At 37.8% G+C, this 53,184-nt stretch overlaps 1 protein-coding gene across 4 annotated transcripts; it reads right to left on the bottom strand.

The window, feature by feature from the left end:
* Positions 1-614: 614 nt before the first annotated feature.
* On the bottom strand, positions 615-52,032 carry dnmbp (dynamin binding protein). Of its 4 annotated transcripts, XM_039665080.2 has the most exons (17): positions 51,701-52,032; positions 33,427-33,584; positions 33,216-33,338; positions 28,592-30,799; positions 10,652-10,848; positions 10,468-10,567; positions 10,231-10,378; positions 7,902-7,919; positions 6,708-6,907; positions 6,453-6,583; positions 6,259-6,363; positions 6,002-6,133; positions 5,310-5,642; positions 5,023-5,202; positions 4,023-4,221; positions 3,289-3,932; positions 615-1,862 (listed from the first exon to the last, which is right to left on the bottom strand). In XM_039665080.2, exons 2-17 carry the CDS (start codon positions 33,569-33,571, stop codon positions 1,677-1,679), a joined length of 5,049 nt encoding a protein of 1,682 aa, XP_039521014.2. In that variant the 5' UTR covers positions 33,572-33,584; positions 51,701-52,032; the 3' UTR covers positions 615-1,676. The 4 variants fall into 4 exon arrangements, with proteins under 4 accessions (XP_039521014.2, XP_088978370.1, XP_039521015.2 ...); XM_089122244.1 differs by lacking the exon at positions 7,902-7,919; XM_039665081.2 differs by lacking the exons at positions 33,216-33,338; positions 33,427-33,584; positions 51,701-52,032 and adding an exon at positions 32,591-32,623.
* Positions 52,033-53,184: the final 1,152 nt, after the last annotated feature.

The raw sequence follows: 53,184 nt of genomic DNA, 5'->3' as shown, positions 1-53,184 counted from the left end.
TGTGCAGTGTACAATTAAACTAAAGGGAAATTGATTTGCACTGAAACTGTCCTTTGGACCTTGAACCATTTGGTTCCCATTGAAGTCCATTATATGAAGAAAAATCCTGGAATGTTTTCATCCAAAACCTTAATTTCTTTTCAAATGACATGGATATCTTGGATAACATGGGGTTGAGTAAATTATCAGCAAAAGTATTTTTAAAAGTGAACTACTCCTTTAACCCAAACCATCACAGAAAACGTTTTGACTGCTTTTTTCACATTTTCAAAAAACATCACTTAGATTTATAAGCCGTTTTTGCTAATTGTTTGAATTAGCTTTTATTTTAAAATGTTACATTTTCTTAATTTTAGAAATTGTTTTGTTATTATTTTAACAATTACTATTTTATTATATATTGTAGTTTTTATTTCAGTATTAATTTGAGAGATTTTAGTACAAGTTAAACTAAATAAGGTTTTATAATATTAACACTTTTGTAAGGGTGCAACTGAACGTGAATTTAAAATCATTTTCGCCAACACTGTGCTAAAATAGTTTTCATTTTGCAAGGATTCCAAACACATCAGTGCATTTGTACTCTACAGAACTAAGACGTAACACTTAAACCATAGTTTTTCAACTGATTTTTATTTAAAAGAGGAGAAACGGATCAGTTGACTCTGGAGTGCAGAAGTTCATTCTCAGTATATTCAGCATGAGAGATAAATATTCAGAGATCATCTGTTGGTGCATCACATCAAATGAGCTCACTGGTGCCTTGAACACACTCACAACTGCTCAAAACATTTCAGAATTAACTTGTAAATGCATTCAAGTGCAAGTGGCAAAGTAAAAAAATGCTATCAAAACGTAAAAAGGTAAATATATATATATATAAAAAAAAAACACTGTACCATAAGAAAAAGTGTCTCTTGCATTTCATTCATATTTTCAGGAATATGATATGGTCACCAGTAGTAATATTGTTCTTATCTGGGAGCCACAACAAGAAGTAAATTAAAACACTTCACATGAATTTTGTTCGCACTCATTAATACCCAACAGAATCGTTTTTCTCTCTTCTAGGTGCACTGTGATTGTCAGATGATGGGTGGCATCTTCTCAAAACACACCACACACTCAAACAAATGCATTTTTACTGGCAAACAAACAAACAAACAAACAAACACACACTCAGTCAGTCGCTATCATGCCAGTCCTGAAATATGAATCCCAATCTACTTCTAGTGTGAATCACACACACGGCCAATACAAATCCTCCACTCCACTCCTACACATCAAATGAGATCTGCTCTCAACAGAACACTTAAGCGCTAACACTATAAATGGAATATCTGAGAACAGCAGGAAATGTCAGACCATTGAATTCGACATCAAACTGTTTCTCAGGAAAAAAAAAAATCACTCCATTATTTCAAATTCCACATGCACCATGCTCTATGAGCACTAGGAGGCGCTCAGGAGTTACATTCATTTGTGGACTACATTGACTGAAATCAATAGGGAGGGTATTTTTTTCTCCATAAGTAGCAATGACCAGTTCACCACGTCAGTGCATCTCCTCTATAATTAAGGCACAATAATGTCCTTTTCTAGTGTTTCCCCCTGTAATGAGTTGGCCTTTAGTGGCCTGGGGTAGTTGGGAGATTTCCCTTGTACAAATGTGCAGCTCATGTGTACTCAGATTTGCGAATGTAGTTGGATGGTACGTAACCCCTCCGTCCTCCTGCCTCCCCCAGCCACCACTCCGGGTTCCCATTCATGTCCTGGAACTCAAGGATTCGTACCCGCTGATTGGCTGAAATGCTGAGCTCATTTGCACACCGTGCACTGAAGGAGTAAAGAGCGTAATATATCTGGGGGGGAGGGGGGAGGTGGACGACAAGTAGAAAAAAAAATATGAAGAAATAAATAGATGTAAAACCTGTTGTTTAATCATTTTATTGTACATTCAATGGTTTTTAATTTTTGTATTTTTAAAAATAATTTTATGATTTTATAATGTATATACAAAACTGTTTATGAACATCAAATGTATTTAAGGAGCTATCTTTAGCTCCTTAAAGGAGTAGTTCACTTTAAAAAAAACTTTTGCTGATAATTTACTCAACCCCATGTCATCCAAGACGTCCATGTCTTTCTTTCTTCAGTCGAAAAGAAATTAAGGTTTTTGATGAAAACATTCCAGGATTTTTCTCCATATCATGCACTTTACTGGTAACCAAACTGTTCAAGGTCCAAAAGACAGTTTCAGTGCAAACTGCAAACTGTTGAAAGGGCTTTAAATTATTCCAGACGATGAATAAGGGTCTTATCAAGCGAAACGATCGCTCATTAAAAAAAGAAATATAACAAAAAATAACAAAGTTTAAGTTTTAGAAGCTCAAATGGTCGCCTTGCTCTGTTCTGTGATGCGCGTTTGTGACTCTCCTGTTCGAACTCGTTCATCAAAATGAACAAATTTTTTCCTGAGTCAATTCGTTCATTTTGTTTGTTGAATCAACCAATTGACACAAAAAAAGATTAGTTCATTTTGATAAACGAGTTCGCACAGGAGAGTCACAAACGCACATCACAGAACAGAGCAAGGCGAGCATTTGAGCTTATAAAACTTAAACTTTATTTATTTTTTTTTGTAAATGAGCGATCGTTTCGCTTGAAAAGACCCTTATTCATCGTCTGGAATCGTTTAAAGCCCTTTCAACAGTTTGCACTGAAAGTGTCTTTTGGACCTTGAATCGTTTGGTTCCCATTGACGTACATTATATGGAGAAAAATCCTGAAATGTTTTCATCAAAAACCTTAATTTCTTTTCGACTGAAGAAAGAATCACATGGATATCTTGGATGACATAGGGGTGAGTAAATTATCAGCAAAAGTTTTTTTTTTTTAAAGTTAACGACTCCTTTAAATACATCTGGGTTACAAAATAGGTTTTAAAATCAACATGAAATAAAAATTTAACCTATTAATATGAGGAACCATAGATGTCAAGTAATGCAGTTTAATTATACATTGAATTACATTTATTACATTTAATAATTATTTATGTATTTAATATATAATAATTATATAAATGTATTTACAATATCCTAGTAATAAGGATGCTAATAAACAACTAGTTAATAGTACCCTAAACATTGTTACCATAATTTAATTTATTCAACTTGTATATTTTCATTCAACAAGTTATATTATTGCTTGTTGTAAAAATCATTTTACGTTTACTTAAGCAATCACTGAATTTTGGAGTGATTAATTTGTGTTTGTGATATGACATACCTGGTGTCCATCAACCTCAGGCTCTGGATCTACATTCTCCTCAGGGGGGAACTGTGGTCTTCTCTGCTGTACCAAAGAGTCTCCATTTTGTCTTTGCAGTGAGCCACGCAAGTCGTGATAACTCGAAGATGATTCATACCTGGAATTCTTAATGGAGGAACAAGAATCTGTCTCAGGGAAATCTGGAGGGTCACTGTGATTGGTTGGAGTGCTTTGATCCGAGTCTAAAGAGTCTCTGTGATTGGTGGGATTTCGGTATGAAGGCTCTGAGGAGTCCCTGTTATTTCGACAGGCTGTCTCTGACGGTTCTTTGTGATTGGGCGAGTTTCTGAAGGTGGGGTCAAGGGAATCCCTCTGGTTGGCAGAGGAGTAGTTGGCTGAAGAAGCCTCTCTGTTTTTCCTTGGAGTGGTTTCCTGATTAGGGCGAGTGTTTGATTGGTGTGGAGGCATCGTCGTTGAGAAGCTGACAGTCGAAGTCTCCTGGTTGAAAGTCAGAGTGCTGTTACTATTCTGCCGTGAGAACATGGGAGAAGAGCCACCGTAGCCCGACTCGTTTGACGATTGGCTTTCAATGGAAACATCCGACTGACTCCTGCGTGGATTGTAGTGCTTTAAGAATGAGCTATATACAAAGCCCTTCGTAACTAAAGAAAATCAGAAAAAGGGGTGTTCAAGCCAAATGCATTTTAAGAAGTGCAGACATGTGAATCATACACAGATGTTTCAATACAAACCTCCATTGTCTATAAGCCAGCGGTTTTGGCTGCCCATTGGGTCTTGCTGTTTGATGACACCCACTATGTCTCCCTCCAGTACGGACACATCCAGGTCCTGTGCTGCGTTAAAATTTCTTTCAGCCTGGTAGAGTTGCTCTGGTCCATATCTTGCCAGAAGCGCCGCTCGGTGCTCATCCGTCTGTAGCACATAGTTTGGCTGCAATGTCAGACAGAAAAAGGGGAAAAGAAAGAGAGGAGAATGAATAATAGACGGAATACTGCCTGATTAATGTCTTTCTTCGCGGTGGTTGGCAGTGGTGCTGTTTAAACCAGCCTAAGCTGGTTTGTTGGTCTGGTAAACAGGCAAACCAGTCAAGTCTAATCAGCTTTACATTTATTCATTTAGCTGACACTTTTATCTAAAGCGACTTACAATTGCTATATATGTCAGAGGTCGGAGCAACTAGAGGTTAAGTGTCTTGCTCAGGGACATATTGGTGTCTCACAGTGGATTCGAACCCGGGTATCTCACACCAAAGGCATGTGTCTTATCCACTGGCAGGGAAATATTTAAAGGAAGATATTTAAAACTAATTAACTTTGTTGCTAAGAAATTTTATACAAAAATAAAACATTTTAGAATGATCTATATCATATTATAGTGTTTATTAATATTCAGAATTATTTTGTACGCATACAACTTTCAAGCTGTGATAATTGTTTGCTTTTGTGCTTTGGTCATTTTTATTAGTTTTTAAAATAATTTCAATTTCGTTTTAAATTATTTTTTATCTTAGTTTAGTAAATTTAGTACTTCAACTATTTCAGTTAGTTGCCAAGGCAACATTTCAAGTTTAAATTACGCTTAAGTTGACGTATATTAAGCCAGCTTTAGCTTTATTTAAATTACCGAAAACGATTTTTAATATTTAGTTCATTTTTCGTTTAACTTTAGATAACAATAACATTGCTTAGAAGCCGTGTCTGTTTTGGATCAGGCTGCATTAGGGAAACTCACAGGGCCTTGTTGCTTCCTGGAGCTTTGCTTCTCCAGAGTCTTCTTCTCAAAAGGCTTGCGTAGAGTAGTGGGAAGATTATCAGGAAAGAAACTGAAGCTCTGAAGTAAATCCAAAACTCGTGTGTGCTCTTCTTGGAACAAGGACACTAGATTTCCTTCTGTTCCACCCAAGCCAGATAGCTATAGTGATGAAAACAATAACAAGAAGTTTAAAATATTTAAGGCGGCTGTCAACATCCCAGAATCATCAATTATGAATGATGTAGATGATGAAACAATGTCCTCACCTGCAGCAGTGGTGTGAGTTCTCCCAGTGTGAGTGAAACAAAATCTCTCTGGGCTTGGGCAAAGCCCCTCACACAGCTGGTGAACAGATCTTCGGCTGCGTGGTGAAACTTGGGCAGCTCGTCCAGCAGCTGGGCGTTCAAGGCTTCGTAGTTATTCCTCGCGGCCTGTAGCTCCTCCTGCACACGCTTGTCCTTCAGCCTCTCTGCACGCTCCTTACAGTTGTCGTAGTCCAGCAGCTTGTCTCTACGTTTCTGGATCAGTTTGTGGGGACCGGCGAACATATTGAGCAGCTGGGTAAGTGGAGTGATGACTAGGTCTTCTGTCCTCTCCTTCTGCTCAAACACAGACACACATGCACTCAATTAGAACCAGTCAAGATATAGTTCATCATGATATTATGACATAAGATCTGCTTCATTCAAATCAATGTCTAATAGGGGGGAAAGAAAACTAGATCACAAAAAAAAAAAAAAAAAAAAAAAATCTGAGTAGTGTTTCTTCATGGGGAGTTATATGCTAATTTTGTTATATGTGAAGAGTAAACCTTGTGTCTACAAGCTTAGAAATGTGTTTGAAAAACACTAACATTAAGTAACATCAGTTAATAGTATAACTCACCATTACAAATGAATCTCAGCTGCTTTATCAGTTTTTAATACTAAATGTAATGTGAAGTCATTTTGGTACTCACAAATTCTGTGAACTGTTTGTCGCTGATGCATCGATGGGCTCTTTGGAAACGTTCAGGATCCATTTGCTGTTGCCGCTCTGTGTAGATGTCACAGAAACTGATGGCTGCCAGCACCTTTACTGAGGCTGACTCCTATTGGATTTGAAAAAGGCGGGCAAAATTACTTCATATACTGAATTGTGAAGTGATTTTGATTATAACGCAAAACAAAAACTGACTAAATGAATGGAAACATATGGGATGCTTTAAGTTTATACCCTTATATGCTGCAGATAGAGGGAGATGTTCCTGATGAAGGATTTGATGAGTCTCTCCTGAAGTCTAAATCTTTTCTCTGCGTCATCAAAAGCTTCATCTTTGATCTAATGAGGAATGAAATGCAGTTCGGTTAACACCAATTGTCAATCGATTCTCTCTCAGTAATAGATTCTTAATAACAGAGCCAATGTACCTGAGGTGAGATCCCAGTCAGGTGCTTTAAATGGCTGCTCACTCTGTTTGACTTCTTGATGATGGAGTGCATACTCAGCTTTGAGATCTTGTCAATGAGCCTGTCTTCATCAACTTTGCGGTACTTTACCACTATAGACAACAGATGGTGCTGTTGAGTTATGCCAGATAACAGACATCATATCCGACAGACAGACAGACAGACAGACAGACAGACAGACAGACAGATAGAGATAGATAGATAGATAATATATACCAAGATCTTTTCTCCTTTTGTATTCATTGATATTGACGTTGATCTCTTTAATGGACATCACTGCCTCTGCGAGCTGCTTCCTGTCGTGGTGTGACTCCGGAGTGGCGTTGAGCAGTTCCATCAGGAGCAGGGGGTAACGCATCACTCTCTGCACCGGCTTTATCAAGAAGGAACCTAGATTAATGTAGTTTGTCTTTCCCCTGTGACAGAACGAAAGGATGAGAGAGGGTGATAAAGTGAATAAGAGATTTATATGCTCATCTACGTAACATTCTTCATCCAGATCTGACAAAGACTGGGGTCACTGAACACACACATTGTTTTCATCCATCAATTATCCACTGGCTCACTGTCAACCACTTTGAAAAGGGTTACAGGAGACACAGTAGGCTACTAAGACATTCTAACAAAGAAAGCACACTTTCTGACTGATGGGATGAAAACAGAGGAGATCCAAATCCACAGATGAAGCATGATTTGGATGTGTTACGGAAATATTTAACATCATGAAGCAATAACAGTATTTTCAAATAGTAGAGCTGGAATAATTGTTTCCCCCCTTTGATAAATTTGTGTTAATAGCTGTTTCACATGCCACCAAAAAGCATTAAATCAATTGCAAGAAAAAATATGCAAAGCAGTGAACCAATTTTCCCACTTGGGTCATATTCTGACTCAAAAAGTCACTGTATTGCACAACTAATTTGTAGAACTGGATAAAATTCAGATCAAATCACAACCTTCTTTTGGACGATTTTTAAAATGTAGTATAGTCCGATTTACAAATAACTCAAACGAAAGAACCAGTTCTTTTAAGTGAATCAAAATGATTCTGATTCACAAATAAATGACTCTAAAGAACTGGTTCTCTTAATAAAGTAATAATAAAAACGATCAGTCTGAAACACTTCCCAGCAAAATTTACAGCAGAGGCAGATTTTCTTTCTATATGTAAAAACATGTGAGCACAATGGGTAATATAACTTAAATAAATGAATCAGAATCATTTTCATTACCTAGCCCTACTCATTTAAATCAGAATATGACTCAGAATTGACAAGGAAATGACCACAAAGCACACAGAGCATACAAGTCACCCTGGTCACACAAGAGCACAAGGAGAAAAGGGTTACGCAGGTTAATAAATGTTCAGCATGCAGTCAGGCACTTCACATGCAGTTGCGTTAAACTTACCACTCACGGTATATCCCTCTGTCAGGGGAGAGGAAGGAGGAGAGAGGAGAGAAAGGGAACAAAACACAGTGTTGTTTTAAACCACCTCTATCTCTTGTTTGAAAAAAAAGCTAATAACATTTAATGTTCTTGTTTCACAGCGTATTTCTAAAATAAAAGTCAGGGTTTGCCATTATGCTGTGATGAACATGAATGCAGCGGGCAAAATGGCAAGACAGACAAGAAAATGAAAAACTGTGTGTGCTCGATTAATAAGCTCCTTGTTGCCATGGAAACTCATGCCATGGGTGACCCTCTGTGGGGCCTCAACTGGCCCCTTTCTGATCTCCCACTGAGAGCCAAAATCAAATGTCAGTCAGAGTCTAGTGCACGCAAGTGTGGAGGATAAAAGTTATAAAAGACTCCAGACATTTTTCTTCGGGAACATTTTAGAGGATTTATTTCACTTTTTTATGGCTAGATTCATTACAGTAACATATTGCCAGGGAATCAAAATGCTAGGCAGTGGATTTAGTGTAATTTGGAATAAAGCTAAGCTGTAGACTTGGCAAAGTGCACAAGCATTTCGCAAATGCCTTGATACTTGGGACAAACAATTCAAACTTGCCACTCCCTACTACAACATTTCTGGGACTTTTGAATCTAGTGAATATTTCCTTGTATTCTCTGTTTGATCTGGTAAAACACACAGCAAATAACAAGAATAAACTCTGTACTAACAGGAAGTGGCCTAGCTTATAAGACGTAGGAAAGGAGTCAAATTACACAAATGCAGTTGCCACAGGCAAATTGTTTAAGTTCAAATAAAGTTTTTTAAATGTATAAAGCTAAAGGAACAGGCTGGTAGCGATGAAACGCAGTGAAACCAACAAAGCGGTGAAACTAGGTGAGGCGCATTCCTCTCCCGCCATGCATTACTAATCCACAATAACAAAGATCTGAAAACTGAGAGACATAAAGCTTCTGAGTAATGCAAATAGACTATCGTGTGGGGTCTGTAAGGTTTTTCAATGTTTTCAAAAGAAGTTTGCACCAAGCCTGCATTAAAAATACTTTTAAAAAACAGTAACATTGTGAAATATTATTAAGAAAATATTAAATAATTTATTTCTGCACTGGCAAAGCTGAATTTTCAGCATCATTACTCCAGTCTTCAGTCACATGACCCTTCAGAAATCAATCTAATATGCTGCTCAAGAAATATTTCTTATTATTATCAATGTTGAAAACAGCTGTGCTGCTTAATATTTTTGCTGAAACTGTCATGCATAATTTAATCCAGATTCTTTGCTGAAAAGAAATATATATATATATATATATATATATATATATATATATATATATATATATATATACTAAAAAGATATATTTTGTAGTAATATAAAAGTCTTTACTGACACTTTTGGTCAATTTAATATAGTTTGAATTCTTAAAAAAAAAAATCATACAGAGCCTAACTTTTAACCGATAGTGTCCTTGCATATAAAACAAGGAAGTTCCCATTTCTCTTTTCCCATTTGACTGTGCTGGATGTGATGTGTATGTTTTGTGTAATGTGGTCGGGATTGTGTAAAAGGTCAATGTTAGTTTATAATGTATTTGATACATGATTGTACAATGTGTGCTATGTTTTAGTAATATGTTTTTTTTTTAGAAAGGCCTGACCAGGGACTGGGGTTGCAAATTAGCCTACTGGCTAGAAACCTTTTATGCAACACATTTACACATTTTGTTATGGCTTTGCCTATTACAACTATGTATGTAATAATGTGTGCTGCATTGTGCCTGACAAATAAACTAATAAATAAATAAATAAATAAAAATTAAAAAAAATTACAAGAATACAAAATGCGGCATCTGACATCACAAAACCAGACAATGAGAAGGGCAATGCCGTTTCCTGTTTTGGAATTCCACAGATGCCTTTAGTCACCCTATGTCTAATCAAATGAGTCCAGCGTAAAAGTGAATACAAATGGACTGGTTCCTCAAGATCCTAAGACACTGAGACATATCTCAATGATGACGCGAGTAACCCAGCACACATTGTGTGGCATTTTCTTGATGCTGTATTACTATACAATTCTGTCAACACCACATGACAGACAATCCCAGATACCATTAAAACTGACAGATCATATGTAACGTTAAACACACAATTAGAGTCCTACACAACTATTTTTCACAAAGTTACACACTGTTAAAAAAATCTTGACTAGCATTAACATGCTCAACCGGATCTGGACATGCGTAGGTAGTGCTAACCACAACATGCAATGAGCTGAAGATATCGGATTCATGAATAACAATGACCTTCGGTGAAAATTACCTGAGCTTCTCTAGACACTCCAACACGTGCTTCTGGATGTTCTCATCCTTCTCATAGGTCTCCAGTAAAGAGATGGCGTCGTCATGATTTTGGCAATAGATCTTGTAAACCTCCTCCAACTCACCTTTGTAGTCCAGGAACACTTGACCTGAATGAACAAAAAATGTATATGGTAAAATAGCAATATGAAAACTGATCTGAATCTATAATGTGAGTTTAGGGATTTTTTGCTCTAACCTGTTGAGTCAGTGTCCTGGAGGCTCTTGTAGAGTCGACGGGAAAGGTCAATAACAGAGTTGATGTTTCCAAAGAGACCATCAAAATCAATACTCTGGACCTACAAGATATGTGGATATTTAAGATTGAATGGTTCTCATTGCATAAAATACATCATACTTTCGAGTGCTTGATCTTTACGGACCCGTTTCTTCTGCAAAGGCTGAATGATCTCCTTTACACACATCTGAAGATCCTTGATGTAGTCATGTTCTGTCTGCAGAAGCTCGTCTATGACCTTTAATCTTTTCTCCATCATCCTTTGTTCGGGGTCTTCAGCGATGGCCGCTGATGCCGGGGATGATTCCAGAGACTTTGGCTGGGAGGCAAGCAGAGTCATCTCTGATGAGAGAGAGAGAGAAAACAGAATGAAAACAATTGTACCAGAATGTATAAAACAACTATATGGCTGCTGAAATCAAAATTCATCAAATCAGCTACACCTACTAGGCGAAAATTATGTTAAATAATTATCATTCATGAGCCTTTCAGTTTTAAAATGTGTCGACTAGACTTTACAGATGGTTCTAAACCATAGATAGAATGACAGAACGAACTTGGTTTTGCCAGTACAGACTTTGTAAAAGGTTTCACACCAGTCTGAATGGATTACACTCATTTATAAAACATGAGGAAAGAACACGGGACACATTAATTAAGCTGCCGGTATGAATAGGAAAGGGAAGGCAGTTTGCCCTGCGTGTTGCCATTGGCCGTCCAGAGGATGACACGGCTTGGAGTTTGGTTTGACTGCTCTTTGATCTTTTCGGTCAGAACTGGCACTCAAATGGGTCTGGGGCATGAGAGTGTGAGAGGGAGATCTGCTCTCACGCATCGGTGCCTCCCCACAATGCAGCCTGAGATGGTGCTTTATGGAGGTACAATGGACTGCCAAAGCTCGCAGTGACACATGGACCCTCTCAGGAGGCAGGGGAGGCATCTGAGGTGGGACATGGGACGATGCATTAGACTATGACTGTTACGATGACTTTTTAAAAAAAAAAAAGGATGCATAAAAACATGGGTGCGTACGATTGTGTATTTACTCGTCATACACGCGTGTGTGAGAGTTTCTGTCAAACCAGGAATGGAGAGATTAATTTAGTTTGTCTCTGGATTAAGACTTCTTAGCCATCTGATGTGGTGACTCACTCTGACATCACACTACAATAAATCTTTAATGTTGCTGATTTGGGAAAGACTGATAAGAGATTTGAGCGCAACCCAAATGGCCTTGTAATTCCACTACACATTTGACTTCTGAAATGTCACATCATAATAACAGTCCATAAACGAAATCTTCAGAGCCTCTATTCTGAGAAAAAGGGCAGTGATGACCACAGACATCGAACCTAACCCTAATATTAGTAGTTAACAATGATTGATTCTTACATTTGGTCGCTACAATACAGAATTTACTTTAGTTAGCAAGCATCCTTGGATGTGACCTGTTGTTTTAGCTAAGCCACAAATCTATGATGACACAACAGGACAAGGACAAGTCAAAGTAAAAAATAAAATCTTTTATGTATTATTAATAATATATTATTAATTAATATCGCCATAATAATATATTATAAGCATAAAATGGATCGTGCAAAATACAAGCAGGGGGGTTAAACTGTTAATAAAATAAAAAAAATATTAAAGGGATACTTCACCTCTGGGAAGATGAATGTGTATTTAATATTGGTCATTTATATAGTTGAAATTGAAGCATTCTAGACTGAGAAAAGGCAGAAAATGTATTTTTTTACTCATGTATACAACTACTAATAATGTTATCTTCTCTCTATAGAACGGGGCCTCTGTATGGCCAAACTTGTTGACAATAAGCATGCACTATTCTATCCCTGTACAACACTATACAACTAAATGAACAATAAATGAGTCTTTGTACAAAGCCCATCAACATGATGCACAGTGTGTGGCCCATACTAACCAAAGATGAAAAACAAAATGTTTTTGGTCTGTACAGCATCATTCATTCATGTACTAATTGTTCTACTTTACATACATGCACACATATTACTGCTACAATGCAACCTGTTGTGACCCACATCTAATTAATAGGCTTATTCATTGTTCAGAACAAAATAATCTTCAAAGAGCTTCAAATTCTCTCACAATATGCTCATTCAGATGGACAGAGTTTCAGCTCATACATGGAGCTAAACTATGTGAGCTCAGACAGTCTGAAACAAGAACATTTGGATCTTATTTTTCAAATTCAGACTTGAATGTAAGAACCAGTCACTGAAAAACACATGTTGATAGACAACTATTATGACTATTGTGGATTTATAGCATGGTTATTGGTTATAGTTTAGACCAAGTGGTTAGATCGTTAAAATAGGGCCCTTATTATTTTACTTTCTCTTTGTCATTCTGAAACAAAAATATTCATCACTGTTCTGAAGCTAAAAACTCAGAAACCCCTATATGAATGTTAACTAGTTATATTTTAGCAAAATGTGTACTGAAACCTTTTGATGTTTGTGGTTCATGGTTTGCTATAAGCTACAACCAAAATTTGAAATGAATCAGGTGTGTGCGAGTAAGGCGATTGAGAGTGCAAAGGTGAAAACGGCTGTAAATGTGTGAAACACCGAAAGCAGGAGAAAAAACAAAACAGAGAGCGGGAAAACCCTTCAGTAAGTTTCGGTAGAACTAAGGTTTAATTTCAAGACTGTGTGTACCAGAGCTCATAGACTTCTGTATGTGTGCCATGGTCTGGTGAATGGCAGAGGGTAATCTCGACCCAGCACACACATACACAATGGCTTCTCTTTCTGTTTCTGTGAACATAATTGATTGTGACATTATGTTTGGTCTGCATCCAGGGTCGTGCACCAGCCAGTACACTCCATGTGTTGCTCACAACATAGTTCCCACAAATGCAAACCCCAGGATGGCAAAAAAAAAAAAAAGAGGAGGCTTGTTTAAGACTCTGAACCAACATAGATTGCAAAGGAAATTTACAAAATTGTGACAAAATTATTGACATTTGTGATTTCAAAATCAAAATTTAAAACTGTAATTTAAGTATATACACACACATACACACACAAGTTTGGGGCCAATACATTTTTTTTTCTTTTTAATTATATTCAGCACTGAATTAAACTTAACAAAAGGGACAGTAAAAACGTTTCCATTGATACGCAAAATTCTACTTCATGTATGTTCATATGTCCTTTTGAAAGTCCTATTCATAAAAGAATGACAATTTGTTTTCAGCACTTATAATAAAAAGTAATTGAGCAAATCTACATATTTGAAAAATTCCTTAAGGATATGGAATAATCCTTCGCCATCACAGGAATAAATTACATTTTCAAATGTATTCAAATAAAAGTTACTTTGAATTGTAATACTATTTCACAATATTACTCTATTTTTAAATCAAATGTGCAACTTTGGTGAACATTAATGACATTTAAAAAAAAAAATCTTACTGATCCCAAAAATGTTATAATATACTAGTGATTTTATAGTTTTTATAGAAGCTTATAGATTTTATAGAAGCTTATAAATTTTTAACCCTCACTCTATAAGCTTCAAAACGTTATTTAATGGTTAAAATAAGGCACAGGAACACACTATGTTATTGTAAATCTATCAATGTTCATGCTCCATAAGCCACTAGTGTTGATTCTGAAAAGGCCTTAGTACACCCATGGACAATCAAACAATGCAATCAAGAGGTTTAAACTAGTGTACACAGCCACACAACACTTCCTCACACAAACACCTCTATCCCATGAACCAAACACTGATTTGCCAATCATACAGAACATTTAAATTCATCTATGGAGCAAAGACTTTCTATGTATTTTTGTCATCTCGGCAGCACTCAAAGAAAAGACGGGGCCTCTAAGACATCACCCACCTGTTACCCCCCAAACACACCAGAGGTCACAGGCGGTGCATTCCTCTAAAGCTGAGTGGAATCGCTCTGTCCCACTGTACAACAGGGAAGACTCTCTCTGGAAGACACAAACTCCATTCTGTCCCCGTATTACCATCTGAATGCATGGGAACCTGCACCATTACACACAACTGAGCGAGCACAGAGACAGTTACTCGCGCGCTAAAGCCTGGAGCTGGATTTTGATGCTATTAAAAAAAACTACACTGAAACTCTTTATTGGAGTAGAAGGTCTACTCCACATTTTTGGAGTGACCGGCTACTTGGACCATGGCCTTACATTGAGCCTGAATTCCATCAAGATCTTGAGGATCTCTCAAAACCAAGGCCTCTTTGCCTTCAGCTCTCTTAATCTTTTTCTGTTTAAAGTAGGAGTCTTTGTTCAGGTGTAGCAAGGAAGCAGGTGGGCCATTTTATTTGATGTGTATCGAGCTGAATGTTTGTTTATAATTAAGTTTACACATGCACACATATATATATATATATACATTATATAGATATTATGTACCATATACATATTATCATACATTTTCTATTCATGTTGGTACAGATTTCCAAATGGGAGAGCAAATGTATTGGATGATATTGAAAAAGTCAAAATAAGCAAACAAATGCATATAAAGTGGCCTGTCTTATAAATTAGTCTTCAAGGTATAACAATTAAGTATTGTAAGAACAAATGTGGTACAAAAAAGGAAAACTATTTTGGACTCTGAAAATAAATTGATAACATTGTTATTATTGTGAAACTGAAAGGTATTTTATGGTCTGACTGTGCAGAGCTGCTTTTGTTCCTTTAAGGTCACATGAATTATCAGGACTGTGTGTTCAACACAAAGTTCGCATAAGACTACCCAGTTACCATGGACACCTTTCACAACTGTCATGAGAGTAAGTGTGGGAGCGAGACGCATAGTATGTGAGTGAAAGCTGGACAACAAATGTCCAATCCACTTTTTCAGACAGATTTTCAGCACTAGTCAGAATTAAGAACGGAGTAAACACAGCTTGAAAAAATGAAAGTATGTCTTCCTCAAATCTAAATTCTCCATATGTGAAACAGAAGATTTTTTTTGCATAAGAACAGAAACGTGGCTTAAAACATTCTTTATCAACTATTTGAGTTGCAGCACAGAAATCTGTCACTGAAACTGTATTTTGTTTTGTTCTTCAATAGGCTGCAGGTTTACATTCCAGTTCTCTGCGACGTAGTCAGATGTCTGATATTGTGTGGGATGTGACACACCCGTAATAAACATGAGAAAGCATTCCATTAACCACTCCATATCCTCTCAGACTCAAGCTTGTTTCAAAACATCCTAACCTTACTTGGAAATGTAAATAAAGACAGGCATTGTTTTCTAATAAGAGCTTGAACAAATGATATGTTGTGGCCTTACAAGTCTACAGCGGCATATGTGACGTATCTAGAAAGTAATGAACAGGAATAAGTGGGACTCTTTTGAAAAGATTTGGACTCTTTTTAAGGCAAACAATTATTGCAGTGATTGAAGTTCAATAAAATCATGCTTTGCACTTAATTTAAAAGCAGATACATATTCTGACACTGACATTTTAGCAAAATAAATAAAAAAAAATAGTGATGTACCAAAATATTTGTCTAACAATTTTGGGTAAAACTGTTTTGGAGGACCTAAATCATTGATTCAAACATTGATTGATTAACGCTTCATGACAGACTAGTTCGAGCGGCAGCGTTTACTACTCTTACTACTAGTTACAGCACAAAATGAACGAATGAACATCAGAAGGTATGTTGAAAGAAACAGTAAAACTTACTGAAATGTATGATGTTAATGTAATTGATCAATCAAGGTTTGTGACATTTTTCAACTGCTTGTAAAGAATGTCACACAATGTTACATTTACCTCAGGTAAACCATTCACTGTCCATATTTATTTATGTCTTAAAATAGCTTGCTACACCCTTGCTTCATTTAATGCTAAATGTACCCGTTGTTTCATATCAGCAGAAAAATATACGGGGATAAACTGGCTTTTCTTGAGACTCCCCTGCTTCACAACATAGCAAATGAAATGCTAATGCCCGCCCCCTTCGTGACATGATTGGTTTCAAGGTAGTTTGTGACGTCAGAAACACCAGCAATTTCAAACTGCGTTTTCGAGATTGTCTTTGGTCCACTGCAGTTTTAAGGAGAAAATACACATTAATGGTGTTGACTTATGAATTTGCAGACGTTTTAAAGCATATTAAAACACCACATAGGCATACAAACAACATTAAAAACTTAAATGATTTTTACCCCATGTTTTTTTTTTTAAGTTCTATAAGTTTTTATAAATATAATATCTATAAAAACAGCCCCATGCACAATATAAATGCTTGTATACAACTAATTTTTTATTTGAGAATTAAATATTAAATACGTTTGTTTAAATGAGTTATTATATAAACTTTATTTTCGGTTTTGCTTCGTTTTTGGCTAAAAAATTTTGGTGCATGACTAATAGAAAAAATTTTTATAGTGGAAATGTACAGCTTTAGTGACAAGCCCAAAAACTGAGAACTGAACACACATAAGCAGAGATGGCAGAGAGAAATCACACTTCCAGGGGTTCTTGTGCTAGCCGAACAACTGCCATTGAGATGAACTGAATGTTAATGAACTGAGTGTTAATGAATATAACTCCCTGAGCCTAACAGTTAAAACTGGGAATATTTTCACCTTCTGAAACCATTTGGTCACCCTGTTTATCAGAGTTAGTTAGGCTATTGTGACTGTCTTCTTTCACATCACCTACACCATAATAAAAATCTCACCATTAAACTGGCTAATCTAGATGTTATGCTTGAATGTTAGGTTCACAATACCACATCTTTTCCATAGAACTCCTGATTCGCAGAATGTGACAAGATCATGCTCATGACTCAATGTGCATATTGGTGTAGTCCAAGTCATTTAGTCGTATATAATCCCCTTAACAGGCTGAGATTAGGATTATAAAGATATTACGTAATTGCATGCATCCCAACACTTTACTATTAACATAGATCCTCATGGCCCATGTCCACTCTCATAGACACTTCATATCTGGAACAGCACAGATGTGTCACTGTCTGAGCGCTGATAAACTACGGGAATAGCACTTTCTTGGAGGAAAAACTCTGAATACACAAGTAAATATTCAGTCTCGATTTAAAATTGCAGTAAGTCAAGGGCAAAGGCAACCGTATGTGGCAACAGGCACGTGCAGAGGGGGGGGCGTTGGGTGCTCGAGCACCTGCCCTTTTGCCCCTTGGTGCCCAAAGTGCCCTTTTGTCAAGACAAAATTTCCTCTCCTTTTTTGTATTTAAAGGCACTTTTGTGGATGCCTGCCCCATCTAACTAGTAGTAAAATGAATGAATAATAATTTAGCCGTAAATAAAATGACCCACATGATGACCTTTCACCTGATTCCTCACGCTGCACGCGCATTTTATAATTTCGCGCGGCTACGCGCAATCGCGCATTCCCAGAGGATATCTTCAACTCCTGCGGCTGCTGGTAAGTGGTGTTCTATTCTCAGCGAAGTGATTTTGATGTTTGTTTACTTATTATTATTTTTTTACTAGAACGACGTGAAGAGAGCATGCAGAGAGATGTTGTTTGTATTGCTGTGTGTAGGCTGTAGAAGTAACGTTAGCTTGCTGTTTGAGGGAGAAAAGTTTCACGGGCGTGGAGGGGTGTTATTTGACTAAAAACTATTATTTTTACTTTAAACTATTATTATTATTACAGTATTTATTAAAAAAAATATTTTCATATAAAAATGATTATCACAACTCTGGTAAGTTATCACATAGGCATACCAGTTAGTATCTTATGTTTTGTGTGCAGAAGCCTCTGTGAACATCTGCCCTAGTAACGTTACTATACTATTATTGTATTATTATACTATAGCAGCCTGGGTAGAATCTGAAGCTTTAGCAGGTCAGTGAACTAGTGAGCCAGTTCCAAACACTGTCAGCAATCTTTACATCTTGACATGGTCACATAAAAATGGTTTATTCAGCTAATACCCTATATTTCTGTTTATTTTAATGTCTACAGTCTCAGATCAACTCCAGCAGTATCAGCAGCAGCAGTAACAACATCAACAGCAAAGGCAGCAAACTCACTTAAGGACTTAAGTAAGAATTTACCAGAACAGGCATCACATTAATGTTAAAAATCTTGTAAAGTATTAATTGCTGTTTCTGTTTGCTTTGTTTTTTATTTTCATTGTATAAAATGTAACTCTTGTATTTTTGTAAATCAGTTTTTGCCATGAAAATAGCCACAGATGCTGATATGCCATTAAATATAAAACTATACTGTACTGCACGAAACATGGGCCACGTTAATTTTGTCCTACACAGTTCACTATAACAGCTGTTCTTTATTATTCTGTATAACAGAGAAGAAAAAGCCATCAGGTTGGAACAACTTAAGATGCTTCAGTTTCTAATCCCAGAGTTATATATAGAGCACATCAATTATTTTTTTAATTTTAAACTTTAAATTTGTCTTTTCTGTTCTGGTTCTTTTTCAAAACTGCATCAATGCATTTGCTGCTGTATCGATGCAGAATCATCTGTATTGATATATTACTGTATTGATATTTTGAGCACAGCCCTATAAAGCCTTGTTTCCATGTGCCCCATTTTATACTTCGAGCACCTGCCCCTACAGAGGTCTCTGCACGGCCCTGTGTGGCAATGAGCAAAAATGTTACATTTGTTTTTCAGGCAATGTGTGAGAGCTCCTGACCTATATTAACTAGCTAATTCCCTGCTCAGCCTGTGACTTGAGGCTTTTGTCTGCCAAGCTGGCCCTTGACTTACTGTTGTACAAACGTTGTGTGAGGGTTGGTTGAAGGTTTCCTCTTAATCCCCTTCCAGCCCACTGGCATGGGCAGCTGCACTGGGATTACAAAGACCAGCAACAGGTGACTAAATATATAAAGGCACACCAACATACACTTCTGGTAATATACAAATAATGTGTGAGTGTATCTGTGTATAAAATCATTAGGCTGGTAAAATGTTACGAAAGGAATCCAAGGATCTCAAATTTTAAAGCTGCAGTCCGTAGCTTTTTTGGGGTTAAGAATTATCCAAAATACATATTTGAGAAAATACATAACCAGCCAGTGTTCAAAACTATCTGCTTGCCTTAGCTCGATTCTGTTTTTAATTTCAGTGGTACTGGTGGATTTCCGCAGGAGATTTGAGCATGTCTTTCTGTCATTACATCAGATCTGTACACATAAAGAAGGAGTCTCGGCCAGTAGGCTATATTGCGTTTGAGGATGTTGGAGGTGGAGATTTATAGCCTTTTCTCACAGCACTTGATATAATTAAACTTATCAATTTGATGGTAGATCCAGAAAGGTTAAAACGACAATCACCAGTGACAACTAGAGATTCACTCGCTGTAAAATGCAAAAGACTTCAAAGTGACTACAGAAAAAAAAAAGACTGTCTGCAACTGGCCTCTTGCAAAAAAGAATACATATCAGAAGGACATTACATGTAGTCACGCAATGCTGACGTTGTTAACATTAACAATTTGAGAACAAAGCATAATTTACATGGTTTTGCGTGATATTTTAGATTCAATCAGGGCGATTAATGCAATGTCAGAACCAGAACAAAAGTGTTCTGGCTCTCTAGGAATTACTATTGGACAGAGAAGAGAATATAAGCCAAAAGAGAGTAGGAGTACAGTTCTGTCAAGCTTGAAAAAGATAACCACAGACTATGAGTCAGGCTGGGTTGACCTGGGCCTCCTCTTCACAGTGCCCCAAACTCAATAGTAAGAGGTCTTTGAAGGCTATATGGATTGGGGGGAGGGATCTGGTACCAAGCACATCCTAGTCCCAGAGATATCCCGTGGAGTATTTTTTTCTTCCTCCTCCCCACTGAGGTGCTGACTGGAGAACGAGGTTATAGAGGATTACCCTGGGCTGAACTGACCACCTGCTTTGTGTCAGACATGACACAAGACAGACGAAACTACCACTGAGCACCCATCACCAACCAGTGACAACAATAACAAACAATGACACCTCAAGCTAAAAATCTAACTACTGATTAGGCTGCTATAACTGAGGAACATCCATTCTTGATTGTCAGTGAAACCTGAAGGAATAGACAATTTAAACTGTAGATATACAGTGCTCCTCCCCCCAAACAAATAGAGAGCAATCACAATGAAGATGAATGAATCTCATTGCATTAATTCCATGAACTAGTTATTCTGTCTCGGTACCAGTCTCTAATGTAATACGCTAATACTACTACTACTAATAAATAAATAAATGTCTCAGAAAAGTTAGTTAGTTAAGAAAAATTCATTAGTTAAAGAAATGTTTAGCATCATGTGTTTGTGGTTTGTGATTTTTTTTCCAAACTATGGACATAAAAAACTAAATATGACTGGAAAAAAAATGCAGACTACTAAAAAAAAATCTTTTTGCAAGTATTATGTTTGAAAAGTAAGATAAGAAAAAAAAAAAAACCAACATAAAAATTACAGATTAACACAGCTTAAACATCCAAAAACATTTTGGGGCCAAAGTAAAGATTGTGGCAAAAGGGAATGTAAAATCTGAAGCTTAACAGTACTTTTTGGCTTTGAATGTTTTGGTGCTCTTTTTTATCTCTATCTAAAGTCAAAGTGTCATTAAACACTAGAGGTTGTCAAACAAAGGAAAATAAGTCTAAGAAGGGGGGGGAGAGCTAGAAAGATGCAGAGAACGAGGGGGTGAAGAGACGGACAACAAAAACTTTGAAAAGTAATCAAACCCGTTGGACAAGTTCCCCCCTCCCTACAAGTTTCCAAGTTCACCTCGGAGTAAAAAAAAAACAAACACATGAAACTCTGCGCCACACTGACAGCTTCAATAGACAGTCTCATAGACTTGCATACCCATGCATTAAGATGGTGACAACACAATCAGCACTTTTGACATTTCCTGAATTGATTAGGAGAACTCTAGGACAAGGTCAAAAGCTAGCTATAAACATGGGCTATATCCATGTGGACATTTCTGAAATTGTTAGTCAACTCATTTTGTTATATAAAGAACACCCACGGCCAACATCAAGGTGTGTTTTGCCCCTACTCTGACCTCGCAGATTTATTGTCATGGTACTGAATGTGCTGCTGGCAACTGATGTATTTTACCTTGTTTCTTTTTCCTGTTGGTGGCAAACTCAGACTTCCTGAGAGAGCTTGGTGCGGTCTTCCTATAGAAGCTGTTCCTGTCCAGTGAACCCACGTAAACAGGCTTTCGTGTGCGGCCATGACCTTCCACATCCAGTTTTTCTGAACCCCGGCGATCGCTGTATTGGTCTTTTTGGTCATAAGTGAGTTTAACAGGATCCTCATATGACCTTCTCTCCTTCAGTGTCTGCTTGTGATAAACATCATTTTCCCATTCCTTGCAGTGTCTTCCACTGCTGTGGTCAAAACTGTAACCGTCTTGTTTCTGTTCAAATGAATTTGACCTTAGATCTCTGTAACGCTCCCTGGTTTTCTGGTCATACTGATCGCTCTCACAACCCTTGTCTTCATAGCAGTCTTTAACACCACTATCATAACGTTCATCTTTCCAGTAGTTTCCAACTTCCTTTTCTCTGCAATTATACTGATCTCCCTCTCCGTATTTATAGGAGTCTCTTTCTTTAAGTTCATAGCGATCCCTCGGTTCAGACTGGCTATTTTCTCTGTAATCATATCGGTCTCTTGGTTTGAGGTCATAGTGGTTATCTTTCCTACGCGCGTACAATTCCTTGTCATCTAGTTTAGAGAGTTTTCTTTCGACTGTCCTTTCTCTACTGTCACAGTAATCATCTTTCCTAAAGTCACTACAGACCTTCACCTTATCATCATAGTCACAGTAATCTCCTTTTCTTTGTACATATCGTTCATAGTCTCTTCGATCAAGTGAGTCCCTTTCTCTATGCTGGTAGCTCTCGCCTCTCCTACGGCCTTCCTCACAGTGGCTACGGTCATAGCGGTCCCCTTTTCTGTCATCACTCTGCTCTTTCTCTTTACGATCATAGCGCTCATACTGGTAATTGTCTCTGGCATCATACTGGTCTGCTTCTCTATACTTGTACCGGTCATTTTTCCTTTTGTTGTAGTGTTCTTGATGTTTACTGTCATAGCGTTGGTCTCTGCGGTTATAACGGTCATACTTATCCAGCTCTTTATGGTCATAGTAATCCTGGCCCCTGCGGTCTGCATCTCTGTATTTATCTAGCTGCTTATCGTAGTTGTCCCGGTTTTCATGGTCAAAACTGTACCCATACCGATCTCTGCGACTATAAGGTTCTTGACCCTCAAAGTACTCGTCTGATTCCCAAGAGTGGTACCGGGTCACATAATCAGGACGTTCCTTACTCCTTGGGCTATGTGCAAAGTCTCTGTCTTCAGAGTAATCCAGTTCTTCTCGACGTTGATAGAAACAGTGATTGGTGGTACATTCCTGTGGCATCCTTGGCTCCTGATACACTGCTTCTGGTGACTGATAGAAGAATTGTTGAGGAGGGGCTTCTTGGTAAGGAATCTTGTCCCAGTCCTCGTATTCCCAGCATTGTTGACGGTGCCCATTGGCTTGTCCGAGGTAGGCTTGGTGCTCCCAGTGTCCCGGTACAGGTCTAAAGTCCTGTGGGCACATTATTGGCTGCTGCTGAAGTTGTTGCTGCTGTTGAAAATGCAGCATTTGCATGCATCTCTCCTTCTCCCAGCCTTCACTGACCAACTCTTCCACGCTCTTACCTCTCTTGGGAGGAGGCCTCTTAAAGTCCCAGGGCACTGGGGCAAATGACATAGGGTGTCCTAGGGCCACCTGTCCCTTCATGGCTGTGAGAGTCCACAAACAGGGTAAGCTCTATTAGCTTCCCCAAATTTCACATTCCAGGTCCAGATGTAGAGGACTCCACCTGTCATGCATGCTCAAAACTCTTGTTCTTGTTCTAACTCTCTTTCTCTGACGGCTGACTGAACAGGACTGTCTGGTTAAGACCTGAGAAACTCAATCTCTCTCTCACTCTGATTCTCTCTCCGCCTACCCAGCCAATAGGAGAAAGAGAGGGAAGGAGGTGGGGGAGGGAAGAGGCAACAACAGAGACTTGGTAAAGGGGAGGCATTTAGGGTTAATCATTGAACGTAGTCACATGAATGGATTACAGGGAGGCTGTGATTGGCTGGAGTCTCTGTTTGTATGAAAACACAGGCAGGACTTCCCAAAAGAGGAGGGAGCATTATCCTCTTTCATTCCGCAAACTTCTTTGAGATGTTTTTAAACTTGGCATTAGGTCAGGCAAAGCTGACTCTGCCTCTTAAGGACTCTTTTAGGCTGTTGTGGAAATAATAACAGGTATATTGAAGCTGTACTAGTTTACAGTGTATGCTTGTGTTTTCAAGTCTAGCAGGTGTATGCTTACAAAAATAACCTGACACACTGAATATTTTGTCAAAAGCAGGGTCAAAGCTTTATCTGTTCTAACTTGCTCATCATACGTGTTTTAGAGAAACAAGGTTCCCATTAATTTCCTAATCTACTTTCATGTTTCAACAAGTATAAAGTTGGACCGAAGCCGATTATTTCAGAGAGCACTGTTCACTGCAGTGCCTGCATACTTCACAATGAGCCATTGTTAAATGCCGCCCCTGGTTTCACAGGCTAGAGCATCTTTTCATGCAAAGAAGAAAAAAAATGCTATTCATTCACATCAGTATAGTATATCACTCCCCTCTACAAAAAAGACAAAACAGTGCACAGTACTCTGATTTCAGCACACAGAACTGAGAATCAGCCACTGAACACAAACCCTAGTAATGTGAAAACATGGTAAATAGAGAACAAGAAAGTGGCTTACGGTGTTTTGCTACAAGTATTTAATGGATTAAAATGCACAACATCGCACAAGCTAAAACTGAAAGGAAAGTGAGAATAATAGATTTTGCAGGCCTGCTTGCTTGCCCTGTCTACTTTATTAACTCTGGTATTTTGATAATCAGTGGTTAAGATCTCCCATTTCTTTACATGGGGCAGACCGAAACTGTGTGCATGTTTTTTTTTTCACTTCAGGGACATCAGGAGCAACATTCCTCGTGTAATGGAGTTGTTTAACTTTGTTTACACAAGTACAACCCTTTGAAACAGCACTGAACTTACTTTCAAACATGGTGCACCTGGTGCCATATGTCAAAAAATAGATCTAAAATCTGTCAAACATTATTAAACATTGTAGCTATGTTAAATATTAATAGCTAAAAGAAGAGAGTCAATCAGTAGACACAAAGTGGTACTGAAAAAATGATGTCCTTAGGGAGTTTTAAACATCACTCTGTAGTTAGTGGCTCTTAATGTCCTGTAATGGGAGGGCGGTGGGGGGAATTGTGTGAAAGACAAGCTTGTGGATTAAAAGCATTAGAAACAGGCACTGTCCCTCAATGAGTGCTTGTTTCATACATTTTGATTAGTTCAAAACTCTCAGAGAACACAACAAGACCCAAAAGTAATTACACCAACGAATGCTCATGATGGATATGAGGACACAGGTCTCGCATGCCACTCCTTTCATCTCTGTTATTATAATAGCAGTCCATCCAATCTCTCAGCCTTTCTAGCAGGCGATGGGATCGTGCAGCTCCTTGAAGAGCATTCTGTAAACCTGAATAGGCTTTCATGCATGAGACGGGGACAGAAAAGCTGGGAGCAGGAGATTAGATCCAGTACACAAATGAGCTCTTGATGCTTTTTATGAGCACCCAAACAGATCCCAATTAGAACAACGCATGTGGACGGAGAAAAAGAGCTAGGACACTCACTCACAAATACACATATAAATGGGCCTGTCAGAACCAAAATCACAACTCTGTCTCCCTTTTAACAATCTGATTATGGAAAGAACTGTTCCCAGATAGAGAATAGCACATGAGATTTATGAGAACCTGTGGGTCTGATAAGACAAAAGTTTCTAAAACAGCACCAAATTCTTTCTTTCTTTCTTTCTTTCTAGTCTTAAATAACTTCTAATCATATTTTACTGCAATTTTTTTGTCTTGTGTTTTGTTCCATTACAGAAGAGATAACTACAAAAAAATTAAAAAAAAAGAGTCTCCTCCCTCCTGTACAAAACTGTTGTTCACAAGCACGGCTCCATGGCTGATAGGCTCTTGAGTGACTCCTTGCACTTTAACAATAAATAACCATTGTTTCTACCCTCCCTGCTGAGAAACACACCCTGTTATGATAAATGTGGACACAACACACACACACCTACTTAAAGGGAGAAAGAGAAGCGCATGAAGAAATGAGGCAACTTACACCATTGTGACACATTATGACTCAATGCTACTTTGTAAGCATTATACACCAAAATAATTGGGAATTGTGATAAACTAATTATCTGTGTACAGCATACTGTAAATAAACACACACACACTATAAAAATACACAATTATTTTGATTAGGACAAAAATGTAAATTTAGTTTAAAAAAAAATCTAAAAGAGGCAAGAAGAATAGTTAAGAGAAAAAAAAATTAAATTTAAGTTAATTCAACATCACACACACATTGTTGCTCAGATCCACTGCAGTTTTTCCAAGACATATAGGCATTACAGAAAACAAGTGGTATTCACCAAGACTTTGGCAGCGCACCAAACCAAAGACATGCATCACTGTGCCTGATAATCACTTCTGGAGAGCTACCGATAAAGCCTCATTGTTTTAAAATGTACCTATCATCAAATCCATAACCCAATCCAAGTTTTAAACAGAATTCCCTGTCCCTTAAACTTGAAAATAAATGGCTGTGCCTACTAGCAAACAGGTTACACTTATCAAGCAAGATGTATACACAGCTGTGTGCAAACGGAGTGTGCGACACAAATAATGGTGTCACATGCTATGAACACAAAAACACATAAAGCAAGAAAATACAATGCTTTGGCTATGAAATAGTGACTAATAAACGAAAACTTTCTCCATATGAAAAGTAAACATAAAATTCCTTTTAGAACTCTGTAACACCAAATGCTAAGAAATATAATAAACCCTCCTTCCCTCCCTCCCTCTCAGCTTAAGTCTTACCTGGTGCATGTGTGGTTCTGGTTCTGGTTCTAAGAACATGGCCAAAAATGGCTGTGAGATGCACCACAGGCTGCAACAGAGACCTCCAAAGCCTGGCTCTGAAACTACTACTGCCCATTATCTCCAAAGAGGCCCAACTACTATATATCGTCCACTACTTCACCAAAAAACAGGAGCAGAACCGAGATTTGGATCGAGAGGGTAAATGGACATGCAGACAGAAATGTAGAGATAGACAGCAAGAGAAAGAGAGAGAAACAGTTGTGCAAAGAGGCCACTCTTACTATAGGTTTAGAATGCATTTCATATGTATGTGGGGAAAAACGCAGCCAGCAGGACCAGGATTCCACACATAGGTAATATACCGATGTTAATGAAATTATAAGGTGATACCTTTTAAATTATAACTACATTCAAGATCTGGCTCTTAGAGCTCACAAAATGTTATACTGTACAGTGAATCATGTGCACAATGCCTCACATCAGACTTTAGCAGACATGATATTCCCAGGACCAGTGTCTATTGATTTTATCCACTCTGAGAAACAACAAGGTGGTTTCTATCTTATAATTTAGGTTATCAATGGTTCAGCCCTATGCACGGGTGTGTTGTACTCCTTGGTTATGTGTAAAGGTCAAGCTGAGACCTTCAGTGAAAAACTGCTGAATATAACACAACGGCGTTGAGAGAGGGTTAGAAGGACGGAGGCTTATAAATTCTTCAGATCATAATATAGTTGATAACAACTTTGAAAAGATGTTGGCAAACCAGCCAAAGTATATTGATACAGACTGACTTCATAGGAAACAAGTTTTGTTGACGCACAGAGTGTGTGGAATTTTAACATAAATGAACATGAGTTCTGTGTATCGACACACCCATTACGGTGAACTTTGTCTTGCATGACGGTTTCAAAGCCATATCGAAATCGTTCATCAGGAGCAACCTATAACATACCAGATGTAATTTGACCTCAAAAGAAGATAGTGGATGAATATTGTGTGGAAATCTACTCAATTCAAACTAATGCATGGCTGAACACACTGGCCAGCAGACAGGTTATTTTCTACGACTGTTCTCTTTTGTCAGAGAATGTGACCAGCATAAAACAAATAACAGTGGCTTATGTGGAAACACTAAGTTTCAGGGAACAGACTGATCTCATGAAGTAGCGTGTGTATGACACGCCAATTCGTATTTCCATTTTTGGCGTGCTATCAAGACGCATAATCGCCTTTCAGCGTGTTTATGAACGCCGTTGACTTAACGTTATATAAATATATGACTTACCTCAACCCCGTCCCTAAACCTAACCGTCACTGGGGTTAATGGCATTTATGACTGGAGATTTGACTGCGTGTACGGACACGCGGAATGACGCGGACGTTAATGGCGTAGACATATACGCATACACGCAGATACACGCGGATAGCTCAAAATGCGTAGAGATAACACGCCACCTGACTCGAAAGTGGCGTATATGTTTACGCAAAAGTCATGATGTCATGTTGCAGGGAAGTAAGTCGTAGAACTCATTGATACGGTCTTACTTCATGCTAATACATATATTTTCATTTTTTACAGAAATAGCCAATAAAACAAATAATTGGTTCCACCTATTTTTTTCTAGTAATAAATGCAACTGCTAGGTGTCATTGTGTCATCATGCCATTGCGCAATCTACAGGAAACAATAATTTAAACAGGTACAATGTACATAAACAGCCATTCATTAAGTGAGAAACATAGCATTTTAATAAAAAAATAAAAAATAATTACAATTAAGTGCTATTATTAATATGTTTGTCACTAACTAATAATTACTTCCAATTATTATTATTGTCAAATAATAAAACAATTTATTAGTTAGTGAGAAACATGCAGCACTATAACTTTAACAACAATAATTAAATGCTGCATGTTTCATGAATGAACGAATGAACGAACAAACGAACGAATATCAGATAAAATAATATCTATATCAGTTGTAAAAGCACAATCTACTGATGTGAGAATAAAGAGAGGAATAAAGACTACCTTGCAGCTGCTGCTGCTCCAGGGTTAGTGTCTCCATGGTGTAGGTGCAGAATTCCAGATTCTCCAGAGCCTGTTGTCTCGAAGTCTCATCCTGCTCCTCTTCCAGCATGGCCTGCAGCTCCTGGGCTGTGTGAGAATACATATCAATGTCTCTTTCCACCTCCTCCAACCTCAGGAGTAACCTGTATTGCTCCTGCTCCCTCTCTCCTTCTCTCTCCTTCTCTGTCTCCAGAGCATCCTCTGCCTCTTCCACCTCTTCAACAGTCTCTTCCTCTTCTGGCGAGTTATAAAATGGATTGGAAGTGGATGGAGGGGGGTGGGACGTCACAGCATTGGTGCGTGGACATAGAGGAGGTGGGCGTGGTGCCAAACGTGCGGGTCTGTAAGGCTGAGGAGCAATACGACCATTGGCCTGAGGACAATGCAAGTTGGTAGGTGCTGGCGGCCTAAGGACCCGAGGTCGAGGAGGAGGTGGGCGTAGCATTCTCCGTCTCTCCAAAGAGGAGGATGCAGAGCCAGAAGGAGAGGAAGTGGCGGGCAACAGATGTTCCATCGAAGAGTGGGAGGAGCCACGGATTATGTCATTCTCATTGCTGTAGTCCATAATGGAGAAGTGACGGGAAATTTTGTTGCCCCATCCACCACTAACCTCCTCCCATCGGCTCTGTTCCGTTGCTCCGTTGCCGTGACCCGGCAAGCTCCTTTCGAACTCTATCAGTTGCTGAGAAAGCTTGGCTTCAAGTTCCCCAGATGACAGATCCAAAATCCCCATCGTCTGAGATGTCGGTAACCCGTTTGAACCCTGTCCTTGAGACCATGCCCAGTGGTCGCTGCGGCCACCGGATACTAGATCCGCATCGTTGACACTTGCGTGTCGAGTTAGCTTTTTCTGTCTGTTCTTCTCACCAGAGGTTTTACTACTGAAGGGATTTCTGCTGTCATGAGAGGCATAGCTACCATTGTTTCTTGTCCAAGTGAAACTAGGTGAAGATCTAGAGGGAGGATTAGGACTCTGGTTCCTCGTGATGGGTGCAGGGGGAGGTTCTCGTAAACTGGTGTGAGAACCGTTGCTGTATTGCCGGTTGCTGAGAGCATGAAGACTTGGCCTGGGTGGCAGCTGGGGTCTACCCAGATTGGGCCTGCCCATTTTGGTCCTTCGGACTCCTCTGTGGGCTGAGCTACTCGCTCTGCGGGGTTGCGCTTGAGGGGGTGGGGGTCTTTCTCGATTTCTTTCTTGTGACTGAACCTGTGATTGACTTAGAGTCATTCCTCTATCTTGAGAACTTTGATCGGAGTGCATGTGGCGCACATGGTCATCCTTTCGTTCCTCTTCCCTGCGCTCAAAGTAATCCAGGTCCCACACCGTGTTGTCTTCCTGGGTAGTCCACTCTTGCCTAAATTCTGCCACCGAGCGATCATGCTGATCTGAGGTATAATCGGGAGTGTAACATTCTTCTTCTCTCTCGGGTACACTAATTTCATTAATTAAAGTCTCAGTTTGTGGGACGATTTGCAGCTGTCCTTCTATCTTGACAAATCGATGGGGAAAAACTCCTCTTCTGCCATGTATTTGCCCCTCCAACCACCCGTCCTCAAGCGTAGCAAGGATACGAATCCTATCACCGACATCAAAGTCTAGCTCACCTGGCTCAAGGGCCCGGAATTCATAAAGCGCGATACCGTATACAGCTCCCTCTTCCTCCTCCTCCTCTTCTTCCTCTTGCTGTTGTTGAGTCTCCATTTCTGTATTTTCCTCACTCCGCTCTTCCTCCTCTCTCTTCTCTTCTTCTTCCATGCTGTAAGCCGGATACTGGTCCAGGGTCTGAAGTTCAGGCTCCTCCAGGGGTGAGCGTAGGTGTCCGAGCAGCTCCACAAATCCCTCAGGGAAAACTCCTGTCCTGCCAGCCAGCTCTCCCTGGAACCAGCCAGGTTCTGGCAGGCCTATGATGGTGATGACATCACCCTCACGAAAGTCTAGCTCCTCGTCCAGCTGGGCGTGAAGGCTCATGAGGGCCCGTGCCTGGCCCAGTGCGTGTGGGGGGAGCTCAGAGGCCTGGGCGGCCGCACTGCGCTCTGACAGCTGCTTGGAACGACCAGAAAGCTCCAGCTCTTTAACGCAAGACACAGGGAAGAGCCCACGTGAGCCCCACGCATTATGCCCTCTTATCCACACGGCATCCACACTGCATTCAGCAGCAACTACATCACCTACAGCAGGAGAGAGAGAGAACAAGATATTAGTATCCAAATACAAAAGGATGGAGATATCACAAGTGATAACCAGAACGAGAATAAATGGCAATAAATAAAATTCCAGTTGTATTTAATGAAACCTCTACATCTTGTTCAGAATGCATTTTTTTAGTTTTAGTAGAAATATCTAAAAATCTAGAAAAAGAGACAAATTTACTTTACGAGACAGTCTATATATTATTTATTAAGATTTTATTTATCAATTTTATTACATATTTGTTTGTTTTATATCAGAATCTTAACTTTTCATAGCAAGAACTGTGTTAAGCCATTTTAAAAGAAAGAAGTAATTAAATGAATGAATAAAAGGATTGACAAACAGGATAAATAATTTAGCAATTAATTAAATGAAATATTTTTTTTCTTATTGAACTAGCAGGCTTTTTCCACCTAAAAGTACTGCCAGTACATTAAGACAGCATAAACTTTTATTAAAGATGCATTCTCTGACTGCTAGTCTTAACATGTAATGTAGTGTTAATATTTTTTTTTAAATAAACTATTTTTTTTTTATTTGACACAGTGTCTTAAATTAAATTAGATGCGAAAGATGGACAACAAACGGACCTTCCGTCAAGCTTAAAATAATCATAAAACATTTATAATTGTCTGAGATGGATTATGTTTTGTATAATGTGCATTAGTTTTATTTTTTATCAGCTAATACTTATGTATATAACAAACATTTTGCTTCTTAATTTTATCATGCTAAACTATGTTTTTTTTTTTTTTTAAGTCATTCTGTTAATGTGTTTGAGTTCATAGGTTTGAAATGACATGTAGGTGAATACATTATGGCAGGATTTTCATTTTTGGGCAAACCATCCCTTCTAAGTACGTTAATAGTAAATGGAAATGTAAGTTTTAGCTCTCTAATTGTGTTTAAACTCATATTCGCAGTAAGGGCAAAATCATTTATTCCCTTATGCTATCCATGTAAATAGCATTAGAGCTGAATGAAGCTCACCTCTGACCTCAAGTCAGTTTGCATGGCAGTAAAGTCATTGGTGTGGTCAGTTTTAGTAAGCACACACACACACCAACAGGAGCCAGAATGTCTATTAGAGTCACAGGGGTCACATTCCACACAGATACTCTCTGCCTCCCATTGTGTTTAACTCAAACTAGAACAGCGTATATGATCCCCACTGACATGATAGTGGAAACTAAATTCATCCAGTTGTTTTTTTCACATCAAAATAAAGGAAGTGTGCACTGGACAAATCAAAGTTTCCACATTAGATCAGTACTAACTACTACAAACATTAACAGTGTACTATGCAAAACAACACCACAAAAAAATTGTCCAAGGCAAGCAATGAAAAGAAGAAAAAACATTACAGAACTAATTAAAATAACAGATAAATAATACATAAACATGATTTTATTTTATTTTTGTATTACCTGTTGGGATTATGAGTATTTTTTCTCTATGCAATATAAGCACACAACTAGTGACATCTAGTGGTGAACTGGGATCACAGGGAACTGGTAAAATTGAATAATATATAGTGCTTTAAATCTGGAAACTCTGATGATATAAGCTTAATAATAGACCATAAAATTGATATGTCAGGGATAAACCAGATCTATGAATCAGAGCCTCCATTTTTAATTCAATATAGCTAAAACAGCAAACAAAGGACTTAAACCACTAAATCCCCTCATAACAATGTGTTCAGTGGCTACAGCAGAGGTGATGTACAATCTAGGGCTCTACTGTCTACTATAAAAAAGAAAGTGTACCTCTGATATATGACATTATACCACTCTGAGTAAGCAGGACTTATGCTGAAGGAAAGAGGAAATAGAAGTACAAAGGGATTTAAGCGTCAACTACCTAACGGTATTTCGGTAATCAATCTATGTATGTTTTACACATCTTTGTTAAGGCAATTCTGTAATCATTAAGAAAAAAAACTGTAAATGTTCCAAACCTGTATGATTATCTTTCTTCTGTGAAGAAACAAGTCTTCTGAAACCGCATGATAGCTATTTGTGAGGGAATGATTTTTAAGATATTAATGCTATAGTTTTTTTTTGTTTTTGTTTTTTCATTTTTGAACAATTTTGCAGAATGTCTAAAGATTCATGATTGGGACTCCATTATGTCTTCTGTGAAGAAAGAAAATCATACAGGTTTGGAATGACATGAGGGTGAGTAAATTATGCCTTTAATGCTCGGTGAGTAAATGTGGAGTAAACATCAGCATAATTCATAATTTTTCACTGCTTTGTAGTGATATAGTATACACATTCCTTATATTAAGAATGCCATCAAAATAAATGTATTTAAATTACACCCGTTAAACTTAATGAACCTGGACAAAAACTCATACATGCTTAATAACTAAGGGTAAAATATATGTACCTCTCTTTAGTGGTAAGTTTACAGCTTCCACAGAGTTGAAGTCATTGATGCACACATACAGATTCTTGCCTGTCTTGGTGCTTGGGATTACAACAGGTTCCACAAAAGTGCTGGGAAACTGGCCTGAGGGCAGAAAGAATGAAAAGATATCAACACCAGTGTGAAAGGCAGAAGACTACATGCATTGTGGATTCCTTTACTGTGACTTTACCTGTGACTCCATCTTTGATTCCGAGCAGCCAAAACTCATCAACAACACTGAGCACTTCAATGACCTCTCCAGTAAACAGAGGGAGCTCCTCAGAGACGCTGGGGAGGAACTCAAACACAGCACGCACCACCGATCCAGCCTCCATGTTCACTCATCACCTGAGCATCACAAACAAAAGAGAGAAGAATCAAACATGACACCTATACAACAATAATAATAGGCTACATTGTTGATTTGCCAATGTATTTGTCAGTTGGATGCCTTTTCCTTTTTAAGAGCAAAAAGCACTCATTCTGAAGTGATGAGCTCAAAACATGATGTCAGACCAGCTGTTTGGAAACCAGGAATCCTCAATTACGAGAATCTAGGGAATACCAAACAATTTATTAGCTTTTGTCGGATTAGCTTCCTAAATGAGCAAGGCTTAGCCAATTATTAAACATTAAGATTTGTTTTAGAAATAAATGGTTACAAATACTCTTTCACTTCTCATTAAATATCTTGTTTAACACTATTAAAGTAAAAAGTGTTGTGAATGTCATTTCACATTGACTTTCTCTGTGTTCTCAGCTGTAAGTTTAAAGTTTGAATTGAATTACATAGACATACTATATACTAAAGGCAGTAAAACAATGTAAGGAGTGTATCCTGATTCATGAACAAATAACGTTTAGAGCTGATTCTTTTATTGAATCATTCAAAAAGATTTACAGACCTAAGAATACCAGTTTGAATCAATCTGATGAATCTGACTCACTGAACTGCAAGTTATGCAAAGTGACTCGTAAAAAACATATTGTTCAACAGTTCGGGGTCAGTATGATTTTTTTGAAAGAAAACTTAATCAGCATGGATGTATTAAAATGATCAAAAGTGTTAGTAAAGGTCCATATTTTTCACAAAAAAAAAGCTGTTCTTTTATAATCCTGGAAAAATTATCATGCTTTGTATCAAAAATATTCAGCAGCACAAGTGTTTTCAACTGATAATAAAATGCTTCCTGAGCACCAAATCAGCATATTAGAAAAGAATAATTCTTTAAGGATCGTGTGACACTTGAGTAATGGCTGCTGAAAATTCAGAAGGAATAAATTACACTTTAAAATATATTAATATAAAAAACAGATATTTTAAAGTTGTATTTTTAATTGTATACATTCACTTTGTATACTGCTTTTCCAGTATTTTTGATCAAATAAATGCAGCCTTAAATGAGAGAGAAAGAGAATACTTCTTTCAAAAACATTTAGAAAAGAACATCCCAAAACGTTTTAATGATAGTGAATAATGCACCCTGTGTGTACATCACAACATACACAAACAGAAATGACATCAACAATGTAGCACAAGTAAAAGTTCTGATACTCAAACCTCTGTAACATTGTCATTAAGCGATTCTCATTGTTAAGCCCTGATGAGATTGACTAAATACATGTATATTTGGACACTGAAGAAACAGTGAGAATGATTTCAGCTCTCTCTTGGACAACAACTTCAAAACTTTAAATCTGTTTATAAGCCCTCTAAAACACATTAAGTCAATCACATGAGAACAATAATGGGGTGGAGGCCTTGTGTAGTCCAAAGTTTTTCATACAATATGAATTTGCCTGAGCATTTGAACATATTTATGTTTATGCCAGAATAGGAAACTAGGTAGTGACAGTCCATGACTAACAGAGTTTGGTCTAGCCAACTAATGAAGCCAATCCCAACTGAATGGAGAATTAAGTACCACTGTGAGAGTGTGAATACGAGAGAGACAGAATGATAAAGAGAGCTGAAACGCACATGTTTAAGAAGCTCAAAGAGCTCTCTGTCTGCTGTGTGTGTGTGTGTGTGTGTGTGTGTGAGAGAGAGTGTCTCTCTCTCTCGGGACCAGGGGTAACAGGTGACCCGACTGGGAGGTGACAAGGGTCACAGCAAGAGTCATGTAGCTGCCAGGTGAAAGAGCATCTGAAAGTAACATTTTGTCCTTGTGTTTATCATAGATGATTGTGTTCGAGTTGTATCCCTTAAAACTCATCTTTGATCACCAAAATTACATCCAGTGTTTAACGACTACACCCATGCTAAAGTTAATAAAAAAAAATCATCTTTTGGAAATTGATCTCAATGCCTCAATTAAAAAAATAGGAAAAATATAACCTTTAAGGACACCAATTTTCTTTGTGAATGAATAATCTATAGTAAATAAATAAAGGGTACATACCCCTATGTTAAATTCCCTAAGAGGGAGGCAGATTTTTATTTTTAAAGGCCAGTTATTTCATGGATCAAGGATAATATGCATCCTGATAAAGTTCCCTTGGCCTTTGGAATTAAAATAGCCCCACAACATCACACACCTTTCACCATACCTGGAGATTGGCATGGTTTTATTTCAGTTAGCCTAATATCTGGTTTGATTTGAGAGATTATCTTATGGAAAGTACTCATTGCCAATCTCTAGGTATGGTGAAGGGTGTGTGATGATGTGATGCCTAGTAGCTTCAATGTAACTCTACACCCTTGCCTCATTTAGTATACACAGTTCTATTATATGCTAATTAGCCTAGCTTCCACTCATTTGCACCAGCTCAGAGATCCACGAGATTGGTTAGTGGTTACAATGCAGTTTGTGGCATCAGAAACACCAGCGATTGTTGGTTATGAGACCATCTTTTGAGAACGTCTGGTTTAATGCTGTTTTAAGGAAAAAACACTCAGCAAAGGTGTTGACATGAATATGCTCAGTTCCTCTATTGAGGCTAACAAAAGCTAATTTTAAGTTATTTTGAAAACAAGGAGTGTGATGGTAATAAAATACTACACCATTTTTGATTAAATTCTTCAATCATTGTAAATGTACGATATACGGTTCAAAATTTTGGGGTCAGTTTTTGGAAGTCTATTCCTTACAGCCTCACTTTCAGACTGGTCATGGTGCTGTTCTGAATAAGGTGTGTACATTAAATATAAAAAAATGACCATTATGTATCAGTACCATTAAGGTTATCAGATGATATAAGGGATATTTATTTCATCATCCCTAGACAAAAGTAGTCAATTAAATAAATTCTTAAAACAAATTCTTGGTTCTCTAAAGCTCATTGAAACGTGATTGTTGTTAAAGTGCTTTGAAAGCCAGTCTGAAACTATAAAATGTGCCTTAAATCTATAATACTGCCTGTTAAGTCACAGATGGAATGGGAAGAGGGCGGCAGCTGCTTTTGATTTTAGACACAGCCAATATGTGTCAGCTACAGAAAAAAATGCACTGATGTAACTTGTGCATTTGAGGGAGTATCAAAACTTTAGGCCTCAGGAGAGAAAGTGAAAAAAACTAATTACCCTTAACATCACTGAGGGTGTTGAAATACCCATTATAAAACACCTAGGAACTGTTGGATTACACATACATGCATTGTTCCTCTAGACTAGAAGATTCAAAGTGCTTGTTGCTTTCACAAGGCAAAATAAGTGAAACCAGAACACTAATAGGGTAAAATGATTTCAGAAATTTTGCATTTTACCCTCATAGTGCTGCTCTGTACTGTAGTTCTGATCAACACATGGGAAACCCTCTGAAACAATGGAAAATCAGAGGCTTGTTGACTAAGAAATGGATTCCAGTCATCGTTAGTCACATTCTCTGTGCACTACTTTAATATGCAGACTGAATAAGTTGCTGTCAATGAAGGAAGAACAAACATGAACATGTTCAGACATGGGAGCTAAGCCACAGAAAACTGGTTGTGTGCATGCTTGTGTGTGAGTAACAGCAATTCTGGGAGATCCCAGTGCAAGATTCCAATGAGTGCTGATATTTCCAGCTGATGAGTCAGTTCATTAGAGTCATTTTGTCTGAACATCAGGCAGAACTGACATGCCCTACAGTCTACCTGTACTCCTGAAGCTATTACAAACTATTTTTTACAGTGTTTTTAATACAGTATCTCACGAAAGTGACTACACCCCTTACATGTCAGCAAACATTTTAGTACATTTTCTCAAGGGACAATACTACAGAAATGAAACTTGGATGGATTTTACAGTAGTCAATGTGCTGCTTGTATAGCAGTATATAATTACTGTCCTCTGAAAATAACTCAACATGCAGCCATTATTGTCAAAATAGCTGGCAACAAAAGTGAGTACACTCTAAGTGATAATAGCTGTATGTCGTTTAACCATGCAAAGCCACATGTACTGTACTATTCATCATTTTCATGTTTTTGTCTGCTTGACAGGACCAAACAAATTTGTGTATCTTGTATAAAAAAGTTAAAATTTGTGCTTTGAGTACAATTCTCTCATACTGACCACTGGATGTTCAACATGACACCAAATTCACTAAGGATTTGAGAATTAGAAGATTGGTAACACCCTGAAACTGGCCAGGGTCATACAGAGGTTTTGTGTGTCAGGTGCAGTGTTGTGCAAGTTACTTCCAAACTGTAATACATTAGGTATTACTTGTTACTGTTATTTAAAAGTAATTCATTACCTTACAATATTACTGTCTCAGAATTGTAATGCGTTACATTACTCATGTATTACTTTTGAGTTACTTTCACCAAAATAACTAAGTAGAACTTAACTTTGGGGCTGTAACGATATGCAATATGAAACCGAAATCGCGATTCGCCACACGACTCAGATCCACGAACCTACAGAATCGCGACACACCTCTTCCAACTCCAGCGTTATTCTCCTTACCGTCCATATCCAATGCTGCCTTATCTTTAAATTAGGCTATTAGTATTATTTGAAGTTAACATTATAAAATACGTAGACCTACACCACAAAACTAGTTAAGGATAAATTATTTAAAATTGGGGAAGTCCAGCATTATGGACATGACATTTGCAGTCAAAACATGAAATAAAAATTCTCAGAAAATACATGTATTGAAACGTATATAGGCTACTTCCTTAAAGGACTCCAGACATTAGACAAATATCAGTCTATGTTTAATTTTTAATATCAGGGAAAAGACACACATTCATGCGTGACAAAAAAATAGGAGGCAAAATATATTTTTTGTAATTCTGTTAATTACACTGCGCAAATCGGATGAGGAAGGGTTGGCTCTGCAGTCTCCATAGAACTTAAAATATTCATTTTATTTTTGTTTTCGTGTTCGCATTTATGAGGAAAAAACAATGTTACAGACGCGACCGCTCTGAACTGGCACTAAAAGACTGCTTTAAAACTTTCACATAGTCTGTTGCCTTTAAGAAGTAAAAGCAGACAATACACTATAATACAACTGTAATACAAGCCTCACTGAACATGTAACGAGTAAAATATTACAGAAAATTGATTAGTAATGCCTTACACTACTGCGTTACAGCAAAAAGTAATATGTTACTGTAATGTATTACTTTTGTAATGCGTTACTCCCAACACTGGTCAGGTGCAGAAGCTGGCTTTAAAAAACAGACGCATGAGTCCTGCCAGCATTGCTTTAGAGGTTGCAGAAGCTGAAGGTCAGCTTGTCAGTGCTCAGACTATACACAGCACACTGAAACAAGTCGGTTTGCATGGCCGTCGTGCCAGAAGGTAGCCTCTTCTGTAGCTGGCTTACAAGAAAGCCTTAAACAGTTTGCTGAAAGCAACCTGACCAAGAGCATGAATTAATGGAAATATGTCCTGTGGCCTGATGAGACTAAGATGAACTTGTCTGGCGACACCCTGGTAAGGAGTACCAAGAAAATTGTCTCTTGCCTACAGTCAAGCATGGTGGTGGTAGCATCATGGTCTGGGGCTGCATAAGTGCTGCTGGTACTGGGGAGCTGAGCTTCATTGAGGGAAACATGAAGCCAAGATTGAAGGACACTCTCCCACACAAAGCATACAGCAGAAACAAGCAGACATATGGTCCTTCTGGGAGAGATCCAGCAGACTGACTAAGCCAGATTAGTACTCTACTCTCACCTCAAAATCAGGTGCAAAACATAGGCTTACACCGGAAACAACAAGTCGCTTCATCAAACGTTTAATGTACCCTAAAGTTTCAAATCTGAGGGTTTTTGTCCAATTTTAATTCATTTGTTGTTTCTAACATACAACATAAATCAGCTGGATCCATTAATGCTTACTCAATGATTGTATGTTTATCTTGGCTACAGCTGGAACACTTGAATGCATCTTTTACTAAAACATTAAACTAATGAGCAGTCAGTCAGAAAAAACATTTCTCTTATGAAGTTCATGCTTTCTATACCCTGCCCAGGTTAGATTTTTCATGCCTGATTTATTATAAATCTATACTATTATTTTGTCTTTTAAAATAAAAGTATTAAAAATGTAAATACATGGTTTGAAATGCTACAAGTGAATCACAACATTATAATGTACATGCACATCTTGCTGTTTTCCAAACAGTGTTTTTTTTAAATGATATCCCAAAATGTGCATATATGGAAACATAGCGCTAGAGACGGCTCACTTGAATTTTAAGGTCAAGTAAACATGAAAAAAAAAAAAAATGATGATGAGCAAATCTCAAGCTAATAAATAAGGATGAATGAACAAAGCCAACAAGTGAAAGAGAGAGAGGGTCTCTCTCTTTGTCAGTATTTGTGTGTGAATAAGATTTGGCACTGGAGTGATGGTGGTGGTAAATCGACAGACAGCTTTGTAAACACTCACTCTACAGTCTTTCAAAGGGGTCACACACACACACACACACACACACACACACACACACACACACACACACACACACACACACACACACAAACAGCTGGCATTTAGACAAAGAAGCAACTGTGAATCAGATGAAAGATTTAGCATTGAGGATGAATGTGACGTAATATCACTAGCTGCATTTATGGATCGTTATAATCGGATTGTAATCAGAGTATTAGCAGAGTTAAAAAAAAATAGGTAAGTCCATTAAGAAATATTAAGTATTTATATTTCATATATAGTATATAGTTAGCTCTTTAAAAACAACAAAAAAAGCATAAAAGAATAGTTATGAACAGCAGGAAACTATATTCGTGCATGCGTGCATGTCAAAAAAATGAAGCTTTCCAATTTGAAGCTTGTGACATAAAAGTCACAAGCGCACATGAACCAGACCACATTATATAGTGTTCACGTAAACACTATGTTCGGATTCATCAATCAGAATTCATTAATTCCAATTCAACAAAAGGTGTCCATGTAAACGTGGCTACTGTTGTATATCTGACTGTGTTTGTGCAAGTCACATGCATTTATTATTTGAAAGGCTGCCTTCACAATAGATCACACCTACAACAATAAAATGCATTTATCATTGCTGCTCATTTCTGGATGAACTGACTACAGTATGTCCATGGCAAAATTTCATTTTGACTTTAAACATTAAATATGTTCTGATTGGCTGTGATTTAGTTGTGTCCAGGGCTTGATATTAACACCCGCCAAATGTGGGTGGATTTCAGCAGGGACATGCAACGCCGTCACTCCTACTGGCCACTTAAGGTGGGTTGAATTGATATATAATGCATGCATATAATGTACAATATAACGGCATAAAGCCGTCTCATACTAAATTGAATTTTCTATCACTGCTTATTGCGCTTAAACAGTCAAATACACACAAAATAACGTCACAATGCCGATCTTGGCTGATGTTGCACGTTATACCAGTACTGGGAAAATGACGACCTCAAATACAATATCATGATTTTGCAAATTTTGGTACTCATGCTGCTTCACCCAAATTGACGTGAAACTGGCAAATGTGACAACATAGAGAAACAAAATGGATAAACTAGTTCAATTTCACTCAAAATGCCCAAAAGGTATTAATAAAAAGGTCAGTAGAAGTGTAATTTGAAATTACAGACAGACGGCTTGTGTGTGTGTTGTTGGTGTGAGTGCAAAGAAGAACCATCTCTCAAACACCCCTTTTCCACCCAAAAAGAACTGGTTCGGAACTGGTGCTGGTTCAAAGTTGGTAGCAGTTGGTTCAACTTGTGAACCCATTCAGAACCTGTTTGTTTTTCCACTGACTAGAGCACCCAGGAAACGATGTACGGTGTACGTCGCTAGAAACGCTTGCAAGTACATTGCTTTGGGATTATCACTAACGTGTACCAAGAAAACTTTAAAAACAATTGAAATATGTAAGTCTTTTAATCTTTTCATTTGATATGTAATCTTTTCTGATAAGTTATGTACCCCTGTCTTGTGTCTTTTTTCTTTCCATTTATTTGTTCTATATCGTGACAGTTTTCTTCTCTGCTTATGTTTCAAATAAAAAATAAATAAATAAAAACGCTTGGGTGTTTCTGCAGTTTCTCCCGCCCCAGCCCCCGACGTAAGCATGACGTGGTAAAAGAACGGTTCTAGTTCAGCAAAGAGTTGGTGCCGCTTTGGAACCAGTTTTCCCGGCCACGAACCGGTTCTTTGGCTGCCGAAACACAAAGAACTGGTTCGCGTGCAGGCACCGGCTCCAAACCGGCTCTCAAAATGCTTTGCTGGAAAAGGGGCTAAGGAGATCAAAACTACGCTAATACATACTATAGTCTATAGTATATAAAATCGATTGGATGTTCAAATTGGAAAGGTGTAAAAAGAAGTGGGCAAGTGATTTCTGTCAGCTGTCTGGAAAAACAAGCAAAAGTGTTGTAGATAGAGTAGTCAAAAATACCAAGTTCGGTACTGTGACGATACCAGCTTTTCTCTCTAGCATTTTGAGCGCTGTTGAAACGTTTTTTAAAACACATCTGATTGGCCACTGTGTTGACGCTCTCAACATATGTCTCTGATTGGCTACAATGATCAACGCTTCAAAAACATGTGGTTAGTTACACAGATACACACAAGCGTTTAAAAGCGCCGTTTATCAGTGGATCCATCTATTGTGCACAATAACCGTGCCAGAAATCAGACCCTATATGGTACAGATATTAATATTGATACTACATTATTAGATTGTGGTACCTTATCAAAGCCAAAATTGTAGTATAGAACCATCTCTTGTCTTGCCGAGTATTCATGTAAACACAGTCAGTTATGTTTTAAGTGACCACAAACAGTTGAGAAACAAAATCCATGTGTAACAGTAATGGATCCGTGTTTCAGGCCTTTAAGTGACAGCAGATCATTTAAAACATATCTAGGCCTATATAGCAGTTTTCCCCCATGGTAATGATGATCAAAAGGCTGAGTGGCTAGTACATTTGGAAAGCCACTAGTCAAAATGGCTGATGAGCAGGTGACCCTACGTTTTGACCATACGTCAACATCCGCCGTTTTAGGGTACCCTTTAACGTCGGTTAGATGACGTTATCGGATCCTAACCCTACCCCAGACCTAAACCTACCCCGTCACCTAACTGACGTTAAAGGTAAAGCGTCAGTTGTATGACGTACCAGGATCGTACCCTAAAACGGCGGATGTTGACGTAAGACGTCCCAAGACGTCAGTTATATGACGTCTTGGGATGAGACTGTGTTACCCTGGTTGTCACACAGAATTTCCACTTTCCAAATTACGTGGTGGAAACTTATGAGTTGTGACGCAATGTTGGGGTACAGTTTTAAAACTCCAGCTAAAACATCTGGCACATCTTTGCCCTGCCGTACAGGAATAAATATTTAAAGTGTGCATATCCATCGCCCCTTTCCAAAATAATGATAAAGCACATATACAGCCTCTCTGTTCTTTTTCTTTCTGTATCATTTAATGTCATAAGTGGCTATGATCCAGCCCTGGATGGAGTCTAAGTGTAAACATCCTTCCCCTGGCTAAACGTCAACAGTCTTCCTCATCCCTTTTCGGATCCAAGACACTCCCCTCAAAACTTTAACCATCCATTTCCTCTTTTTCGATTCTCCTGGAGTGTTCCCTCTCTGGAACCCGATCTGCTGACCGTCTGCTTTTATTTATTGGACAGGTCCGATTTCAGGCCAACAATGGAGGGGGGAGGGGGGTATGCGGGAGGTGGGTCGCTCCCTGCCCCTCTCTTCTATTGCAAAACACATACAGGCCTGGAAGCTTCTATATTGTGCCACTCTTCTGCTGCTTTTTATATAACTGTTGGGTGTTTACAGCACTGACATTGTGTGTGGCCGTGAGATGCACGCGCCTCCATTTAAATAATGCATGCTTTTTAAAACAGCCCTTGCATGAGGATCATTCTAGATAAGCTCAAATTGATGTGGCTCACTCTTGTCTCAGCATGGGAGAAAATCCAGTAGATTTGGAACAGATCATGGTTCTGGGTAGTAATAATCTCGCTCGATATCAACAAGAAGCAATAAGGTTAATTAAACTCTGATAAAAGAGAATATCAATTACAGGATGTGGGCTGTGGCCGAAACTGACAGTCAGTCAATTACTTAGAATTTTAAATAAGTGGTTTGCAAGGCTTTCAAGACAACATAACATTGTATGATCAAGAACCAATTCAAGTGAGCCTTCAAGAGAAATAACCATGCAAATATTTTATTGAATCTAACCAAGCTTTCTCATTAGAATTGGAATCATTAGTTGATAAAAATGAAACGGTTGATGCCTTTCTACTCCTATCATAACTAAGAAGGCAACTTTTTTCATGGTACAGACAACAAATATGCGGTAAACAGTGTAATGGGGAAATCAGACGGTGCCCACATTAAATCTTGGCAGGATTTCCTCTTATTCTGCAAACTACACAAAATTCATCAATTTGTTCAGCTTGACATACTTTAAACAGGTATTAATATTAGACATGATACAATAATTTGTTCTTTAACTTCTCAGTTCTACATCATGGTTTTGTTTTCTTCTCAGCTTTAAATTATTAGGTCATCAAAAATGACAATTTAGGAGAAATTATGAAGACCACTTACTATGTTATTTTCCATCCCATTACAATGAACTGAAGCTTTCAAGCATCAAAAAGGATACAAACGCATCATGAATGTATTCCTACAATAGCTTTGTGTGAGAAACAGAATGGCATTCATTACTCATCAAATATTATTTACATAAAGGAAGTAGAAATTTTCCAGTTAATGAACAAATCATTTTTAAGTCAGAATTTTCAATCACTTAAACATATTCACAAAACTGGTCTGAATGATTTGTTCTTGAGTTCACTGACTTCACTACACTTTTCCACCCTCCGGCCAAACGGTTCCACTTATATTTCCATTTCCATAGGCTTAGCCTAGTCCTTTTTGTGAAGCTTGAAATCTTATGTTTCCATTCAATGAAACTGCATGAGCAACTTTTTACTTTTATTTTCTACAACGGTAAGTCATACAGGCTTGAAATGACATGAGTGTGAACAAATAATAACAGAAGCTTCATTTTGGGGGGAACTTTTCAATATATATCCTGTATACTTTTTCTACCAATTTCTTTGTCTCTCTCAATAGTTCTGCTTTGAATCTCAATAAATAAAGACAGCAGAGCTAAAGCTCTCTCTTTATCTAAACATTATTATATGGCTTTTTATATTTCAATTTTGAGAGTACCCTAACTTCCTCATTCCATTGCTTTCTCTGGGTGCCATGTTTCTAGGCTGACTTAACAAAAATACAAGGGTGGGAGCTGTGTCTGGCAGGTCCAAGTGGAGTTTTATGGGGAAATCCAGGGTTCACAAGAGACCATGCATGGGGAACTTTCCCTGCACAAACATTGAATCTTGAGGAGCACAACCCAGATGGATGGTTGCTATGGAGATCAAAAGTTTTGCAGGCCAGTGCAAGAGAGCACGTTCTAAAAATGTCACATTCTCCCAGACACACCTCCCCCTACAAACACAACCTTGAGAGGCTGTTCTTTGTTTACAGGCTATGGAGAAAACCATTTCCAATAGAGCATCTAATGAGGCTACTGGGCTACGGCCCACCACTGAGACTAAAGTAGCTCCAATGATTTGCAAAGAGGATTTTTTTTCTCCACAGAACATTCAAGAAAACCAAGACAAAACAATCAAACAATCAATGAGTCTTTTGATGTGTCAGACATAGCTACAAATGCCACCAGAAACCCCCTTTTTGACAGCAATGGTTCCTGTTATCTTTTTTAAAATTCAGAGCAACATGTCTGCATTATTGAAATAAGGATCTGAAACAAGTTATTATTACTTGCAGCAATGGACACTGTTTAATGAGACATTAAGTGAGCCCTAGGAGTGTGAATCTTTGAGTAAACAGCGAATTGATTCGATTCACCCATACATAGGTTTTTATTTGATTAGATTCAAGAATAATGTTTGACCAATATATCGCCATTTGTTTTTCTGATTGGCCGATATGTAGTAGCGGGACTTTTATTTCACTCATTTACAATCTCTGTCTTTGTTAGTTTACGGTCTCTGTCAGTTATATCTAATACTTTCAAAGACAGAACTGGTACACAAAGAAAGTAAATGGTATGTGAAAAAGTAAAGTGTTTGCTTTTATATTATTTGTAACAGAAAAGGCAAACAATAAGGCTAAAATACTTTCTTTACCGTCAACCTTCAGCAAATGCGCATCTACTGTACATCATTTTAAAAAATCTCTGAACATTTAATTTCAAATATATTTTAACAAATATGCTACTTTATTTGTGAAAAATACTGTACTATTGCACATTCAAGAAGTTGCCATTCGTTATACACCCTGCTCATCAAACGCCCGTCAAAAAAACAATATCGGTCGACCACTATTCGAGAATGACTCAAATTTGCGCATATAATTATTGTTCATATATTTATTTTTAAATATTAAATGCTACTTTATAGAATTGAGAATAATTTCTAGTCTCTAAAACCTATTACCAAACCAAATTATTCAGGATTCCAAAAATAAATACCAGTGCAATGATTTGACAGGATTTGTAATTAATGCATTAAGATTACAACTAGTCAATCGTCAGACCCCTAGTGGCCCCCCTTGTCACAGTGCCAGGACAATGTTCCTGGTCTTCAAAGCCTAGCTGACAGTCTTCTACAGTCCAATGCTAGCCTTAATTTGATTTAGGAAACTGAAACTACTCCATATAGACAAAAATACAGTAATTTACTGTACCACACATAATTATCTTTGACTTACTTTGCCAATTTTGACAACACAAAGTCATGTTAGCATTGACTCATTGAGAGAGTTGTCATAGATCCATGTGAGACTGGCTATGATTAGAAGAGAGATACACTGGCTATTTCAAACACAAAAAAAAATCATCTGCACTGCAGGCCACAACTCATTGTCTTCTTGAAAACCAAAAAGAAAAGAACTGAAAGACTTTCCAATGGACAGAGACTGTCCAAATGTTGCATCCATGATCCATTTCAGATTCATTGCAATTGTGCTTGGCTTGTGTACACTCACCAAAAGGATTATTAGGAACATCTGTTCAATTTCTCTTTAATGCAATTATCTAAATCAAACAATCACATGGCAGTTGCTTCAAAGCATTTAGGGGTGTGGTCCTGGTCAAGACAATCTCCTGAACTCCAAACTGAATGTCAGAATAGGAAAGAAAGGTGATTTTGAGAAATCAAAATTGAAGGTGCAATTTTGAGAGTGGCATGGTTGTTGGTGCCAGACGGGCCGGTCTGAGTACCACAATCTGCTCAGTTACTGGAATTTTCACGCACAACCATTTCTAGGGTTTACAAAAAATGGTGTGAAAATGGAAAAACATCCAGTATGCGGCAGTCCTGTGGGCGAAAATGCCTTGTTGATGCTAGAGGTCAGAGGAGAATTGTCCGACTGCTTCAAGCTGATAGAAGAACAACTTTGACTGAAATAACCACCCGAGGTATGCAGGAAAGCATTTAAAGCCACAACATGCACCACCTTGAGGCGGATGGGCTACAACAGCCCCGCCGGGTACCACTCATCTCCACTACAAATAGGAAAAAGCTACAATTTGCAAGAGCTCACCAAAATTGGACAGTTGAAGACTGGAAAAATGTTGCCTGGTCTGAGTCTCGATTTCTGTTGAGACATTCAGATGGTCAGTCAGAATTTGGCGTAAACAGAATGAGAACATGGATCCATCATGCCTTGTTACCACTGTGCAGGCTGGTGGTGATGGTGTAATGGTGTAGGGGATGTTTTCTTGGCACACTTTCGGCACCTTAGTGCCAATTGGGCATCGTTTAAATGCCACGGCCTATCTGAGTATTGTTTCTTACCATGTCCATCCCTTTATGGCCACCATGTACCCATCCTCTGATGGCTACTTCCAGCAGGATAATGCACCATGTTACAAAGCTCTAATCATTTCAAATTGATTTCTTGAACATAACAATGAGTTCACTGTACTAAAATGGCCCCCACAGTCACCAGATCTCAACCCAATAGAGCATCTTTGGGATGTGGTGGAACTGGAGCTTCGTGCCCTGGATGTGCATCCCACAAATCTCCATCAACTGCAAGATGCTATCCTATGGGGCAACATTTCTAAACAATGCTTTCAGCACCTTGTTGAATCAATGCCACATAGAATTAAGGCAGTTCTGAAGGCGAAAGAGGGTCAAACACAGTATTTGTATGGTGTTATAATCCTTTAGGTCAGAGTATGTAGCAGAGACACATCACTTGGCTCCAACATGACCTCCTTTCTGTAACCTGTTCTGACAAATTCAATCCTTCTTTGAGTCAAAGAGAGGAGGCCATGTGCAATATGAGCAACACAATGTCCCAAAAACACAGCTGGTGTCCTGAACAAATGGCAGCCAGCCATCAGTTGTCGTGTGATTGGTATCCACTAAATCTTATTGGTGTACATGACATTTAACAAACTGATATCTGTTATGAATGAAAGTACATGGGCTGCGACATGCATTGTAAGCTTACTGTTGAGTCAGAGTCTCAGGTGACCACAATGCTTTCTCACATAGACAATGCAAAATCGCTATTCCCAGATGATTTAAGATGTATTTTTTCCAAAGCTGTGTGTAAACTACAGTTGTGGCTGGAAAAGAATTCCAGGAATGTTCCCAACTTTCTTTTCACTGGGCTACAGTGGTGTGGAGTTAAGTTTCTACACGTTATGAACATAACCTGGAATCTACAACAAATCTAATCAAAATTACATCTGGTGATGGAGGCAGGTCAATAGAAGCCTGTTTAAAATCACAAATATAATGTAGAGAAGCAGGTGGCATTTTGCAGGACAGCTGTAGTAGATTCAAGCATTGCCATCATGCTGCCACCTCATATAATATCAACATAACAAGCCTCAAATGACAAGTATGGACAGGGAATACTCCATCAGTGCATTAGCACTATAACTATAAGAACAGAACACTTGCTAGAAGAACAGCTTCACAATTAACTGTGATTTAGCCTAACTGATTTATTCATACAATGATTCTTGAAATATGGAAGCAAACATGACCAGCATCTTTATCAGTCATTTGAAATATTTTACATTTCCACTTAAATCTTAATTTACATAGAAATTTCTAAAATATATTTTAACATTTTAAGTCATTTTAATAGCTTGTAATTGAAAAAAATGGCTACTATATTAATGCTTGTGCAATATAAAAAATATGGTTATGCTGTCAACCATATAAGAGTTTGTCTTACTGTGATAATGATTCAATATTTGATTTGTCACCACTTATGTCAATACAATAATAAATAATTGACACTATTTCTGTATGATGGGGTACTGAGGACCCACATTAAAAGTAAATTGAAACAAATAGAGGAAGCAGAAAACTTAAATTAATTCAAAGTATTTACTTTTATAAACTTTTTTTTTTAGCAGTTTTGTAGTTTTATTTGTCTCAGTACTCAAAAAAAGGTTTGATACTGAGAGCTGCACAAAATGGAAGGCCTAAACTGGAAACATATCTGTGAGGTATGAATGACAAACAATAAAACATTTGATTACATATACGATTACAAATCAGACAAGAGAGTACCATTAATCATCTTCGGGTAAATACAATTCCATCAAATTAAAATTTATTTGTATATCGCTTTTCACAATACATATTGTTTCAAATCAGCTTTACAGAAATACAGTACCGTTATGCTAGCTAACACCTACAGGTTTATTTTGCACTAATGAATAGCAGCACACAGTTTGTTTTAGGTGAATGAATAGTGTCCCAAAGCCTGACATGCTGTTGCTCCCTCAGCAAGAGAGACAACTGACAACTGAGAGACAACAGTTGTCATCTGACAGGTGACCAGAATCAAACCCACTCGCAATAGACTTATAACAATAGACTGAACAGCCTCATTGATATAGACCATTTCACAAGATGTAAACAACACTGGTCCAGAAGCACTTCCTGTTTCAGTTTGTAACTGTTTTCTTTATTTCACATGTAAAGAAAACATCTTAAAGATGTTTGTTTAACTTTTTGATTCAGTTTTAAATGTTCTGTTGGTTGTATTTTATCCCAGCTTTTATGTAGTGTTAAAAAACTGAAACAGGAAGTGCTTCTGGACCAGTGTTGTTTACATCTTGTGAAATGGTCTATATAATTGATATTTATGGTTTACCATAGTTACCTGCCACTGAGTCACCACATTTGATGAATGATTCATGTTCTCCCACAAATGTAAGCACGCTTAACGCTGCATAAAAACCCATTCTTGCCTAAGCAGGTTTGCTGGTCTCCCAGTCTGATCAGATTTGTGTGTTTACTGACTTTAGCAATTTTAAGATGGTCAGGAAACTTGGTTTTCCACAATAGACACCAGTTTACTTCTCGCCTAGTCAGGCTGTGAGACCATCTTGCATCAGCAAAACAGCTTAAAGGTAGGGTAGGCAATTTTCAGATAGGCTAGCAATAGCGAGCTAGCTTTGAAAACATAAGATCCCACCCTCCTTTCAGAGTGTCTCCAAAGCCACACCTAAAAAGCATCATGAGAGATTAAACTACCTCATGTCTCAAAGCACATAACATTACAATAATAATGAAAATGTATAATTTAAAGTGTTGGTTCACCCAAAAATGAAAATTATGTCAATAATGACTCACCCTTCAGGGCACCCACGGAAAATACCGAGCACCCACGTGTGCCAGACTGCCAGTAGGCTACATTAATTTTAAATAAAATGAGTGTAAAAATTTCAGCACCTATGCCCTCATGTCATTCCAAGCCCGTAAGATCTTGTTCATCTTCAGAACACAGTTTAAGATATTTTAGATTTAGTCCGAGAGCTTTCTGCCCATATAGGCGTAATTTGCAGGTGGGACGGGTGGGATGTCGCCACCACTTTTTTCCAGGGTCGATATTGTCCCCACCACTTTTGAAACATCTCGTTGCATGGATGTAATTAATACAAATAAATAAAACATCTGTAGTTAAATAAGAAGCGATCTGAAATGTGTCATTTTTGAAATCAAGTGATCAAAGTGTATCGGTTTTATTAAGAAAAATAAATAACAACGATAAAAAACACAGAGCGTCTTAAGTCACAGAGTCACTGAACGCGGATTGACAACAGAACCAGACGAGAATAAAGTGCTGAATAAAGTGATAGTTTTTGTTATTTTTGGACCAAAAGTATTTTCGATGCTTCAAAACATTCTAACCCACCAATGTCACATGGACTACTTTGATGATGTCTTTATTTCTTTTCTGGACCAGAACAGAATACCGTACATACATTTTCAATGGAGGGACAGAAACCTCTCGGACTAAATCTAAAATATCTTAAACTGTGTTCTGAAGATGAATCTGTATCCATCTATATCCATCTCTTCTAAATTAAAGGGACTTGTGAATGCAGCAAGCTATTTGTTTTGGTTCAGAAGCAACCATAAATTGTGTATATAAAATAAAAATATACGTTGACAGGCAGTAAAAGATTGTATCATTGCATTTGGGCCTACGCCTTCCACAGATGATACATTTAGACCACTGAACTTAGTGATTGCTATCAGGATGTGAAGAGACTTTCAACCACCATAACAAAACATGTTTCTGGGACAAATCACTCAGACTTGTTAGTTTTGTTCATGAACGTCTCTTAAAAAAGCAGTTGAGTGAAGATTCAATCAGTGAACCGCTTATAAAGACACAAATCTCGTTGACACCTACAGGCATAAAAGAGTAACGTTAACCTGAAAGAGCCAGAACGAATCGTTTCAAAAGATTCAAATCACTAAAAATAGCCCAAATCCGGACCACTAACGGCTAATCGTGTTTTCTAACACACAAACAGAAGTAAAATATACAAATATATTTCACCAAATTCCCCAAATAAAGTTATGCAAATATGCATAAAATACAAGTGTAACCGATTCAAACAGTAACCGACGCTAGCATTAAAATACTAGCAACAAATGTAACAAACTTTACTCAAGATTTTTATTCAAGATTTCACTCACCTGTGTGATATCAAGTACCCTCAGTGCGGTTAGACAGCTTTACCGAAAAGACTCAACCAAAATCTTGTAACGTTAGGTGCTCGTGTGCGTGTCCCTTGCTTCTGCCGTTAAAGTTGTATCATTAAACATTGCTTATAAAACAATCATCGGATGAGGCCAACAGGCGTTTCTCCCGCCTGTCATTATTCGGCTTACACGCTGCAGTTGATCCGATCCCAATGGTCATCTACGCCACGGCGGCATCAGCTGTCATCCCAGTAGAAGACCCAGCAGGCTGATCCTCAACCTCAACTCCCTCCATGCTGACATCAACATCAACACACCACCCTCTGCTGCTGACACAAACGAGCGCAGGGCTGCCTTCAACATGCCTGAAGAAAATTCCTACTAAATCTGTAGCACAAGGTATTTTTACGTGTCGGTTGCTTTTTTAATATAAGAAAAATAATTTAGACAATTAGATTAGTAACTCTAAACTGAAACAAATGGGTAGAGTTATTTTATTTCTCTAGTTTGCTGTGACTCTAACGTCAAACAAAAAATGTTAAAATATTTCTAATGAGGGTGATTCTACAGCTATGGACAGTTTTGAACCTGTAATCTTTTGTAATAAACTTTTTTAAAACATTTTTTAATTGTTACTAGATTAGCTATTTTAAACTAAAGTTGACACAAGCGAATCATGATAGGAGAATTCCGCCATATTTGTCACTTTTCTGAAAGCCATGAACATTTGTCATTTGTAGAGGTGTAACAATTTCGTGTGTAACAATATATCGCAATACAAAAAATGTAACAATATTTAGTATCATGGATAGTCACAATAATTCACCCAAAAAGATTTACAAAAAAGTTTAAAGAGATTTAGTGTCAGTATATAATGTTGAATATAATGTAATAATGTAATGCTAGCTATATATATATATATATATGTGTGTGTGTGTGTGTGTGTGTGTGTGTGTGTGTGTGTGTGTGTGTGTGTGTGTGTGTGTCCTGATAAAGCCAAATGTCTTATGTTACCACTTACCAGTAAAAAGTGGCCTACATTATTTTAAATATATCTAGTTAGAGTGAAAGGATATTTGTCTAAAATAATTATTTATTTATTTATTTGCTACACTCCCAGTTGGTCAAACATTTGAAATAATAGTTATAAATTAGGCCAATATTAAATAAAAAGAAACTATCTTGCGAAGTTTCATTTAATTACTAGCTATTTATGTCCTAAATACGCACACTTTTTGCATAATTTACAACTAACACTTTAAAAATTAAAGTAGGCCTATATTTACTTAAAAAAAAAACTTTAAAAATACTCGTCGTGTTGGAAAAAAATATAGAAAAGATAGGCTATGCAATGCATACAATATTAAAAAATATTTTTTTGAAATGTATTTATGCATATTTAATTCTTTGTTTAGGCTATCTCAATTTTAAACACATAATAATTCATATTTTCATGACTGATTTTAATATTATATATC

Source organism: Pimephales promelas, chromosome 17 (genome assembly GCF_988280905.1).
Source record: "Pimephales promelas chromosome 17, fPimPro1.hap1.1, whole genome shotgun sequence".
NCBI classification, from domain to species: domain Eukaryota; kingdom Metazoa; phylum Chordata; class Actinopteri; order Cypriniformes; family Leuciscidae; genus Pimephales; species Pimephales promelas.
Note: the sequence above shows the minus strand (reverse complement) of the source record. Positions and strands in the feature narration are given on the sequence as shown.

What these genes read in the sequence shown, in the direction of transcription:
- dnmbp (XM_039665080.2), bottom strand. Translation starts at nt 33,571, where the DNA reads ATGGAGGCTGGATCGGTGGTGCGTGCTGTGTTTGAGTTCCTCCCCAGC. An exon ending in GGAGCAGCAGCAGCTGCAAG is followed by an intron (nt 10,849 to 28,591) that starts GTAGTCTTTATT and finishes CTCTCTCATCAG; the next exon opens with AGATGACTCTGCTTGCCTCC. An exon ending in CAAAAGGAGAAAAGATCTTG is followed by an intron (nt 6,584 to 6,707) that starts GTATATATTATC and finishes TGTTGTCTATAG; the next exon opens with TGGTAAAGTACCGCAAAGTT.